The sequence below is a fragment of the Protopterus annectens genome, chromosome 1.part0 (genome assembly GCF_019279795.1).
Source record: "Protopterus annectens isolate FY-2018-M chromosome 1.part0, PAN1.0, whole genome shotgun sequence".
Lineage (NCBI taxonomy): Eukaryota > Metazoa > Chordata > Ceratodontiformes > Protopteridae > Protopterus > Protopterus annectens.
In genome coordinates, this window is record NC_056725.1 from 222,819,594 (window position 1) to 222,891,682 (window position 72,089).

Here is a 72,089-nt window from a genome sequence, read left to right on the forward strand (position 1 = left end):
GATTTGGCTGATGGTTTATTTCAAGGTGACTGACATCAGCAGGAGTGCTAACATGGGCAATGGGAAGTGCAGTGTGTGTGAATGGGCCATAAATCATTCCTCTGGAAATGCACACACACTCAGTCACACACAACTTTACATTTGACAGGACTGAGTATACAAATGCTACATGAATACTGATTTGTACTATTGTGTTACACAGTTATCACAAGCACCATAGACACTATAGGGCTGAGGGCTACCAAAAGGAATGATTACAGTGTTTGACATCAGCACATCATGTGATATCGATCAATTGGATGTGTAGTTGGTGGGACAGGCCTCATAATGGAATTTTATCTGTCATTGTCTGACTCTCTCTTCTCCACATCTCTGTGTGTTAATGTTTGACATATTATAGTCTGTTGGCCTTAGATATGTGTGAGTATTCCCATCCAATGTGTGTGTGAAGCATAAATGGTGCACAATTTGTTGTGTGTGTACAGACATCTGCAAATGACAGATATGTATAGTCCACTGTGTTGTCCGACATAGGCTTCATTTCTCTAAGTGGAAATCCATTCCAGGTAGGGTTGTACTCCAGTCCAGGGTTTGGTGTTCTCAACCTACAGATAGCAACCTGTTTCTGCAGGATATCTGTAGATAGGTTGACAATATGGAGTCACAATGTGCAACAGATGGGGGATACTGTAACTATTTCTGCCTGTGCTGTTTGTGTTACCTGGTCGGTGTTAGCAGAGATATTCAGACATATGTACTGTTTTACACTGTGATGTATTATGTCACCGACTACTGACAGATATTATTTGCTCACAATCATTTACTGGGAAATACAAGATGAATGAAGCTGAGTCCAGTATTGTGGTCCGCATCCTACACATTCTTGCACACTCCTGCCATTCTGGAGGCATAGCTACAGACACTTGCTGATGAGTCTATGTAAATGGTCCAGCACCTTGGTAGTATGGTGGCTGAGGATCTCCCTTCTTGTACATATATTGACTTAACAGAATGGCCATATCCTGCTGTGGCCATACCTCTCAGCTATACAGATTCACCCAGGTTACCCAGAGGCAGGGCTCATATATCTGGTCAGTTCCCCTTCACATTGTGGTTTACAGGCTGGTTAGTAGCCACCGATTACTGAGTTTGCAGGCAGAGGTAGTATGGGCACACATCAGAGCTTCAGAGTTCACACACTCCATGATGTCCATGCATCTACACTGCCCCACTCTGTTATTCTATCCTCGTCCTAACATTATGCAAGTGATATCTGGGAAGTATCCCTATAATTGACCCTTCATCCCAGTGGTATTTATAGACTTGTCCACAGTTCATGCAGTAGGACATGGGGGGCATGCTACTGGGATTTGTCAACATGGCCTTGCATTTGTGTTCTGTTGACTGTGTTTGTTAGTTGGGACCCCATGAAATACCATACATTGGCACTACGGGTGAGGCACAAGCCTTTGACAGGAGACTGTAGCCCATTTGGTAGTGATGCAGGCCATCTGTAGCAGGCCAGTGCATTCTGTCACTCATACATTCCCAGACTGCAACCCAATGGATTCCCCTGGGGTGACAGGGTAATTGTGCAAGGTGTTAATGGCAATAGTTCCTGTACATATTGACCCATTGGTCTGGATGCATGCAGGGTGCTGCTTACAGCTAGGGATACACCTGCATAGGACACCTCTTCAGCATGCTGCATTCTGTGGGTATTCCCATACAGAAGTGGGGTCATACTGTACTCATTCCCCAACAGCAAGGGTATGACCTGTGATAAACCTGTGGCTGATGGTGGGGTGTGCTGAGTGCATATGTGATATGGAAGCTACTTGCAGCTGATGCACAGATATACCTGGGACATTGCCCTTATGCTGCCTTATGCAGGGACATAGGCAGTCTCTCATTTCTTCATAACTGTGCCTTTTGTGGTCTGCCAGTGATTGGCCAGACTACATCAGTATTCCATACTACATGGAGAACTAATGTGCTGCTAACCTGTATGTACAAGTCCAAAGTTGTGTGCAGTTGACAGTTACATTTTATGCACTCTGTTTAGGGTACTTCTACCTGTATACTATGTGTATGTATGGGACCACATTCATGGCATGTCCATCTTTCAGACGGTGACAGATACTGACATCTGGACAGTGAGTGTGGACGACTGCTGACATAGGTATTGCTGAGAAGCATTGTGGTTGGCACTGCAGTTGTCAGAACATGGCCCTGTCATCCACAGTACTGCCCATAGGCCACCGAGACACAACCCTACATGCTGACCACTTCCACACAATATTAACCACACAAAAACCTAACACATGGACCCCTGCATATTGTACACATGCAAAAATCTATCCTGTAGATTGGGGAAGCTCGGGTAATCTGTGCTCCACTGTTATTACACTTCACTCTTACATGTTACTGCATTTCTACATGGGGGGCACACCTGACAACTTTAAACATTTGCTATGACTGTACTGGTATTTCCGGTACTCTGTTAGCATCCATTTCATTTTGTATTCTGACCTATCATGCAGACTGGAGGCATATCAGTAGAGTACAGATCTTAGGTTTTATTGACCTACATTTCAGTTTCAGACTTCTTACCCTTCAGAACTAACATACAACTGCCAGAACTGTTGTAGTCTGTCTGTGTAGGTCTGGAGGGGGGCTGTTAACCATTGCCATCAATTGGAGGCCTTAGACTAGCCTTTCTTTATGGTCATCTATACCTGTCCTGCTGGCTAAGGCAGGTGGTGGGTATGTGAGCCTCACTGACATGCATGCGTGTGTCTTATGGACACACACATTTGGGCCACCACATGTACTGCAGTGGGATTTGTCACCTTGTCTAGTACTGCATAGTATGCTGACAGCAGTATTTGTAATGGATTTCATGCTGCCCATATAGGTGTCCACTATCTGCTGCCATCCCATTCAGCCACCCGATTCCCGTCCATACCATAGATACAACTATCAGAACATACTACTTCATTCAGCAATTGATAGGAAGACTTACTTACCTAGTGGCTGTGCCAGTACTGAGGACTGTGCTGGAGGGCTGACTATGTTGGATGTATATAGTACACTCCCTATACATGGTAAAGTACAGGTAGTGTCATGTTTGGCATCGCTTTTACTGTATGTGCAGGTCAGAGAGAGAGAGGTGTCATTCCCTGGGTCCCTACCATGTCAGTGTATGTGCTATGTGTTGTCTCTCTGCCAAGGCCTAGCCATACTGGGCACGCCACCTTCTGCCTACATGGGCAGGCTCAGGTAGTTCCTCCTCTGAGTCCCTCTGTCCCTGTGGTGGCCTTGACAATGGTGGGGGTGGCTGTGTGGCCTTGCCCCATGCTGTTCCTGCTGCAGCTGTTTCCGCAGGATCATACTGTGTAGCATGACACATACCATGAACATTTGTGTACATGTAGCTGGAGAGTACTGCAAGGCTCCACTGGATATGTCCAGGCAGCAGAACGGTGACTTGAGCATCCCAAACACATGCTCTGTTATGATTCTGGTTTGTGCATGTGCCTCATTATGGAGTTCTTGTTCAGGTGTGTGCGCATTTCTGAGGGGTATCATCAGCCACAGCTCCAGTGCATAGCGAGCATCCCCCACTAGGTGGCCATATGGGATGTCCCCAGTGGCAAATGACTGGTACAGCAGTGTCATATGCCAGATGTGGTTGCCGTGATAGCTTCCAGGGCTGCCAGCATACACATTCAAGATAATGACCTAGGCATTACACATGACCTGGCAGTTGATGGAGGGGAAGCCCTTGCGGTTTATGTAGACACTACCCCGCTCGCCAGGTGGTACTTTGATGTGTATGTGTGTGCAGCCTATAGCACTGACTACCTCAGGGTATGCTGCTATTTGGTGGAAGAGACGCATATTGCTGGTCAACCCCTCACGGGTGTTGAGGAAATATATGTGCTCACTGGCATGTGCTGACATGGAATCCAAGAACTTGTGGAGTACCCTGGATGCTGATGCCAGTGAGATCCCCATGATATCCCCAGTTGCCCTTTGGAAAATACCTGTGGCTAGTATTCTTAAGCCTATACATACCTTGGTATCCACTGGGATGGGTTCCCCTCTGTTGGTTCTGTGTGTGAGGCATGGCAGGCACAGCTCAACTATTTGCTATAGAATGTCCCTGTCCACCCTATAGCGCTCCACTATCTCCACCTGTAGCCCCTGGTAGGTTACCCTGGGTCTGTACACTCTTTTCCTTCTTCTCATTGTGGGTTGGTCATCAGCATTCACATCCTCACCACCCTCAGCCTCTTGCACATGTTGATGTATGAGAGTGACAGCAGCGCCTAACATTTTGTTAATTTTGTCAGGTAAAATGTCCCCATCTGTGTACACCGGTGGTATAGAGTTTGTGGGAAAAACCAGACTGGAAGGTGTTTGCATAGTTTATAGTAGTGTGCTAAGCTGTTCCATGTGTAACTGGCTAATTCTGATAGCTATGCTATTTCTTCTTGATTGCCTTCCTACTGGTGTTTTCCCTTCCCATTGCCTTCCCGTTTAAGCCCTGAGGTGTGTCACACATACCCAGTGCTCAAATGTGAACAGAGCTGCTATTTCCTGTTTTTTTTTTTTTTTTGTTTGCTAAAAACCTGGTGCATGGCACTTAGGCAGCCTCAGACACACACTCTTCCTTAGCTGTGCTTAGCTAAGGGCAAACATGGGCCACAGAGCTCCAATAAGCTTACAGCATGCATGACACTCCCCCTTATGAGGTCATCCACCTCTTATACTTATACAATGGTGTTGCTGCACCTACACGGTTGGGTGCAAGCTAACACTGAGAAGAAATCTGTGACTCAGTATCAATCCCCTCATTTGCATAAAACAGAATGTTAATTCATAGTTAGCACACTCACACTCAGCCTTCCCCCTTAGCAACCACTATTCCGTGGTATTGTTGTCTTATGCATGCCATTGACTATTATGGCAAAATGCTGATATAGGTGTAGAAACTTATTTCAACTTTATTTCTGGCCAATCCTGTTTGTGCACCACTGACCTATGCTTAAATGGCCGAAATAGGCCAAAATAATTAAAGTTATTTTTTATAATTTGGCAACTATTTCTCATGCCGGCATGCCTACTACATTGAATAAATGCTTTCTTTACAGATGCCATGCCTCCATTTTGTAATTTGCAGAAATGTATTTGGTTAGTAACCGAATACATTTCTGCAGGTTACACTATTCCTGCACAGACGCCTGCATGCTTCCTGGATTGCTAATCCACCTCATTTGCATGTTTTTCACCAGCAAATGAGGTAATTAGCATATAGCAGTGGTGTCTGTGCAGGAATAGTGTAGGAGCACTCGTGCATGTCCCAGGACCTCGTTTCTGGATTGCTCGTCAGCCATATTGCGTGTAGCAGCTCTTGCACTATTCCTGAACTCCGTGCAGAGCTTGTTGAATACGGGGGACAAACTTTATAAAGATAAACCCGCTAAAAAGACACTTGCCAATATTCTCTTCCTCCCATCCCTCCTATATGGAGCACCCATCTACACCAACCTCCACCAATCTCTCAAAAACAAACTCCAAGCATGCTATCACAAAATTGTCAAATTTGCAACCTGTATACCATATCAATCTCATCACTGTCAAGCTCTTAAGCAACTTAACTGGCTAGAATTCCAACAATACCATGATTCCACCCAACTAACTCTAGCTCATAAACTAATTTACACACCTGATAGCTGCCCTGCCCTTCAGCACATCCTACAGCCCTACTCCCCACTCTGAAATCTATGATCTACCAACAAACAACTTGTAACCATTCTGAAACCTAATAAAAGAGCTGAGCATAGCCTCTACTCCTTTGCTGTATTTGGGATTTAGAATGCCCTTCAGCCAAATATCACCCTCCTAGACTCATTAAATACATTCAAAATATCTCTAAAGAAACACTTTCTCAACAATCACATCTGTCCCTGCACCCAAAACCATAGGCCACCATAAATAAACTTATATCTTTCTTATCTTTTATACCTTCATCCTCCTACTTGTATATCTCTGTCATTATACCAACCTCTACCACCAAACTATCTATTTCTTCTATTCATATCATCACTTCTCTACCTGCAAGCAAATGTTGCACCTTTCCTTACTATACTTCCTTCTATTGACTTCTTCTTCTAAGTCAGCTAGTAACGGTGGCACACTTTGCCCATATTCTCATTATGATGAATGTACTATATATAGCATATATATTATTATGTGACATATATTTTTATGCATGTCTCAACTTGCCAACTTTATGAAGTTGTACTAATTAACTGATTTAATGTGTTTTTGTTAAAATTTTTTTCTGTATGTTTATTTTTCATGTCATTTTTGTGGAGCTCCCTGGGCCTCCACTGAAAATAGGTTTCTGACCCAGTGGACTTTCCTGGTTAACAGATGTCAAAAAATAATAAATAAATAAATAAATATTCACTGTGGTCCAGATGGATCTTCTAATACAGTAACTGGAAAGAAAATATCACTTACCAAGGAATCTTACCATTGTTGTGAACTCAGTCTGTGTCTCAGACAATAGTGGGTAAACTTAGAGTAGCCATTGGTTGTTCCTCAGATCATTCATTTATGTCTCTAGCTTCCTCTGCTGTAGTCCTTTTGGCCAACATGAACTGGAGATCAGCCATGTCCTGTTCAGCTGTTCCACTGTCTGAAACGGTCCAGGGAGGACCATCTTTGCTGGGTCTGGGAGACACTCCAAGAGATTCTTCCAGACCAGGCCGACATCCCTTCTTCAAGTCAGTTCTCCTCTGCTGGAACTCCTACAAAGGAAAAAATAAACATTGTTCTTCTGACAAAGGTATTACTATTAAAAAGATGAGTTCCTTACCCTTGTTACACAGGTAGAACAGGTAGTAAATTCTGCTGCACAGAAACCTTTACAGATGGGCATTCCTCATAAAGTTATTTGAGAGGAAAATGGGTCTAATGATTCTGATTTTGACAGACATAGGGTTTCTTCTTCTTCATATCCTCAAGCCCAACTCCAATTATAAGGAAAACTTTAATTCTTATCCCCCAGTGGAGGAATTTTCTTTTAATCAGACCATTGCCATGATGAATGAGTTATTTTTATGGGAACAATTAGATAGATGCTTACCCTGAACTGAGGAGATGTTATGATGTATTACAAATGGATATACCTCATTCCTCTTTCTATCCCTCTTATATTGCCAGCCCTGGAGGATGTGTTAAATGCTGCAAGTACTCATCCTGATACCCAGCCGTCAGTCCCTAAAACAGTATTTAAACTGTATGAGATACCTGTGGCAAATACATATCTGTTCTCTCACCTTAGACTATTGCAGCCACATCTCAGACTGGCAACAGGCTGTTGCTCAATATCAACCACTCATCTGGCAATAAGGAGGGTAAAATGGTGGCCCATATTGGTAAGAGAATGTTTTCTTCTTCCATTTTAGCCTTTAGAGTTCTAAATTACCAGGCATATATGTGGACATTTATGCTATATCATATGGACAGTATCAATTTCCACTCTTCCAACAGAAGAAAGCACTTTTTTGAACCAAACTGTTTCTATCCTCTCTAAAGAATCCAAATGTGATTTGAAGAGTGTTTATGATTGTCCAGATACAGTGTCTAGGGCCACTGCTGTTATTGCCACTGCTACAGTGTTGAGAAGATATGCTTGGGCACGTAACCAAAAGTTCATTGATGAGGTACAATCTGAAATCTTAGATTCTGCTTTAGATAAGGCGGTATTGTTTGCCTGTTCTCCTACCCAGGTCCTCAAACAATATGATGAAAGAGGGAAATTAAGTTATTTCACATACCCCAATACAACTGTATAGGCTTCCCTTACACAAAAATGTGTTTTTTTTTCCTGGAAAAAAAAGATGACCATAGACTAACAACAATTAAAAACAGGGGACTTTTCAGAAAAAGGGAACACCAAGAATGCAGAATGATTATGCCAGCATTTCTTATACTCTGCTCTCCCAGCCAGCATATCTTCAAATCTAACCTAGAAATTGGCCCTCAACATTCCCCTTTGGCAAAAAATTGTCTCAGACAAAGTAGTAAAGGGTTGCAGATGGCACTGGGTACGAAAATCTACTTCCTGGGGAATACATTTCTACTCTCCAATTTTTTTTCCTCAGATTCTTCAGTATTTACACACCCACAGAGTCACAGCACCAGTGTCTTTAAGTCAAATGGGCAAAGGCTTCTACTACAGAATGTTTCTGATAACAAAGAAAGAGGCCTGTTGGAGAACAACACTAGACCTTCCATTTCTAAATCTGTAAATGAAAGTTCCGAAGTTCAAAATGTTGACCCTACAGAACATGTTACCACTCTTCACATGAGTTACCTGGTAACTCTAGACCTTAAATTTCTAAAGTTCTCTGTTTCTTAGTCACATTATCAATTTTCTGCATTACCCTTTGGTGTTATCTACAGCTCCAAGGGTCTTCACAAAATGTTTAGCCATAATCACAGCTTAATGTAGACCGAAAGGCATTCACATTTTCCTTATTTAGACAATTTGCTTATCTTTATAGGGCTTTTATTCAGATGTCAAGTGTTGTTAGCATGGGTTATGTCTCTTTTGACAGATCTGGACTTCATAAGTGGTGCAAAATCTTCCTTGATTGCATCTCACAGGATTGTGTTTCAGTGTTGCCTTATAGATTCCTCTCTTCAAAAGGCCTTCTTGACACAAGATAAGGTGGATATATTCTGAAATATTTCATGAACTTCTCCAGTCAGTCTCAGACTTCTGCAAGAGAATTCCTTAGTATTCTCTGGTTCATGGCGTCTATGATTCTCATGATATGTCTTGCCAGATTATACATAAGAAAGAAACAATGGTTTCTAAGAAACACACAGCCCCAGCATTTGCATTTCTAGCATTTCAGTTCCAGGTCTGGGCTTTATAAAAAGGGAACTGCACTGGTGGAGACAGTAAATTCAACTGAACTTAGGTCTCTCCTTCTGTCCTCAGACCCCAAACCAATCTGTCACCACAGACCCATCAGTTTTTGGTTGGGGAGAAGTTTACAGAGGGATAAAAATGCATGGCCTGTGGAATCCTTCAGACAGATGAAAGCAAATCATGCCATGAAGTCTCTACATTACTTTTGTCCCTCAGGACCTCTTCAAGTGATTACAAACAATATCACAGTTTAAACGAACAGTTTCCAGGTGGTTGTCATCAGCTGTTAATTTTTATTATTCCTTCCATGACAAATCAGTTTGAGGCAGTATCAAGGCACATTATACTAGAGTGTTCTCTTCATCAGTGGAATCCTGGGATGGAGACGAATCTAGAAGCATTCTCGGTTCTGGTCAAACTTTGCTAGGACCATTCTCCAGGAGCTTCTGGATCCATATCCATCCTCCTCCCAAGATGGATAGCCTTTGGTATTCAACCCATATAGCTTAAGGGCTATGGCAGCAATTGAAATGGTGAACATAGTGCAGTTCTGTAAGTTGCTTACACTTACCCATAACAGTGGATATTAAAATTCCTCACTGATACAGTAGCTGCACAAACTCTCCATCCCCATTCTTTCATATATAGTTGTAGCTGGGATATAAAGTATGGATAAGTTTGTTTCTGCTATTTTATTATTATTATTATTGGTTGGTTATTTCAAGACTGTTAGGCTCTTCTCTCAATATTTGGGCAAGAAAGTCCTGAAGAAAATTTCACTCTTACTCCTGATTTCCCTCTTTGGGGATTAGGCAATCAGCAGTCAGAGTGAAGGAGTTGGGGGGGGGGGGGGTTTGAAACTGGCCAGTTGTTGTTTCCTAGGCAGGAAACAACACAAATATCCTAAGGTCCACTGCAGCATTGACAGATTCAAACATCTACTGTTATGGGTAAGTACAACTTAACACTAATGTATTTTGTTAACTCACACCACAAGGCCTAGTTTAGACCGACTGGTGCACTAACCATAGTCTCAACATAAATGAAAAGCAGTGCAGCCTAGCTGTCTTCATTAACAACTCTATCCCCTCCTCTTTATCCTGTTGCTGGAGTTCTTCTTAAAAGGGTATTGGCTCTCCAGCCTAGGCTTAGAGTAAATTTATGAACCTATAAACTTGCCCATTCAAACCAAAAACATTTGTTTTTGTTTTTTTTTTATTATTTTAAATTTGTTAAGCTATAAAAGAACAAAAAAAAGAAAAAAACACCTTGAACCACATACATAACTGATAAAAAAAATAAAAAAATGGATGCCAGAAGTAAAAACGTTTAATAAAAATAAATGCTTTTGTTCCTCATTAACCACTGATGAAATTCTGTAGTTAATAAGGAATGAAAACATTTATTTTTATTAAAATCATTTAACTTCTTTTGGTGTTCGTATTTTTGTTTTTAATTTGTTAAGCAGACTAGAGCATTAAATTTCAATGAACGATTTCAGTCTCAGTTTAGGATCTTGGTAGGAAAAGAGAGATGTGCATTTCATTAAAAAACAAGATTGCAAACACATTGCATGGCAATTATATACAGTTATTAATAACAAAACATGCAGGACTGAAGCAATATGCACAGCAATATTATATAGTTCTACCAAAAGGTCAAAACAAGGTGAGAAGCCATTATTTGTGCAGTGTTTTGTTTTTGAGGGATTGTAATATTGGTACAAAGTATTTCTGGCTTGTAAGGCTGTAGACGATGATTAAAGAGATTCTTCTTAGCAATCATCCAGATTACCACCCACGTACAAGTCTTTTAATGAGATTCTAAATATTACAGGTGAAACTTTCCAGTGGCCTAAATCAGAAGTTTCTTCTAATGACAGAATTATGTAGGAATGCAAAAACATATAGAGTTTGTGTGCAGGATTCCTTCTCTGTTTATTTGATTGAAGATCAGTGGTCACTTAATACTGTTTATCTAGATACTCAAGCAGCAGATAGGTTATTAGATCTATTGTATAGCCACAATAAAGACCCACTGTATGAGCACAATAAAGTTCACTCACATATATACCTTAATTAAAAAGCTGATCCTGCAACTTTGCCTTTACCCCTTCTTCAGATAAACTAACATTACCTGATTGGACACTTCCTTTTGAGATTGAAGGCAAGGTTAGTAAAAAACACATAATGCAGCTATTGCTTTAATTATTACTGCTGATAAGTGTTTAAATGTTGTTTATCAGAACACATTTCTTGTATGTATTCAGATACAGCTTAAACATACTTCAAATTCAAAAGAGAAGGCTGAAATGTATCAGTTAACAAAAATAGCTGAGAAAATTAGTCTTCACACTCTAAAGTACTCTTAACATATCCGATGCAATACTGAGGACAGCAGTCGGAAGAATGGACATTAGTCCTTAAGTCCTTAAAAGCAAATACAAGTGAAAGTTCCTACTACATGCCTATCCATTTTATTATGTTCTTTCGCAGTTTTATTTATGTATTGCTATCTACATTATAACATGCCCGTACAAAAATCATTCATACTGGAATGAAGCTTGGATTACTTACTGTAAGACTCCAGAGGCATATTTGCCTCATTGTTACTCGAAGGGATATTGCTTTAGGATGTCATTTCCCCAGTAAATGTCAGCCTGATCTTTAAATTTAAGGAGCTGAACTACTTAAAGTGTATTTTGTTGAAATTGACTTAATAACTTATGCTGGAGGGAACAAAATTGCACATTTACTTTGAATAATCTCAGGCTGTCATGATTAAAATATCATTTATTTATTAATTAATTTATTTATGTATTTATTTTTCTTATTGTTACCTGCTATCAGCCATTGGTCATGTTCCTGTGCCCCTCCTTAATCTTTGCAGTCATGACAGAGAAGAAACTGTAGCTTTTATCACACACGGACCTGGAAGTGGCATCAGCCTGCGCAATTCACTACATTTGGTTTAGTAAATCAAATGCAAAGGCAGAAGCAGTTTATATAGTGTGAATATATGATGGGCACATTAAGGTATAACTCAGATGCATACGGGTATTTGTAAGCAAGGAATTCAAAGCACAGAAGAACATAGGGCAATCTAGTTTCACTAGTGAGCTTTATTAGATGATAAGCTTTAAAGCATGCAAAAAAACATCTACTCAGTAAACTAATCTGAAATAAACTAACAAATGTTTTTCATTTGAAGCTACATTTGGCTTTCCTTTTAGAGCAACTAAACCTTTTATAGGCCATTGGGACCAGCTGCACAATGTGGTACATGAATAATTCATTAACCTTGATATCCAGGATTTTCTTTCTGAAACATCCATGGGCAATAGCCCTCTCAGACTTGCCCTGTGGACAACTCATGAAACACCAGTGCTTCTCCATGAGGACAGCAGATTCCCAGAGCTGCAGCAAATCTTATATTATTTTACAACCAAAAGTGGGTGTTGGCCATCACATTTCATTCAAGAAAAGTCATTTTCACTAATTTAAGCTGCTGGATGCCATTCTTAGCTATCTATTAAAGTTTAAAAATATTGTTGGGCCATATTTTGGGAACTGATGGGCCAGCAGTGAGATACACATCATATTATTTTATTATACAACATCACCTCTCTATTTTATAGGGGATTCATATTCCAATGCCATCACTAACTTTACACAGGAATTCATTCACTTTAGCATTAGAACAGTTATAGCATACAAATGACTACATTCACTTCTATGGCATTTTTGAAAAAAAAAGACTGATATGACAGAAATTAATATTCATAACAGTACATTCTTGCACTCATGATAACAGTATTACTGTGAATCGTGTAAATATAAATTGCTCTAAAATACTTTCTGTGTGTACACACACACACACACACACACACACACACACACACACGAATATCAAATGGCCGATTCCCATGTTGCTGACTGTTTACATGATCATATCAGCAAATGCCACTGTGCACTGATATGAACTATTGATGTAATGAATAGAGATTGTGGTACAGTGCGGATTGGGACTTTCGTCCCTTTCCTCACTGTAGTGCAATCTCAGAGTTGGAATATATAGTTAGCAGGGGGTGTGGAGGTACACTCCCCCACAGGTGGTGCAGGGGGGCTTGTCCCACCTGCAAAAATGTGATGTAAAGTGTAGAAGTTGCACTTATCTGAGCTTCTATACAGATATCACATGTGATATTCGGTGAAAATGTCAAATCTGCTGAATTCATCAGATTCTACGTTTTCACGTAATTAATATGCAGAGATTCGACAGTACCATTCGATGTTCTGAATAGTTTTTGTTTGACATTTTGAGATTTTGATAGTAAATTTCCCATCAACAGATAAACTCTTCATTTTTGTCCATCATTAAGGTGAACTGAGTGTGCATGCTAATTATCCTCCACACCTCATTGCACAACATTCATTACTGTGCCCCAAGGTCTCAGAAACAATGTCATCAATTAATCTTTCACAGGGTCAGTGGCAGAAACAAGCAGTTCCACTGTATAAAGCCTTCTCCGTTTGAATAAACATAAAAATATCTGCTTCATTTCTTTATACATCTCCCCAGGCAACAATATCTCCACCCTTGAAGATATTCTATACTGGGCCTCAACTGAAATAAAATACGAAACCTATATTCTAGGCGATGTCCATATCGACTGGAATAAAATAAACACGTCACCCCCCTCTATCCATTAACCTTCTCAACTTCACTCAAGTAATCCTTTCAACAACTCACCCTAACAAAAATCACCCCCCAGGGTCCATCATAGATTGGATTCTAGTCTCCCATCCAAACAAAATCACTCTCTGTGGCACTATCCCTGACATCTTCAGTGACCATCTCCCTGCCTTCATCCATCGATCAACTAGCTCCATCCAATACCAACATCTTTACGTTCAAACTCGTAACCTCAGCAACTTCAACCCCTTAATTTTTTCTAACATCTTTAAACAAATTAACTGGCAATCTCTAAACACTCTCCCACTCGACAACGCTGTTGAGCATTTTAACTCTACCTTCATAAATACTCTTAACTCCCTAGCCCATCTAAGAAATAAACAAATCAAAGTTAATTCTGCCCCATGGCTGACCAAAGAAACTAAACAAATTATGCATCACAGAGACAAATCCTGGAAACTCTATCAGAAAATAAACTGCCCTCTGCCTTGCTCCAATATACCCAACTCCGCAACCAAGTAAAAAAACTTATTACCAAGGACAAAAAAAAACTACTGTAATAAACTTCAGTCCAACAACAATAAGAACCTAAAACAATTCTGGAAATCGGTCAACTCCCTTCTCCATCCCGGATCACAGAACAATCCCTGCCCTGACCCTAATCTATCTGACAGTGAACTGAGCTCCCATTTCAACAACTTCTTTACTGAATCCATAGCTAAACTAACTAAAACATTCCCAAATAAGAACCCACCTAACTCCCTCTTCATAACGCCCAACAACCCAAACAACAATCCCCTTAATTTCCATCTCAAACCTGTTTCCACCAATTTTATAAAAAAGCTTCTATCCAAGCTAAAGCCATGCTCTAATGCCCCTGAGAACATTCCCTCTTCCTTCCTCAAACATGCAGCTGAAGGTATTGCTCTCCCAATTAGTATTCTGATTAATAGATCCTTAAATGAGTCATATGTACCGAAACTCTGGCGTTCAGCCTACATTCTACCTCTTCACAAAGAAGGCAAAAACACCACTATTTATAACTTCCGCCCTATCGCCCTACTCTCTCCAATATCTAAAATTCTAGAAAAATGTGTCCACCACCAACTTTTGCCTTATCTAATTCAGAATCACCTCCTAACACCCACCCAGCACAGCTTCCGTCCTGGTCACAGTACCATAACTGCCTTACTATCCTTCCTAGAAACTGTCAATCAAGCACGAGACTCTGGACTCATTGTATCCACAGTACTGCTAGATCTTTCGAAAGCCTTTGACACCATCTCCCATACGCACCTTCTTCATCATCTGACTAACCTCAATCTCTCCCCTAATACTCTATCCTGGTTCTCCAGTTATCTATCTGACAGATCTCAAGCTGTCAAATGGAAGAACTCCTCCTCTTCCTTCTTGCCTACACCTACTGGCATTCCTCAGGGGTCCATCCTTGGACCCATGCTTTTCAACATCTTTATAAATAACCTTCACACCGTCATCCCTGACACCATGGTCATCCAATATGCAGATGACTCTACCTTGGTCTGTTCCACCCCCAACTTTCCTGAACTTCTGACCAAAACTCAATTAGCCTTTTCCACTACAGAGAACTGGATGCACCAAAACCACCTTTCACTCAACTCCAATAAATCTAAAATACAAATTTTCCTCCCCTCCAAGGTAACCTCCTTGAACAAAAACACTTTCAATGTCCTAAGCCAAACTAACACTGCCATTGAAGTGGTCCCCTCTGCAAAACTCCTTGGCATTACCATAGATGAAAACCTCAAATTCGACCTTCACATACAACAAAACATAAAGAAAACCCACCAAAAGCTAGGTAATGCTATATAGGAACAATAATTTTCTTTCCAGCTCCTCTAGGCATACCCTGGCAATCACCTACCTCCTACCTTCCCTTCTATACGGAGCCCCTCTTCTAACCAAATTGTCTGCTACCAACACCTGTAAGCTCGAAGCTTGCTATAATAAGATATCTAAATTTGCCACCAAATCCAAAACATCAACTCACCACTGCCTCAGCCTACAATCTCTGAACTGGTTAGAACTCCCTAACTGCCTAGACTATTTGCAACAAACCACCGCTCACAAACTAATATTCTCCCCTGATATATGCCCAGCCTTAACATCCTTCCTCCATACATCCCAAACAGATCACTAAGATTTGAACACCAAAATCTAATCTCCATTCACAAACCCAAATGTCCCGCTGGCCATCTTCTACTCTCCTTCTCTCTAGGTAAAAAATGGAACTCTCTGCCTCCTTCTCTTAGGACCATACCCAACACTGAATCCTTCAAGACCCAACTTTTCCTACACCTATTTTCCAAATGGAAATGCTCCTGCTTTCACCCCACATAAATTCTAGGGATTCCCCACTAAGCTCTCTTTACCCCCACTCCACTATACTCTCATACTTATTCTTATTGCTCCAAAGAACCAGAACTAGCAGACTTTAATTGACTCCAAGCATGTAAATATTGTAATCATCTGAAGGAAAAAAAAAAAAAAATTCTGTTGTTAAACTGTCTCATAATGTATATAACACTTTGCAATTCTTGAATATATGAATCCTACTCTTGTATTTCACTATGTAACCTTTAATTGTATTTTGCAACCTTTATTGTATTGTATTGTATTGCTCATGGAGCTTTTCTCCCCGGGCCTCCACTGAAAATGGGCACTTCTTGGCCCAGTGGACTTCCCCGGTAATCAAACTGATAATAAATAAAATAAATAAATAATAAACACAGATGGAAGATATTGCCAGAAGAATGGCTGTTGATGATGATAACATCACAGTAAATAAAATAAAATAAAATAAAACAGTATGAGATAGCCTGAGGACAGTGACACACAATCACTAAATTTAATGAGAGGATTACACACCCCACAGCAGGTACATGACTCTGCAGGAGGTGACATTGGATCATAAAATCAAGTAGATGAGGCCATTACATTGCAGGCTGTACATGGAAAGAACCCATGTACCTCAACACCAATGTTTCCTCAACCACAGGAACAGATTCTGAAAGACAGCATGATCTCAGGGATAGCAGTGTCCGCTGTAACACCTGTGCAAAGGGGTGACAGTGCTGGGACATGTCACAGCTACCTCCAGCAACATGAAAAGCACTGGCTGCCAACAGCAGATGTGCCGAGATATTGTTCAGGCTCAGTCCATTGCTACAGAGAGCCAGTTGGAGATGGTCAAAGTTCTGCAGGGTGTACCTGAGGATTTTCACCAATACATAGAAATGGTAGAAAGTAGGAATAAAGTCATGGTCACACTTTTGTGCAGTGTGCTGGCACACACAACAGCCATCTTCACCTCTATTCATACAATAGACAGGCCCTACCAGAGTCAATTAAGAAACAGTGTTGGATAGGGACAAGGATGGGGTACTGTCCTGAACATGAGGGCATAGTACGCTGCATGCCACATTATTCTCAAGAAAGTACTGGAAAAAGTGGGGAAGACTTAACACAAAAGAAGTCAGGCCAACCTTGTAGCAGAACCTCTCATTCAAGATATCGGTCGTGCAGCACTGTGAAATCACTCTCTGTAGGATCACCTGCATTCAGTAGGGCACATTGTCGCAACAAGCCATCATCAAACTCACATGGTAGCACTTCATTAAGATCATGGCACTATCACCCACCCTGTCCTTATGGGACATTGTGCATGATGCATTTGACCTGCTGTAAGTCAGGGTTGGCAGTGCAGGTTCTGAAAATATCACATGACAATTCACCAGCATGCCTTTCAGTAGGCTAACATCACTGGTTAAAATCAAAGGAAATTCAGTGTAGACCAATATTAAGAGTCTATTCAGCAGCATGTATTTGAATTTAGTAATGCTAATGCTTACAATAACAGAAAAAAATTTAGCAGAGGAGGAGAAGGAAATCTGCAGACTGCAATGAAGAACACTATTAATGTCCTATTCAGCAGCACGAGTCTGACTTGAGTAACACTTTTGGTTATATTTACTGGAATGATAATTAAAAGAAGAACTGAAAAAGAAGGTCAGGGAGTAGCACAGGGAAATACAGAACACTATTAAGAGCCCAACGTAAAATGGAAAAAGGCGATTACATGAGTAACACTAATACTGCCATCAACACTAGCACTATTACCACCACACCCTCAGCACTCCACAAATGATGATTGTTATTGCTTCTAATGACTTAAGGGTTGGTGTCTATGACAGAATTAATCTGATCTGTAGTACTTGAAAAAATAATAGAAAATTATTTATTAGAAAAAAAAGTACAGAAACATTACAACATACCAAAAATATTATACATTTTTCTTTTCTTGTGGAAGGTATCACCTCATTAAGTTGCAAGGTGGAATACAGCATCAGTAAATGGTTAAATATACAGATTTTTTTTCAAGCTTTTCAATCAATGTGAATCAGTGAAGTAATTATCAAGCAACATTCCAGAACATTCTAGAAGAAGCAATAAGTGTATATTTCACTGCAGTCCTTATAGAAAATGCATGCAGCAGTACAAAATGTATATATTCTTTACATTCTGCCAATTACATTCACAACACAGATCTCACAATCTGGTCTACACAGATCTCAGTAAACAGGCATGACTCTTACTATATGGCAATGATAACCAGTAAAGATATATAAACCATATGAGTAGCTATACTTAAAAAAATAAATAAATAAATAAGAGTGAATATCTGATGTACAGTAACAGCAGGCCATATACCACACACCCTAGCCCACACATAGCACTGCATGCATCAATTATAGTCTATCCCCAGGATTTAATGAACTCCATGTAGGCACTGTGTACAGCCTACACGGAATGTATTCATATACATGGCCACGGTCTCTCCTGCATATTAATGATGGTGCGCTGCTGATGGAGAGCCGAAGAACACAGATATTGAATCAGTGTAACCTGATTTTTTTTTTCTTTTTCTTTTTATTAAAAATGCCTGTTTGTGTGGTGCGGCGTGGAGCACAGCAATGTCAAGTTGTGCTCACATGTAGACAACAGACACCTGCCAGACATCTAAAATTAGAAACTGGAAGTAATTAATAAGCATAATAATGTTTTATGTGTTTTAAGTATTTCTTTAAATTGGTGTTTGTGTGGTGAGGCGCAAAGCACAGCTAAGCTGAGCAGAGCTCATACATACATGGAAGACACCTGCCAGACATCTAAAAATAGCAACCAGATGTAATTAATAAGCATAATGATGTTTTATGTGTTTTAAATATTTTTTTTTTGACATTTGTGTTTGTGCGGCATGGCGTGGAGCGCAGCTATGCTAAGCTCAGCTATATACAGCTATAGTGAGTTGTGTTTCTACATTCTAAGTCACATGTACAAAATAAACACCTCTGTCATGTCTCGGACCTGAGCCCATCACAGCTGTAGCACCCTGCATTAACCCACCACACCATGCAACTCTTAATTAAAATAGCTGGTTTAAACAAAACATAGTAATTGCCACTTACAGTCATTAGGCGTGTCCCAGTAGAGCTGTGCGCCACATCACACTGAGCAAACTGGAATAAACAGTAATGGAAACAATGGGAGTGTACCTTGGATTTTGGTGCAATAGTACACCACTAGACAGCCAGTCACATGATAATGAGTGAAAATGAGGCCTGTGATAGGAGGTAAATGTGCCCTTGTATTAGCAACATGTAGAAAGTCACCTGCTCAGGCATTCATAGCAAAATGCATGTCCAACTGGGACTCTGGTGGAGAAATACATCCATATAAAACCATGCACATACTGTTGGATGTAGACAATATTTGTCACAGCCTGTATGTGTGCACATATATCTTGCAAGTATACCTGCTCTCACAGTGACTCAGTAGTGCAGTCTGTTAAATGACTTGCATACTGTACATTTTGCCACAAACAGTCCTGGGTTCAAATCCAGTGTTGTGCTACATTTCAATTACATTATTGTGAAGACAGCAATTAATGGGGCACTGATACACTCTTTACCACACAATGCATTGCAAATTATATAGCTGCTTTTTACTGCATTAAGTCAGAGGTCTTCAGGTAGGGACATACTTCACATATCTGTATAGCAGTACAAAATGTTGCCTAGTACTCTGTTATTGATACAGGTGCCTAACATCCATACCTTAAACACATGCCTTAAATGGAGTATAAAAAGTACCCTCACCCTGGCACTGCCTCTACAACAGGGCTGACACAGCTGACACAGGTACACCTACAGCTTCTTGCCCTCCAAAGTATCCACACTCTCTGCCTATGTCTACTACCTACAACAGCAGCTGCAGCCTCTGGTACACACAGCTCTATGTAAAGGTGTCTGCTACAGAGCTACCTGCTGTGATGATGTAGTCTTCTCACCCCAGTACTGTCCATCTCAACAGTTAAGAAAGGGGCCCAGGTCTACATGAAGGCCTTATATATTGCATAGTGCTTGCATGTCAGTGGCTAATAATAGTGAAATTCAGCTGCTTTGGCTGCAATTAGCATTTCAGAACCACAGATTGGTTTAGAGATACTCACCTGCTGATGGGGAGCTTGTTTAAAAGGCAGGCAGCTGGCTATTGGGAACCATTCTGTATGAAACCTTACTTACGCACAGCATGCCTTTGTGAAACTTTACCAGACACACAGTTCAACAGAAGCGTACTGCACTCTAGCAGGTATGTCACTGTTTTTTGTGTATAACAAGATTTAGATGGGAGGGTAGAGGTATGGGGAACAGGGAATAAAGCATTAAGCTGGTCATAGACCTGTGATAATGACATGTCTGTGATACCCTGCTGAGTTACACGTACAGGGGAGTGGATGTACAATACATCAGGGTGGCATTGTCTTTTGTCAGTGTGGCACACTGTATTATCAGACTGTCCCTATATAGTGGTTATTATAGCACACTGCTATTTGTCTGGCACTGCGTCTATGACATATCATTGTGTGATTGGTCATAGGGGACACACCACAGTGGACTGGAGTGTTGGGTGTATGATCATACAGCAGAAGCTGTCATGGCACACAGGGAATACTACACTAATGGTATTATCTCAGTTGTATCCAGACATGTAGTATGTTGTCAGACTGTTGGTTATAATTACCCTGTACTTGTGAATGCCAAGGGAATTCTTGTATAGTCCACACTTGTAAATTCTCCACACTCAAATGGCTGCTGTAGACAGAATCCAGGATAAAATCAGTTATGTTAGATGCTAAATAAATGTCCACAAAGAGGTCCTATGCGACAAAATATCCATATGAATCAAGTAGTAAAAAAGATTTCTCCAAAAGCTTTATTGAACCAATACTGTGAAGCGCTTTTCGTCCCACTAATAGTGGGACTTCTTCAGACAAACAGATTCTAACAAAAACCAAGGTTTAAATACTGGTTTTGGCGCCAAAAAGGTGCCATTGCTAGGTTACAGTTCTGTGCTTCAATTAGTTAAAGGTATAGTGTCCTAACAACTAATGAGGTGAATCTATGAATGAATTTAAAACAAAATCAACAAAACTTCAGAACCATTAAAAAAATTAAAAGCATCATTAAGATGTCATTATTACAGCATCTAAGTAAATACTAAATATAAAACAAATATAAAAATATATAAAGTATATATGGTAATACAAATCACATCTATATGGTACTACATGTTTCAGACTAAGGAATGAGCAGTAACAAACAAAAACCAGTATGTATAAAAGTTACTCAACTTGAGCACTGAATACATATATAAATAAATCACATCAAAGAATCGAGTAGTTACAAAAAAGAAAGGACATTGTTGTGGGAAATTGCTATTGAAAGATGGTACAAAGTCACATTAGAACTACAATAGTCTGGTCAGAATCCCACCTAAAACACATACCTAACTACAAAGTCTAACAAGAGTCATGCATATATGTTCAGGATATACAGTGACACCTGAACAAACAACTATTAGATAGTGCAATTAATGTAGCTAGGTCATGTAGAAAGCATGTGTATTGTAATTGTAAAAGAAATATGGTAAAAATATATATGCTAACATGTAAACGATAAATTTAAAATCAAACAGCAACTAGTAAACCTATATAAAGGTAAAATGCAAGGTTACTAAGGACAAATTACTCCATAAGTCTTGTGGTAATGTACAGAAATTCACTTCGAAAACAAAGCAAGCAAACCCCCCCCCCACAAGAGTATATAACGTGACAATGGTATATATCAACGTCATAGGCTTCTCAATTTCAGTAACGGATATAATGTGATAGTCTCATTGAGGCCTGGGGGGGCATTGGCATGGCACCTAATCTGCCAAAAAAGTTCTAGTACTTCCAACAGGACTTCAAAGGGTCCTTCACGGCTGTCAGGTGATATGGTATCAATTGCTTTAAAATTGAAATTATGACTGGGGTTGTCAATAATATGTTTAGCAAGTGCATTCTCTGTTTTCTTTTTCTTAATTGCGTATAGGTGTTCGTAGACCCGTTCTCGTAGTTTCCTGTCAGTTTTTCCAGTGGACTTCCCCGGTAATCAAACTGATAATAAATAAATAAATAAACATATTATTGACAACCCCAGTCATAATTTCAATTTTAAAGCAATTGATACCATATCACCTAACAGCCGTGAAGGACCCTTTGAAGTCCTATTGGAAGTACTAGAACTTTTTTGGCAGATTAGGTGCCATGCCAATGCCCCCCCAAGGCCTCAATGAGACTATCACATTATATCCGTTACTGAAACTGAGAAGCCTACGACGTTGATATATACCATTGTCACGTTATATACTCTTGTGGGGGTGGGGTGGGGGTGGGGTTGCTTGCTTTGTTTTTGAAGTGAATTTCTGTACATTACCGCGCACTTATGGAGTAATTTGTCCTTAGTAACCTTGCATTTTACCTTTATATAGGTTAACTAGTTGCTGTTTGATTTTAAATTTATCGTTTACATGTTAGCATATATATTTTTACCATATTTCTTTTACAATTACAATACACATGCTTTCTACATGACCTGGCTACATTAATTGCACTATCTAATAGTTCTTTGTTCAGGTGTCACTGTATATCCTGAACATATATGCATGACTCTTGTTAGACTTTGTAGTTAGGTATGTGTTTTAGGTGGGATTCTGACCAGACTATTGTAGTTCTAATGTGACTTTATACCATCTTTCAATAGCAATTTCCCACAACAATGTCCTTTCTTTTTTGTAACTACTCGATTCTTTGATGTGATTTATTTATATATGTATTCAGTGCTCAAGCTGAGTAACTTTTATACATACTAGTTTTTGTTTGTTACTGCTCATTCCTTAGTCTGAAACATGTAGTAACGTATAGATGTGATTTGTATTACCATATATACTTTATATATTTGTTTTATATTTAGTATTTATTTAGATACTGTAATAATGACATCTTAACGATGCTTTTAATCTTTTTAATGGTTCTGAAGTTTTGTTGATTTTGTTTTAAATTCATTCATAGATTCACCTCATTAGTTGTTAGGACACTATACCTTTAACTAATTGAAGCACAGAACTGTAACCTAGCAACGGCACCTTTTTGGCGCCAACACCAGTATTTAAACCTTGGTTTTTGTTAGAATCTGTTTGTCTGAAGAAGTCCCACTATTAGTGGGATGAAAAGCGCTTCACAGTATTGGTTCAATAAAGCTTTTGGAGAAATCATTTTTACTGCTTGATTCATATGGATATTTTGTCGCATAGGACCTCTTTGTGGACATTTATTTAGCATCTAACATAACTGATTTTATCCTGGATTCTGTCTACAGCAGCCATTTGAGTGTGGAGAATTTACAAGTGTGGACTATACAAGAATTCCCTTGGCGTTCACAAGTACAGGGTAATTTTGTCTTCTGGTTTTTGTTTTCACTTGTTTGTTACTTTTTGCGTTTGTTAGACTGTTGGTTATGCCATGTGTGAGCAAGCAGTGGATAGTGCCAGCCATCTTGCCCTTGCTCTATCTGTACACAGTGGATGTCCATGTATCTTCTCCTGTAATGTGTTCCCCTTGTATTGTCTTTCAGGAATAATGTACCACAGATGACACCCACCCTTCTTGGATAAAGAGAATAAGATAATCTTGCAAGGACTAAGGCAGCATCATGACATTTTGTTATACAGGGGAGACATACTAGGGAAAAACAGGCTGCATTTTGGTCAGACCTTGTCCATGATGTTAATGCCACTGGACAGCAAGGCAGGACATATGAGCAGATTCAACACCAGGCAACTGATATGATTAATACTGCACGTCAACAGGCAGTGGATATAGTCAGTGATCATGCTGTGACTGGAGGAGGGCCTGCAGCAGAACAACAACTCTCTGCCACTGAGGAATTCCTGGCAAACCTGGGCACACATGATAGCTCCCAGGTATCCATCACACAGTACATCGTGGAGGCAGGTGCCACAGTTTCCAAAGCTGAGGAGTGTGCCGATAAGCCTACTGTGATCAGCAGTGTAATACTGTAGCAGTCAGTTTGTCAGGCTGTAGATACATTTATGTGGGGGACAGGTCTTTGTTCTTTGTGAGGGTGTAACCTCAGGTATACACTCATACACAGATTGGGACAAAGACAAGTAACAGAGTAGCTACTGTAAATGTGAGATATATGGATGTATTACATTGTTGTGCTGCAACATGCAGTGGTACTGACATTACCCCACCCTCAACTTTTCACAGGTCCTTCAGGTATTGCCCAAGGCAGTGGTCCTGCCCCTGGTAAGTATGACACTTCTTTTGCTAAGGAACAATTATAGTCTAGTATGGTTAAGGGCCAGAATAATGCCCTATGTACACTTAATTATGTGTGTAAACTGCATATGATGTTTTTAAATGCCAGTATGGAAGAGGTATCCAAGGTTTCGAGAGAGGGTAGTCACAGGAGTGTACTTCAACAAACAGATACACTTTGGCAGAACAGGTAAGAGCAGATAAGGCTCCTGGTTTAAATGAGGCAAGGAATCTAAGATGCCTTTTAATATACAATAGGTTGAAGGCAAATACATTAGGCAATGAAATGTGTATTTCCATATAATTGTGAAGAGAGTTGTACTGGGTTTTATGTGTTGTTTTTTTCAATTATAGTGTCATACTAAGTAAAAGGTAAACATTACTGGTCATTTCTGACTTGATTTACTTCAAGTGATGGTCATAAAGGTCCTGAGTTGAATTTGAATTGTGTTCCGAGGTAGTGCTTTGCAGATGAAGGTGGAGAAGGCAGTTGTTTGACAGCCAATGCAGTTGTGGGTCTTCATTATTAGGAGTCATGGATGCTTTTCATACACAATAGTGCAGGTAGTAATGTACTGTTTTTTTCATTCTTATTGAAGGTGACTGTGGGGGTAGGAGTCTGTTCCCTACACAACCTGATGTCAGTGACTCCTCAGACACTGATGATGATGGTAGCCACAGTGAGGCACAGGTGGGGATGTTGGGGACTGAATCTGTCCCAGAGGTAGATATCACTCTACTGCCCCCATTGTCACTGCACACAGTCTGTATGCCCACACATACCCCATCCCTGGAGGCCACAAATGTTGGACAGTGAGAGGGTGGAAACATTGAACAGGAAAGTGTGGCAACTATGGCTCCAGCGAGTGTAGACACTGGCCATAGCCAAAGAGCTGGTGAGGTCTCAGACAGGTGGATTGACAAACGTGTTTGTAGAAAGCCTGCTGTCCATCCACCACCTGTTGTAGGTGTCACATCACAGGTCACCTGGCACATGTTTCAGGCATCCATGGAGGCACAGGCATGCTCTGAATGGAACACCAGGTGTATGCTTAAGGTTATGTATGCCGCACAGTCTGACATCCGTGACAGCCTCCACCGCATTGGGGACACCCCGGATTGGTTGACTGATGCAGTGGACAGATGGTGGGCTGAGGCACTGTCTGTCTTGGACTGCACATTGTCTTTGCTGGAACATGTGGTTGGAGTTGAGCGTCGAACCTGTGGATGTAAAGCAGCAACACCATCTGCTATGAGTCCACGTGGCCATGCACACTCACACTCTCATAGTGAGTACAAACAGCACTACAGAGAAGAGTGTACAGCCCACACTATGATGTGGCAGGCCAAGGGTGCATGGTCCTGGGTGGTCCCATAAGGGACATGGTCCCAGCAGACAGTAGTCACCATCAGGTATTAACACCGCATCTGAACTGGGGCATGGAGGTGCCAGTGCAACTCCTGGCAGAGCCAGTTCCCATGTTTGGGGTTGGAGATGGTAAACTGTCAACTCTATCATGTACAGGCCACAGCTGTCCAACATACACATGTGTAAGGCTGGCACTGAGCTTGACTGTGTGCATGCACGCACTCACACACCACTGTCATATGCAGGTCACATACAGACACACACAGCACCTCTCCTTGGTCCATCTTACATGCTCCCTCTGACTCACACACATGCTGTCTACCATTTGGGTCAGCCTAGGCCTCCTGAATCCCCACACAACACCCTGTGCCATATCGCTGTCATCCTTGACATCAATGCAGGGAAATGCAGCTATGTGTCAGATGCACAGGGTGACTATATTAATTAACATGTACTTGTGTAATGCAATGTTAGTTCACCGCATTACTTGTAATGGTTAATGACAGCTACAGTATGCTGGCATTTGTCATAAGTATGCTACATACATTTGTGTACCTTATGTGGTCCATATGTTGTATGTTGTTGCATCGGCTGTATAGTTACTCAATGACAGATGTGTCATGGGTTTGCTTATGTTTCTGTTACAGGGGTCTGTTGGGATAACCCATAGGTACACAGCAGAAATAAAGCAGCACAAGATGGCATGTCAGCACAGTGGACATACGTCGTCAGCAAGCTACAGCACTATAACTGCATGGCTCCATAGGTTCATACATGTATAACAGGCTAACAAGGATAATGTTGGCATTCAGCATACTCATGCATCCCTAATCTGTGAAAAGGTCTGCTACCCTTCATAAGCGCCACCAGGGTTTTGATGGAGATGATGCATCTACATATATCCTGTGTCAGGTACCAACAATTGCCTAGCAACAGTTATGATTGTTGTGTTCTGCATCCCATTGTGTAACCTGCACATGATGTGTGTCACAGCAGATGTGTGCGTGACATGCATGGTGGGCCTGTTTCATGTAGGGTGTACTGCCTGTGTTACATACCTGTCTCACCAGCATGTACTATGCATATCACACTGATGTTGGTGTGTAGCACAGGTGACACGTGTTAGTCCTGTCATGGATACACAGGAGGTACACAGTGGGAACTGACACCTCCCTGTATGGAGCCATACACATCCCCTCCAAAGCATTTTGGAGACAGACTACACATGTACAGTCCAGACATGGACTCCATAGGACATGTTCCCTACAATGTGTATTGATGTACCTTGGAACTTGTGTGGCTGCTGCAGTTGTACGATATGCCTGTGTAGGGACATGGCAAGGGTGCCATTGCACACAATGATAGCTCTGATGACTGCCACATTCAGTATACCAATGCCAATCTGGGATGTATGTCCCAAACCTGTCAGTATTGGCTGTACAACAGTGAATGCATCCACATCTTTCTGACCAGTGACAGTTAAAGGCTACAGTACTCTCTGTGTTCAGTTTGTACATCCCATGGTTCCATAACATGTTGGAAAATGCTCTAACAGGCTCACACAAACACAATGGCTACAGTGAGGCTAGCGCCACTTCCAGTCAGTGCATACAGGATACACCAAGGCACACACATAGTGCAGGTTGACTGTATGTAGGTGTGCAAACTTACCTATGCAATGGTACATACTACAGATCACAGTACGTGGTACATGCATTACACTTCATGTCTGCTAGTATTATCATTTTAGGACGGACGTGTCCAACCCACGGCCTGTGGGCCGCATGTGGCCCTCGGAGCACTTCCTTGTGACCCGCGACCCTTAAGTCCAAATTCAACATTTGTCCCAGTTTTTTCCGCACCTGCGACCTTTAACCGCAATATTGTTGTGCGCATGCGCAAAATGCACGTTCTCGTATAGTTTTTCACACTGACTAGGACTTGTGTGTTTGCGTAAAATAGCTGGGCTGTAGGGTTTCTCGTTTGCGTGGAAGACAAATCTGTTGTTGGCTCTAAACCAGACATCAACTCTGACCGAACTATATTTAAGCAGGTAAGTATAACTACCAGAAGACAGACATTATTTATAAAGCAATCTTTTACTCTGCTTGGATCAGATTTCATACAAACTGACTGTTAATAGAAGCAAATGTATCCTGCAGAGTACACGGGTAGCAGCTTGTTTACAGCAGTTTATTACACAAAAATGAAAGACTCTGTTTTAGGCATATTTTAAGCCGGGTTTCCATTAACTATCTTCTAAAATCTAATTACTTTTGGTTGGAAATGCACAGTAAAACACATTTACATTTCCTAAAAACAGCATTGTTGAGTAGTGCGATGGTAATACAGACTGCATGGTTAGCCTTAATGGATTTTGCTGATTATTGTCTGTGGGGAACAGAATGCTGTGAACATTAATTAAGGAACTTAGGCAGTCCTGTCGTTCATTGGTTTCAGGGTCAAGAGTTCAGTCCTAATGTTCAGTCTGCATTTTCTTCTGTTGTCCTTGTGACTTATCACTGGGTAGTCCAATTTTCTTCTACTTCTCAAAAATGTTGAATTGTCCAATAATTTAAATTGCAGTTGCACTTGACCTTGACAAAGGGTCATGGCTGGAGAGCTATTTTGCTTAGCATGTTTAAAACCAAACCTTTCTACTGCAGCACAGTCTCTTATTTCAGTTCTTAACCTTGCTAAACTTGTAATGAGGAATGAAAATAAATAAATGCCAGAGGCTCTAAGCTGGCCTAACTGGGTCAACAAGATGAAGCACAAAACTGGTATAAAATGGCTGCACAAATCTGTCTAGCTTGTGCTTATTTTCACTGGTCTCATAGGTCCATAAGTTAGTATTAGGCTAACTGCCCTTGTGAGCCATTTTAAGGCTAGCTAATTATCCCTTGTGAGACTCAAACCCTGCATATTGTGTTTGTAAAGCAACTACCTTAACCATTAGGCCACCCTCCCAACCCCTGCTGTTTATGTTTGATAGAAGCCATAGATGACGTATGAATCTCTCTGGAACTAAAACATATGGGTTAAGTCATGCCACGGCTCAGTCTGTAAAACTGAATGAGTTATTAATCTGTTAATGTGTGCCTCTGAGAATACTCACTTTACCCTAAAGGCTGTCAGTGTACATTAATACCAAATACTAAACTTGCAGGCCTGTTCTTCGGATAAATTAAATTTATGTGCGTGACTTATGATATCAGATTAGAAAGGGATGCAAGTAAGTGAACTACTGAGCCATGTCAGGTTGTTACTTCTTGCAAATTAATTGAGGACTCTTACACAGAAACATCTGCTTCCTTATAAGCTATCACATTCAGTATGTGTTCATGCAGCCAAAACCTGAAATATGATAACATTTTTTTCTTTTGACATTAAGTAGACTGGGGTAGTTTAAATAATGGTGGGACTAGGTTTGAAATTTTCGTCAGAAATATACGTTCAGCTGAGTTTCAGAATTGCTTCAGAAATATACACTGAGCATTATGAGAGAAACACTGTACTGGCATATTTATGGTAATATTTTCAAAGGGGATTCCCAACATGAATGAAACCAATGTACAGAAACAGGGCAGAAGGGGCAGAGAATTAATCATTTTATAGAATGAATTTCCTGGAATGGTGTTCGGTTCATGGTCACCATGGTTACCACTCATCAAACTTTCCCTCAGGAAGCTTGCCCAACTGCCACACCTGATTATTGACAGCAAAGCTTGGGGGTGGTAGATATGCACTCTGCTCCAGTCCTACAGAAAGAGCCTTTGGAGTTTAGTGCATTTTTTTCTTTTTGGTAAAGAAAAAAATTCCTCTTTTTTTCTTGTTCAAGTTGGCTTTTCCTTATATAATTACATTATAAGGAGGGAACCATTGTCCAACTACCACTGGACTGACTAGGAAGGGGTTCCTTGTCAAGATCTTTGGAATTTAGAATGAATAACTACAATTCCTTGGGATATTCATCCCAGACATCAGGTGATGAAGTTGCAAGCTGGGAGGCATTCACATCCTTTAATTTTATTCAATTGCATGTGAGGGAGGCAGCATGTTGGGTCTTGAATCAGTCAGGCTTGTGGAACTCAAAAGTGGTAGGTTAGACTGAGGTTCAGAGGTATGGATGATTTTGGGTTCTTGGGAGGAATGAGAGGTATGCCTACATCCAGTCTCCCTTACTTATATGTTTGTTAAAGTTAACTTACCACCATAAGTGCATAGATTAGATTAGAATTCTAAATAATGTTGTTCTAGTCAATTCTTAATAAAAACTGTTTTTTTTTCTCCCCTCTGGCAAATCATTGACAACCGAAGTTACTAACAACAATGCAAAACCTGTTGTTCGATCAACTTTCTGAGTTTATAAAAGCAATATTTTAATGGTTTAACATCAGTCTCTGATTTCAGCCTTCTGTCCCTAACTACTTTTGGTTCTGTCTGACTCCAGATGTTTTACTTAAACCAACAGATACATATGTTTACCACCATAAATTTACAATACCAACTGCTTCCAAGGCTGGAAATAATAAAAAAATAAAGTGCACGATGAATCATCAGTGGACTGGTTACCCTTCCCGCCCTAGCGCTCGCCCCTTAAGTGTGCACACTGCTTTACCACTTAGCACGCATATCATCTGTAGGTCAAGCCATGTAGGTCATGAGACGTACATTCTGTTTGTCCATTTATTACATGAGCTTTTGAATTAGAAAGCACATAATGGATCCAAATGGATTGCTGAAATAGTACAGAGCTTGCGATCGTGGCAAGAGTCAAAAGAAGGGGGCCTTTCCTTTATTAAACATACTGGGCACGAAGATCACTCTACCGCCATCCCACTTTAGCTGTCATCTTGCGTAAAATTTGGGGTTATTCCTTATTTAAAAAAAATGATCAAGCTTGTCCTTTACTAAAAGGTTTGGTCAATCTCTCAACAGTTTTCTTTGTCAGTTTTAGGACTGGCCATGTGGTTAAGTTCACAACTGCAGACCTTGGTTAATTTTTCTTGTTTACTGCTTGAGTTAATTGTTTCGCCTTGGTCTGTTTCAAGTTTTATGTCAGTCAGGTCAAAAGGAATTTGAAGGAGGGGTGGCTATTATATGAAAACTGGTGATATTTTTATGAAGACAGGATTTAATTTTAGGCAATGCCTTCTTGCTTTATTTTATTCATTTTTTTCTATGCTTTGATTACCCACTGAATCCAGTTAATGGTGACAGAAGAGCCAGACCTATCCCAATACTCATTGGATATAAACAGTGGGCACACTTTTTCACTTCTGACCAATCATAGTAGTAAAAGAAATAAAAGATAATTTCAACAAGTAGATGAGAATCATGATTTGCAGTAGTAACAGTTTGTCACCATCTTGTGAAGCATCACAAATGTTTAGTAAGGATATGGGCCTCAACTAACTATTATCAGTGTAGCTTTTGCTTAGGCATTTGTATTAAGTAAAAAGAGAGGGTGTTACTTTTGACAGGAAGGTATGAGAGGACAGTTCAGAGGTAGCAATAGTAATGTTCTGATTCTGGCTTCTAGTTTAGAAAATGGTAGACTAGTACAATTATGGTGTGCACATGCTGGTCTAAAGTACACAGTGATATGGAAGAAGAAGAGTGGAGAATTCTAGAAGCATTTGATTCAGTAAGGAATGGCAGTGGTTCATATGAAGACGTTTACAGGAGGAAAAGGCAACAGTCACCTGTATGACCTTTTCAGAGATGGGCAGACAATGAGCTTTTTAGCTACGAAGTAGTGCTGTTTTTACAGGAAAGAATTACATTTGAACTGATGCAATTTTAGAGCCACTTGAAAGAAAATCTGCATTAACTGAAGCAAGCAAAGACGGATGGAAATTACTGTATGTTTTCTATGGGGAAATATTCTTATGTTCAAAGAACACAAACTCTTAAGGCAATGAAAAGGTCATTGGGGAAAGTTTTTCATTTTAGTGCTTGTGGATACATACACATAGAAGGACTGAAGGGGTCATTGGGGAAAATGTTTCAATTTGGTGCTTGTGCAATGTTCATACATATATAAACCTGGCTGAAGGGGTCATGGGAGAAAGTGTTTCATTTTAGTGCTTGTGGATACATACACAAAGAAGGACTGAAGGGGTCATTGGGGAAAATGTTTCAATTTGGTGCTTGTGCAATGTGCATACATATACAAACCTGGCTGAAGGGGTCATGGGAGAAAGTGTTTCATTTTAGTGCTTGTGGATACATACACAAAGAAGGACTGAAGGGGTCATTGGGGAAAATGTTTCAATTTGGTGCTTGTGCAATGTGCATACATATACAAACCTGGCTAAAGGGGCCATGGGAGAAAGTGTTTCATTTTAGTGCTTGTGGATACATACACAAAGAAGGACTGAAGGGGTCATTGGGGAAAATGTTTCAATTTGGTGCTTGTGCAATGTGCATACATATACAAACCTGGCTGAAGGGGCCATGGGAGAAAGTGTTTCATTTTAGTGCTTGTGCACAAGACAAACCTGACTGAAGGGGCATTGGAGAAAATGTTTCATTTTAGTGCTTGTGCATACATAAAGTACTGAAGGGGTCGTTGGGGAAAATGTTTAACTTTTGTGCTTGTGTATACAAGGACAAAGTACGCAAGGGATCCTTGTGGGAAATGATTCATTTTGATGTCATTTGGTGGTGCCTGTGCATACATGGACAGACTACTGAGAGAGTTGTTAGGGGAAAATGTTTAATTTTTGTGCTTGTGCATACATGGAGAAAGTGCGTAATTAAGAGATCCTTGAGCGAAAGGATTCATTTTGATGTAATTTTGTGTTTACTGTGCATCCAGTACTTATCTGTTTTATCTTCTATTTTTTGTTTGGTAACTGGGCAGTAATGGTACTGGGTGAGGGTCTTTCTTGGGTCTAAGGCGGTCATTGGGGAAACTTTTTCATTTCAGTGCTTGACTGTGCACACATGGACAACGCACTGAATGGGTCATTGGGGAACATGTTTAATTCTTGTGCTTGTGCATACAACTGTATGTATAGTATGTTTATCAGATTTGTAGAAGACTTTGTGTAAGTAGCACTCCTATTGACATGCTCAGTACATGTGAGCAAGGTATCTATCCAGGCACCCAGGCAGGTGGGGCCTCTTTGAGAGCTCCTAATACAGTAAGGTCTGTTATGTTTGAGGAAGTTCTGGAAATTAATTCTGAGGTGCTACAAAAGCACTGTTTTTTGTAAACTTTGATACATTGCTTGTTGTAGGTCCTAAGTTAGAGGACTCTGATGCAGGCTGTAGCAAGGCATATATTTGTGTAAATATTATATATATATTTATATATCTATGTATGTGTGTGTGTCTGTGTGTGTGTGTAGATATATATATATATATATATATATATATATATATATATATATTTATATATATAAAATGCACACATACATAGATACATACATACATACACACACACATATGTGTGTAATTCTTCAGTTGAATTTGATGAGCATGTTTTCATAGTGTGCTTGATGAGTGAAAGGCAATTGGCTCTGTATATCCTTTACTTTCTTCAAATTTAAAAATAACATTGGAAACAGAATATAGACAAGATGGGGTTCAAAGCAACTCTGCCTAAGGACTGAATGCGGTGTATCACCTGACTTTGCATATGCCCCTTGTATTATGTTAGCTAACTGCTCAGATATTGGCTGATTTTGTAAAACTAATGGGTGACTTAGAAATGTAATTTGTGGTACTGTGTTGCATGAGTAGGCAAATGATTTTAAAAGATGTTTTTTAGTGGTCTCTTGAATGGAAATGTTTTTTGAGCATTTTTATCTTTTTAATGAGATGTTTGGGATGATTGTATTCTTGACCTTTTAGATTTCTATTACTTTTGCTCAATGAAATTTGATTTTCTGAGTCTCTATTGGAGCAAATGTTCTAAAAAGCCGTAGGTCACATCCGCCTGGCAATGTTTGATTGTCTGTGGATACAAGTGCATTTTTTCAGTTATAGCTCACTTTTATTTATGCCAGTATTCAGCCATAAGCAGTTACATGTTACAGCATAACTTTACTAAAAGTATTTTGTAAACATTTATTTTATTTATAATGATGCTGTGTTTAATTCTATTGTATATGGTTATATCAATATTACTTTATTTATGGTAACTTATTAGGTACTGCAGAACTCAGCTTTTGAGTTTCTCATTCTGAGTTTTGAAAAGTCAGTGTTTCAAGCTGTTGCAGAATGAAAGGATCTATCACAATATGAGCCACATTTTTAACTAATTTCTATGTTACATCGTATGGAATACCCACTAATTGAGAAAGGAGAGCATTCCCAAAGCTTCAAACAGGAGTATTCTAATTTCAGCATGGATGGAGTTAATTTTATTAGCAGATAAAACAGATCAGGGCTGGGAAAGTGACACAGTCTCATTTTCACTTCAAGGGATGGTTATAGGTTAGATTAGATTCAGAGGTTTTTTTTCCTATGTTTTGGACATAAGTTTAAATATAATAATTTATATATCAAAGTGGAATGCAGGTGATATTCGGGATTTCTAAAAAGTCACAGCATCTACATATCTTGTTTAGGTTGAACAGAAGACTGTTAAGGGAAGGCAATATTCAAGTTTTGGGATTAATTACTATCTTTGTAATTACTTGGTGAATGTCACTGGTGAGTAATTTATTTTGTAGGATATTTTCTTTGCTTATTTTTGCCCCCATTGACTGTCAATTATCAGGTCCCATCTGGTCAAATTGGCCAATTTATTTCCTGTTATTGGAGTTGGGGTTAGCTCGGATGTGCCAGCATTCCAACAGCTATCAGGGGTGGTTTTGAGATTTTTGTGTGTCGTTCCATCCAGCCTACACACACACACACACACACACACACACACACACACACACACACACACACACACACACACACTTTGAGATTTAATTTATATACAAACACACAGACACTCCTGGGGAAGGCTGGCACAGGTTCACTAGTTATGCCCCCTTCTGCCCAGATTATAAGGTAGTAATCACTGCTATCAACCATCCTTACTTATTGGCTACTATACGGCCCTCACCAAAGGGTGACCAGTCCTACTGTGTGATGTTACTTTTATCCAAATGGTAAGTGTAACCAACAGTAAGGCTATTGGAGTGGCCTATACAGTGTCACCAAATATATATGCAAGTACTGTAAGAGCTTAAATAAACAGACCAGCCACAATTAAAAGGTTTAAATATATTTAATAATAAATAATAAAAGAATAAGACAATATTCAATAACTCAGTACAGTGACAGAGTTCAGAATTGCAGGAAATCTTTTACAACATTGCAGGACATTATCAAATACAGAAAACATCTACTAATCTTACTATATTCCTATCTATCCCTAAGAGAGGTTACTTATCTCTCAGATGTTTGCCTAGAACTGGTAGTCATAAAACAGTTATACACTTTTACATTTGAAACCTGTAATTTTTTCTGTTTCCAGACAATAGAAAGAACTTCTGGCTGTAGACATCCTGTCTTCTTGCTAAGATAAACACAATCGTAAAACAATTCACTTATTTTCTTAGAGTTTGCAAGTTAAATCTGTATGTTCCAAGTTCTACCATTGAAACACATCTGCACAGGTATATAGTTTATAAACATTGCTGTTCTTTTCCAGCAGGGTACACTATGATTACTTTCTTGAAGCTCAGTACAGAACATACAGTTCAACACACACTTCTGCACCAGTAGTTTAATATACACATAATGTATAGTTTTCTTACATTTGTAAGACAAGCATACAAATCATATTAATATTCACAAATGACATAGAATTATGTCCAAAATTCCACCTAGCTGGGCTGGCAGCCTCACAGTCACTTTCCCCAAAAGGCCAAAGGGATGATGATGTATTTTTTGGCATTCAGCTTGCGGCCATGTTTCTGACACCAGTCATTTGTTTGGGTGAGACCCTCTTATTCAGAATTGTTTTATTAAGTCAGTGATGTGAATTCTTTACTTTATTGCAAATTTGTTGGCTTATTTTTGTGGATTATAGTACTGTAGGACTGCTAATGTTGACATTTTACCTACTTGGATGGGTGGAGTGGTTTTCCCAGTGTGAATTGGTAGTACTGTGGTGAATTAATGACAGTGGCAGTGTGTGCCAGTATTTTCTTTGCAAGTGAATGAGTTTTCTTGGGTAGCATGCAAAGTAAACAGTGTTTAACTTGATGGCACAGCTCTGATTAGGTTATTGAAAGCTACCATCCTTGTAGCAGCAAGAAAATGTTGATTACATGCTAACCATACATGTTAATAGCTCTATCGCAGTCCATCTGAATTTCATGAATTATATGAAGAACTTTTCAAAACGCCCAGTATTACTGGCACAAAGTACAGACCAACAGTCACAGTAAATGTGATGTGCTTTACGTGTAATGGCTGTTTTGAAGACTAATGGCATTAGTACTACAAATGAAACAAAGTGCCTCATTGGCCCTCCTCAAATGCAGTATGGACAACTGGATGGGTAACTGTAAATTCACCCCAGGGGTTCCACCTGTGTCTCTCCTGCCTGGATATTTTTGTGTTATGTTGCGGATGTAAAATGCTTCCTCCAACACCATTAACATATACTACAACTACAGATAGTTTTAATTTTTATTTCCTTATTTTTTTAATGTAAATTGTTAGCCATTGTTTTAAAAATTATAAATATAACTAGGAATAAAGTAGTTAATAGTTACTCCTTTTTTACTTTTCAGCATGGCTTCTGCATCCTGCCAAAGTAAAGTAAGTATGAAAAGAAAAATAGCGGATGAAAGGAGAGTCTTTCAGGAAAAATGGACTGATGAGTACTTTTGTTGAATCTAACAATAAAGTGCTTTGCTTACTATGCAGAGAAGTGGTATCCATTTTTAAGGACTACAATTTAAAAAGGCATTATATTCAAATGCACCCCAAATTAAGTGAATTGCAAGGAGTGTGCCGTAGACAGAAAATATCAGATTTAAAAAAAAATCTTACATTCCAACAACAGCTGTTTTGAAAATCAGCTAGTCAGCTGGATTCTTTACTCAAGGCAAGTTATGTTGTAGCAAATTTAATTGCGAAAAAAATCCAAGCCATTTGCCGATGGTGAATTTGTTAAAGAATGCACTGAAAGTGTAGCAGACATAATTTGCCCTGAAAAAAAAAATCAGAATTTTCTAAAATAAGTTTATCACACCCGACAATCGCAAGGCATGTGGAAGATATAGCCAAATCTATTGAAAATACTTTGGAGTCTCGGTGTGCAACTTTCAAGTTTTACTCCATATCTTTGGATGACAGCACTGATGTTACAGATACAGCACAACTTGCCATATTTATTCGTGGTGTTGACAACGATTTCAGTATTACTGAAGAACTGGCCTGTCTGGTTCCACTGAAAGATACAACAAAGTCTGTTGATCTGTACAAGGCAGTAAAAGAAACACTGGCAAGATTTTCCTTGACCATGGAAAACCTGTCTGGCATAGTAACTGATGGTGCTCCAGCTATGGTTGGAAAGAAGGAAGGACTAACAACACTGATGGAAGAAGATGCAAAACAGATCAGTAATGTGCGTTTCATGAAGTACCACTGCATTATACATCAGGAAAGTTTGTGTGCACAGACTTTAAAAATGGAAAATATTATGAATGTTGTTAGTAAAACAATCAATTTTATTAGATCCAGAGGATTAAATCACCGCCAGTTTCAGGAGTTTCTGAATACTTTGGAAACTAGCTATTGAGACATTGTGTACTTTACTGCAGTGAGGTGGTTAAGTCACGGAAAAATGCTGAAATGTTTCTATGATTTAAGAAATGAAATAAAGTCCTTTATGGAGTCAAAAGGAAAGCCTATTCCCGAATATGAAAATGCAAACTGGATGGCTGATTTAGCCTTCTTAGTAGACATCAGTGCTCATTTAAACGACCTGAACCTGCGCCTCCAAGGTGAAAATCTACTAATAAATGACATGTTTCAAACAGTGACGGCATTTGAAGTGAAACTGAAATTATGGCACTGTCAGATGGAGAACAATAGCTTCATTCACTTTGAAACACTGTCTGAGCAAAGCCACGTAAATACTGAAAAATATGTGGCATTACTTAATAGTTTATCACAGGAATTTGAGAGTAGATTTCAAGATTTTAGAAAACACCAACAACAGTTCAGTATATTTGCTACTCCATTCTCAGTTGACATCAACATGTTGCCTGCAAACCTGCAACTGGAATGCATAGAATAGCAGTTAGATATACAACTTAAAGAGAAATGTCTGCAAGTGTCTTTATTGGACTTTTATAAGCTGTACCTGCCTAAAGAAAAATATCGGTCACTTCACGAACATGCCCTGTTCATGACATCTCTGTTGGGGAGTATGTACATTTGCGAGCAATTGTTTTCTCGTATTGAAATATACAAAAAATAAAATCAGAACGAAAATTTCAGATGAGCATCTTGAAAATACTCTTCGCATCGCCACTACCTCTATCAAAACCGATATAGACGCATTGGTATCAAAAAGACAGGCTCAGTGTTCACATTAAAAAGGTTATGCTCATAATGTTTGTTTAATACACAAAAGAACAATTCTGAGTTGACAGCCTGAACCTCCTGATATGGAAACTTGAAGAAAGTATAACAAGAACTATGACCAATATGTTTGAATTCTGCAAAGGTCTGTGCCTGGCTGCACCCTTGTGAAAAGGTTTCATGAATAAACATTGCCACTACTAATAAAGTCAGTTATTTGTTGAAATTTGTGAAAAGTAACAAACACTGGAAGACTCATTTCAAAATTTCAGCAAACATTGGGAAACGACTCAAGTTGGAGACGTATAGTGAGCTAAGGAAGAAGTACAAACAGGTGTCATCTGATGACGCTACGCCTCATTGGGTGATCTGTACAAGTCATCAGCTGAAATGTGCACTCATGGACCTTCTTTCATCTTCAGACCAACCTGACCAGACAGCAGTGCAAAAGCAAGAAATATTGCCAGTGTCAGATGTAGTCATGTCTTGAATAATTTCAGGGACAGATTCCAAAGCTAGAAATGTGCCTTTCCAAAGGGGTGCCAAGTTTGAGAATACCACTGATGAACCTTCTTTCATCTTCAGACCAGACTGACCAGATGTAGCATGTCTTGAATAATTTCAGGGACATATTCCAAAGCTAGAAATGTGCATTTCCAAAGGAGTGCTCAATTTGAGAATACCACTGATGAACCTTCTTTCATCTTCAGACCAGCCTGACCAGATAGCAGTGCAAAAGCAAGAAATATTGTCAATGCCAGATGTAGTCATGTCTTGAATAATTTCAGGGACAGATTCCAAAGCTAGAAATGTGCCTTTCCAAAGGGGTGCCAAGTTTGAGAATACCACTGATGAACCTTCTTTCATCTTCAGACCAGACTGACCAGATGTAGCATGTCTTGAATAATTTCAGGGACAGATTCCAAAGCTAGAAATGTGCCTTTCCAAAGGAGTGCTCAGTTTGAGAATACCACTGATGAAACTTCTTTCATCTTCAGACCAGCCTGACCAGACAGCAGTGCAAAAGCAAGAAATATTGCCAGTGCCAGATGTAGTCATGTCTTGAATAATTTCAGGGACAGATTCCAAAGCTAGAAATGTGCCTTTCCAAAGGGGTGCTCAGTCTGAGAATAACACTGATGAACCTTCTTTCATCTTCAGATCAGCCTGACCAGACAGCAGTGCAAAAGCAAGGAATATTGCCAGTGCCAGATGTAGTCATGTCTTGAATAATTTCAGGGACAGATTCCAAAGCTAGAAACAGAAGAATACATGAGCACTTTTGACAACATATGGACATTAAGGACATGATGGATAACACAGACATCTTTAAGAAACCGGCAAAATCAGAGGTATGATCTCATACAAATTGAAGGGTTCGTACCTGTCAATTTTTTTTTTTTTTTACAAATAAACTAAGATGTTAAAGTTAGATGTTAGAGTTAACTGTTATTTTAAGAATTAGAATGAGAATTTGAATTTTAGGGCACATATTATGCATTTATTACATGTATTCATTGTTCAAATTCACCTACCATACAGCCAGGGGGTCGACTTTGGTCGCCCGCGACAGCGATACAGTTAACTACATGATATATTTTACATGCAGCCCTAAGCCAATTATTGTTGACTCAATGCGGCCCCTGCAAGTGAAAAGGTTGAACACCCCTGTTTTAGGACATATTCTGGTTGATGACGTACACAGGCCTTGCAGTGGTCAGTCCTTTGTGGGGCCACATCACCTGCTATAAAAAAACACTGTAAAACACTACATATGTCTAGGCTACCAAGGTTATGCCCTATGGATATATACACATGCACCAAGTGGGATGGAGTGAGATCAGAGCCCTTACCTATCTAGTCTTATATACTATAGATCACTGTACTTATTGCATGTGCCATGGATTACATCTGATATTACATTCTCAGCTGGTAGTCTTAAGGTGGCTGACATCATCAGGACTTGTAGAAGAGGGCAGTGTGGAAGCCAGCAGCAAGTTACATGGCCAAAAAGTGCATTACAATTGGAGGTGGATAGCCCATGAGGGCATGTCCTTTCATTTGCAGGACACACACACACACACACATACACACACACACACACACACTCACACACACACACACACACACACACACACACACACACACACACACACACACACACACACACACACACACACACCAAGTGAGCTGCAATGAGGTTAGAACACCTACCCACCTTGTCTTATACACTATAGATCATGGTACTTACTTATGGCACATGCCACATGTTAAGTCTGTTGTATATGTGATTGCAGGCACAGTACTTGTGCATTACACAAACTAGGCCTATGTTGACCAGCATGTGTAGCCTGCCACATGATATTGCTTCATAATGTTATCTGCATCTAGTTTCCTACCAGTGGGATAACTGTAATTATCCTAGCTATGTGTGTACAGTTACCAGTACAGCCATATGTGACTGCTTGCAGTTACATAGGCATACCTGTGGGCAGGGACAAGTTGTCTTGTCCGTACATGTGTTGACAACATTATGTATTGCTCATCTGTATCTGTGTACGTGGTGACATCCAAAAGGCACAGGGGTTTGTATGTGGAATTTGTACTGTTGCACCCTTAGCTTGGATCCTTTGAGCAACAGTATGGCTGTGTGATAGTGGAGATTTACTCATCCATTATTAGAGTATGTCAGACAATAAAGACATCCACACATATTTCTGTATATAACATGGATGCATATATAACTGTAGCTGCAGGTGTGTGTGATATGTATATGCGTTATGTAGCTATATGGGGGGTGTATGTATCATTTTACATATCTATTTGACACTACATAGTAATAGGTATACTATGGATGTGAGAAAGAGATAGTGACAGTCGGATATGTATACGTATATCTGTATGTATAGACATTTATACACAGTAGGCCATTTTGATGAAGGGGCAACAAGATTGCGCTCATTTTAATGAAGTGTATGGGCATGCCCAGTGGGACTGTCAGTACTACTAAGGTGATTCCAGTCTACACCTACCTGCACTCCAGTCTGAGATTTTGTATGTTACAGACATTAACCTCCACCCCTGTTTCTGCAGTACTGCACTTCACTCAAACTGTCCACTGCATTCTCCAGCAAGTTAACAGTGCCTATTCTATTATAATATTATACTTAGTTTGAAGAACATCTAACTGTAGGCAGTTTCTGTTTCTGTACAACTTAGTAATAATAACAATTTATTAAAATGCATAACTATATGTAGTATACAACTGTAGAAGAGATACCTATAAAAAGAAAAAAAAATAACTATTTACAATATTCACAACTTGATGTCATCATAATTATTTTGTTACAAAAGAAAAGGAGAAAGAGAAGTGATCAAGAAAATAAAGAATGGGAGAAATATGAGAAAAAGGAAAAGAAAAGATGAAGTGTATCATTCTACTTTATTATACTGTAGGCCTTCAATTTTTATCAATGTATGGTGCCAGAACAATTAATTGTTGAGTAGGATTAATATTGGTATTTTTCTAACATGGATCATTTTTGGTTATTAAGGATAATGTCCAAAAGAGATTTACAATATTTCTGATAGTAGGAGATCTTCCTTTGGTTTCTAGTAACTAGTTTATGTGATAGAATAGACTTACAAGTCATGTTTTCAAAGTTTTCCCAAGAAACTTTGTATCTATTGAACCAGTTTTTTGCTATGTAGAATTGTATTAATGCACACATTGTGATCAAGATATGTTGGTGCCGGTTAGGTAGATTTCCAGGTGTTATATTAAGAATCGCAGTTTCCCAGGAAAGTGTTGATTTTGCATTTCTTATTTTTTTCCATTTTAGTTCTTAGCGAGCACCAAAGTTTGTAGACATTTTTGCAACTCAAAAAAATGTGTAAGGTATCAGTATGGTGAATAGTTGGGATTAAATTTGTTTAGTAAGACAGGTGTGTGATATGCATTTTTATTGATCATAATTTGAGTATATATTAGGTTTTTGAATTGGGTAAGCTTTAGACTGAGCATGTTCCACTGCTTGAATTTTTTGTTTTGGAGTAATATTTTTATTTTTCTCATTGCAGTAATTAGAAAATAATTGTGAGTTTTTGGATTTAATTGTTATTAATTTGTAGGCAGTGGATAGCATATTGAATTTGTACAATAGGATTTTTTTAATTGTTTGAGTTGTGTTGATATCTTGTTCATTTATTTTTAGGTCAGATAGTTTTGTTTTGATTAAGACATTTATTTGTCTAAGTATTATATCATAGTTTTTAGATACTCCTAGACTATCTCTAATATCAGCCACCATATTTTCTCTCATTTGGTAAATTTCCCATACTGTGATATTTTTTATTTGAGGATATTTGTTTAAGTCTAGCATACAATTATTTAATATCAAGTTTGGGTTGAGGTGAATAGGCTGTAGGAGATCGAGAGTGCTTTCTAGATGCAAGGATGATAACATTTTGTGGAAGATTTATATTTTATTTTTGATCAGAGGATGTATTTTAATGTTTTTGATATTACCTTGATTAATGAAGGGGATGGCTCTAGGATTAATGTTTTGCAATTTTATGTATTGATACCATATTTTAATCCATAATGGGGACCAGTCATAGTTTGAGGAATTGTAATACGTTATTTGCATAATTCTGCTGGCATATATAATATCATGGTAAAGTTGAAAATCAGGTAATCCAATTCCTCCCCTTTCTTTAGGTAAGGTAAATTTATTGTAATTTATTATAATACTTTTTGGATACCATATGAACTTTGAGAGTTCTGTTTTCATTTTAAGTAAACATTTTTTGGAATGATTACATTTATGGCAGTTAACTGATATAGGATTCTTGTAAGTATATTCATTTTAATAATAGCTGATTTAGATAAGGAGGAAAGTTTCTTATTTTTCCATATAGAAATATCTTTCTGGATAGTTGACCATGTTTTATACAAGTTTTCTTTCAGTAGTTCTTTATGTGTATGCTCAAATTGGATTTCTAATTATTTCAGTGAGTAGTTAACTTTAAATGTAGTTTCTGGAAAGTAGAATTCCTTGTGTCCAAGAGGGTTTATTGGAAACATAACCAATTTATTTGGATTAATTTCATAATTTGATACTTGTGCAAACATTTCAATAGAGTTTAGAATTTTCTTTAAATCAGTATGGGGAAGTTTGAAATAGATGTTTAGATCATCATTGAAGGCTGTGAATTTTAGTTGGATATTTAGAATTCTTGGAATATGATGAAATGTTTTTTGAGCTATAAAAAGCATTAATGGTTCTTAGTACATATTAAATAGATATGGGGAGAGAGGGGATCCTTATCTTGTCCCATTAATAATTGTAATTGGTTTTGAAATTAGCTTATTAACATGGAGGGATGTGGAAGCATTTTTATAAAGCATTTTAATAATATCTATAAATTCCTTAGGAAAATTAAATTGTTGTAATATTCTGTATAAGAAGGTCGAGTTTACCTTATCAAATGCTTTTGTTGCATCCAGAGACAAAGCATATCTTGGGTAATTATCTTTAACCAAAAGTTGAATTATTGTATGTAGAGTAAGAGTGTTATCACTTACTTGTCTTTGATTTGCAAACCCTAATTGCTCAGGAGATATCAAATAAGATAATATTTTTTTGGATTCTATTAGCTAATATTGAGGACAGTATTTTGAAATCAACATTAATGAGAGCAATTTGGCTATAGTTGTATGGGTTTGTTTTGTCTGAGTTAGGTTTATGGATAAGAATGATTTTAGAGTTATTTATATATAGTTCTGAAATACCTAATCTGATTATATAATTGCATATTTTTAGTAATATGGTTGATAATTGTGATTTAAATTTTTTGTAGAATTTGCCTATAAAACCATCCGGACCAAGGGTTTTGCTTGGTTTTAGTTTGTCAATGGCTAATTTGATTTCATCTAATGTGAGAGGAGCTTTAAGATTATTAATTTGTTCATTTAAAAGTGGGAATTGTAAATCTTTAATAAATTCTTCATATGATTCTGATTGAAACTGTTTTTGTGGACTATATAAGTAATTGAATATATCTTCAAATGATTTAATAATATCACAGTCTGTACACAAAGTTATAACTTTATATATAAATTCACTTATTTTTTGGGGACCATTTTTAATATTAATTAATCTAGCTAGGAATTTTGAGGGTGTTTGAGCCCATTCTGCATACTTATAAAACAGTTTTAATTAATCGATAGAGTTGTTTCTGCAAGTTGAGCATAGAGTTTTCTAATTCTTTAGAATATTTACACTGAAGTTCTGCCTCTACTTGTTTCAGTTAGTTTTCTAGGTTTATTACTCTTTCTTTATTTTGTTTTTTATATAATGATGCTTTATCTATTCATACTCCTCTTATGACTGCCTTAGTTGCTGCCCATTGGACATCATATGGTATGACATTTTTTATATTTTCTTCTAACTGAGAGAGAATATGAGATATTTCTTGTATAACTTCTTTTTTTGTTAATTAAATTTGAATTTAGGGACCATTTTGAAAAGTTCTGATTGGTATAGTTAAGTTTAGAGTTATTTATTTCTATACAGATTTTTGAGTGGTCAGAGAAAGATCTAGGTTCAATATTGTAGTCAATTTTGTACCTTGTTAAGAAATCAGATATCATGAAAAAATTAATTCTTGACCATGATTTATGACATGCAGAATAATATGTGTATTTACTTGTTATTTTGCTTGATTGATACATATTATGTGGGTCTATCCAATTAAAGTCGGCTATTCTTCTAGGGCCAAAGTGATTTGTGGTGATTGTTTGTTGTTAGCATAAGATCTATCATTAGATGGCTTGATTAACATATTCTAGTATCCAGCCAAGATATAGAGGTGATTTAGGTATCGTGTTAATAGATTATGAATTTCATAAATAAAGTTTGATTGGTTCACACATGGACCATATACATTTAGGAAGAGTAGAGGTTTATCATAGTATGGATAGGAACAGGAAAAATAACACCACCTTCTCTTTATATCTGTGTTGAAAGTCAGGATTTTTTCTTTGAATTATTTTTTAATTATAGTAGCAGTTCCCTTCAAGATTATATCCCTAGCTGCAATAATGTGTTGTATCCAATTTTTATTTCTGTTATTGTCCCATTGCTTATTAGTCATATGTGTTTCTTGTAAAAAAGTGATCATTGATTTGGCTTGATATATTAAGTGCATGTCTAAGTTATTCTTTTTTTTTTTTATCTTGAAGGCCTTTGATATTCCATTAGTCAATAGTTATCATTTATTTTTCCTCTATTGTTCATGAATAACTTTGCTTTGATTTTGAGATAGCTTTATTTTTAGATTGTTAAATATAATAATATTATTATGTAGAATTTTGATTAGTATAGTGACATCAAACTCACTCAGAACTAACCCCGTACCTAACCACTTTAACCTCTGGTCTGAAAGAGAGAAATAGAGAAGGGTTTTGACTGAAACATATAACTTAACATTAAAGTATTCATTTACAAACCTTAAGGAAGTATAATACAACATCTTTTTTTATAGTCCCAAGTATCAACAGTCAATTAAACAACACACAGTCTCTGAAAATGTCACTCAGTTTGAACATTATTTAGCTTTGAGATTTTACTAACCATATGATAGTACATATTTGAGATTTCTCTATTCATGACATAGATCAATAATCATGCATCAATATAAATGTAATGTAAGATTAGCATGCAAGTTTAAAAATGATAGTTTACATTACTTGGGCAACCTTATGATATAGGCAAATAGTTATTAACAAACTTATGAAAAGAGAAGTAAAACAGTTTCATTATGCAGTTTTATGAGTAAATGCTTTATGGGCAGTAATTGCTTCACTATTCAATTCTTTGAAATGGAAAAGCAAAAGACATATATTTAAAAAAATGTCATCTTAGCTTCAAATATTGGTGTAGAAGTAGAGAAAGCAAACTTCTGGGAGTACCTTTATTACTTATACACCTAGTTTGCCAATCTAATAAAAGGTTTGTCAGACATATCCTGATAAGTTACTTAGATGTATAAACCTCCTAAAATAACATTAAGAGTGAGTCACATAAAGCACTGACTATAGACTCCCATTTCTGTCTTCAAGTGTTCAGAGTCATATAGAATCATTCCAGTCTGCTATGCATATTACCCTCTTATCAAGTATTATATGATCAAACTTACATTTCTTCTCAATAGGGTTGTTTATATATAAGGAAGATGATATGTTATTGATATGTTATAAAAGTTGGATTATCACAAATTTAAAAGCCCACACGATTGATCCACGGATTTGGTTCTAATACTCTTTAAATAAAAAAAAAAAAAAACAACAAAAAACTCTCAACCCCACCCCCCCTTACCTGCATCACAGCATTCCATACATCTCTCTCCTTTCAAAAATCTTTTTAGTTCTTCCTTATATAAAACAGTAGAGTACGATTATTTAAGATGATGTAAAGTACCCGATATGATGATACTTGGGGACCTATGATGGGACGCAATATGATAAACTACTGTTACACCTCAGGCCACCAAGACAAAATAAGGAGGGGCAAATCTGTTCAAATAGACCAAAGTGCAGTATTCTCTGGGCTGATGCATTATATATCAAAAATGGCAGTGCTTACATTTCATGGCTTTGATTACAGTACAAAAATGACCATCTCACGTGTCTATATGAAGACCACCTTGTTTCAGGATGTGATTATTTCCTCCCGTCCTGATGACATATGTAGGCTAGTATATTCTTCTAAAGAGCTTTTCATATGTTTGTTAAGTCCATACCATAGAATATCGATCATTAGTCATCTTGAAATTTATCCACCAAGTACCACTGCTGAATGTGCAGTTTATGAATCAGCATTTTTGCATATTCAGGTGTTGATAGTTATGTAAACTTCACAGTCACACAACTACTAAAAAGTAAACACTTTGAGTTTATTTGCAGGTTTCACTCCAGAACTGTGTAGTCACAGAACAAGAGGCCTAAGTAGGGATGTTAGATCCACCCAAGTGTATTTGAGACTTGTTTCCCTGTATAAACATAGAGTTTGTATGCATATCATAATGGTTGGCTAAGTGTCAAGATTCAAAAAGTTAAATTTTTATTATTGTGGGGAAGTGGTGCCAGTGGATGTGCAGTACGTTATTACAATGATACCAAAATTATGAAAAGAAGGGGGACAGCAGGGAACAGGCAAAGCTGTTGTATATCAATTTTTAATATATCTCAAAGTCCTGCATTATTCTGTATTACTGCTGCGTGGTGTGATCCATATGGACTGATGAGGTGCAGCATATTGATTTAATTAAAAAAGATGCCTACAAAAACATTGTCACTTTTTCAGAAACATATCATAAACTGGGTCATGAGCATATAAAAAAGAGAAAGAAAACTTTCTAATTAGCTATTACTCAAATTTACATCTATCTAAACAAAGTCACCTCCTAAACGACTGCACTTAGTGCATTTCAAATCAAGAATGTACTTGTGTTTGCGTGGGGACACTTTCCTTTTCCCTTTTCTTTTTTTTTTCTTTTTTCCTTTTCCTTTCCCCACCTTTCTTACGTCTTCATTCTTCTTGAAAATAGAGAGAGCAAGAACATACTTAGAATATTCAAGGTTTGGACTTATTTCACCTTTGTAATGTAGTAAAAATATAAGTCTATAATGTACGTAGGGCGCTGAGGAGTGCTTGTTCAATCAAGGATATTTAGTTCGTGCAGCTAAACTTGATTGTTCTCATGCAATTCTGCAAATCTTTTAATATTTAAGATTATCGCATATATTTGTCTAGGAGTGTCAGAGGATTGATTTTTCTGGAGTGCACAATGGTTATGCTTTGGATTAGGTCTTTGTTGTCAAGTAAAATTTCTAGTATTTCTTTTATTATGGTTGGCATTTGTGACTGGTCAAACTCCTCCAGGACACCTCTAATCAAGATGTTGTTCCTCCTGCTTCAAGATAAATAAGTTTTTGTTGAATTTCCTTCACTGATCTTTCGGTAGTAATAACACTTTTTTGGATTTCATTGATCTTGTGCTCATTTCCTAGTATTTTGGCTTAATTCTGATCCAGTCTTGATACGATTTGGTCTAAATTATTTCCAAAGGATAATAGTTTTGCTGAGAAGTTCTGTATTTCCATTTGTAGTGGTAATAATGCTGATTTTATCTAAGCAATAGGGTTGATCCAGTTTATCCTTCTGGGATGATTTCTGAGACTCCGGTTGTTGTCTTACAGTTTTTTGTCTTTTGTTGCAGATGTCTTTTTCTGGTGAAGCAATTTGGGATAATATGGTTTTGGAGGTTTGAGCTTCTATCTCCAACTCATTCAGCATTCTTTAAGTAGTTTCCTTTATTTATTCCTGCAATTGCCATTAAACCTTTAGTGTCCATTGGCCTAGAAACACGTGGCAGGAATCTTATCAGTATAAGCAAAACGGAACACTTCTTATTGTGCTAAAAATTTTAAGTTGTTGTGTCTTTCGGCTTTTCCCGGTTAGGGGTCGCCACAGCGGAACTCCGGTCCACTAATGATTGGCAGTAGATTTTTACGTGCCGAGTTGTCAGCCCTGACTCACAACCTTCAACGAAGGTACGCCCATTCATGCACAGAAGATGCTTTAGCTTAGAATCGAACAGGACAACGTCTTACTGTGAGGTGACAACGCTACAGCAGCACCGCCACCTCAGTGTAGGTTGAAATAGTTAGATCTGTCAGTCTGTTCTTATTTTTAGTATATATGTTCTTATTTTTAGTATATATTCTTTCATTTTTTTTGCTAGTTACAGTATCTAAAGCGATGTAAGTTTTTTAGGTTAGGTGAAAGGATCAGTATCAGGAGCTTTCAGGAGTGCATGTTTACTAGCTGGTGATCATCTTTGACCCCCTGTACTGTACTTAATCTGCGGCTGTGGTTGGTAATTTTCCACCACCAACAGACTGACAGTCTGCATATCTCTCAATTGTCCTAATTTCCACAGAATGACAAGAGTTTTGCCTCATATGTTTGGTCTGTTACTCATACATTTGTGGTCTTCTGGTGAATTATTGAATATTGACATCACTACATTATACTACTTACACACAAACATTTGTGTTTCAGATGTTATATCCTTAAGAACCTGTTATAATACAACACCTTTACTTCCAGTGACTGTCTAGGTTTATGAGGACAATATTTGAAATCTGTCTCTATGTTTGGGCCTTTGTCCCCCCATCTTAATGGCTTTGTCCAGATTTCTTGCATTAAGAAGTATGACAGTCTGTGAAAACACCAACATAGTACTACCTCACATGCAAAAGATGTGAGTAATTCCAGATTAGAACCATCAACACCATCATCCATGCTACCTTCCCTAGTCCACTGAGCCACTCAGATCACCAGACAGAGAGGAGTCATTCATCACACAATCAACAGCATAAATATGTACATTGTTATCCTGTGTGAGGTGAAGCATACAATGGTGTGAGCAATATCTCTGTTACAGCCCAAGATTGCCTGGTCCACTGATATACCATAAGTAATTTTCTTCTGCAGGAGTTGTATGGGTACACTGCTGTGCTGGGGGTGGTGGAACAATGGCATATAATCTGATGGGATATACAGTAGTCCAAATATCATGTAAGCCCACTATTTAACATCTCCCTTGAGTGATGTAGTGAATATTCCAACCATCCTAGTGACTATTAAGGAACACAAACTACTGAACTAGGTATCTGTAGTCCCATGTGGATGTTACATCTGTCAAATTAGCCCACAATATTTCCTTGCATAACAGCAGCAAATCCATACATATGTTATATTATAGTAATTCTTACAATTAATGTGTAGCTTAGAGACTTACCTTGCAAATACAGCAGTTGAGAGACCTGTAGTTCAGGGCTGACTCTGTGTGATGCAAGCAGTACACAACCAATACATGAATAGGTACAGGTTCTGTGGGTTGCCTGGCATCAGATATTTTACTATATGTATGTGAGTAGGAGTAAGGTGTCAGTCCCTAGAGCCCTAGGTTGTCAGTGAATGTGCTATGCGTTGTCGCTTAGCCAATGCCAGGGCGCACTGGGCATGCCTACATCTGCAAACAGGGAAATCATCATGGGGCTCTTTGTCTGAATCCTCATGAGAGTGTGGCTCTGGTGGCCTAGGCACTCCTGGGGGGCTGTGTATCCCTTCCCTTTGCTGATCCTGCTGCAGCTGTTTCCACAGGATCATATTGTGCAGCATGACACATACTGTGAACATATGTGGACATGTGGTTGGAGAGTACTGCAGGGCTCCACCAGATATATCAAGGCACTGGAACCGTGACTTCAGCAACCCAAACACATACTCTATGATGTTCCTAGTTTGTGCGTGTGTGCCTCATTATGGTGTTCTTCGGTGACTGCGTGTGCATTTCTGATGGGTGTCATCATCCACAGTTCCAGTGGGAAGCCAGCATCTCCCAGTAAATGGCAATGTAGAATGTCCCCCCTAGCAAACATCTGGTACAGCTGTGATGCATACCAGATATGGGAGTCATGATAACTGCCAGGGCTGCCAGCACACACATGCATGATAATGCCCTGGGCATAGCACACAACCTGGCAGCTGATGGAGTGGTACCCCTTGCAGTTGATGTAGATTCTACCCTGCTCACCAGGTGGTGCCTTAATGTGTACACAAGTGCAATCTATGGCACCAAATACCTCAGGGTAGTGTGCTACATGGTAGCAGTGGTGCATATTGCTGGCCCTTGCCTCAGGGGTGAGGCATAAATAAATGTGCTCACTGGAATGTGATAGCATAGCATCCAGGAACTGGTGGATTACCCTGGATGCTGATGCCTGTGAGACCTCCATCAGTCCCCACTTGGTCTTTGGAATGTACCTGTGGCTATTATCCTAAGGGCTACACATACCTTTGTTCCCACCGGGATGGGTTCCCCTCTGCTGGTGCTAGGCCTGAACTGAGGGTGGCAGAGCTCAGTGAGTTATTGTAGTATGTCCCTGTCCACCCTGTATCTCTCTTAAATCATCAGCTCATGTAGTTCCTGGAAGGTTACCCTGGGCCCGAACACTCTTCTCCTTCTCTGCCTAGGCCTATTGTCAGCAGTAACAGCAGCAGCACTTACGTTGGCATCTAGCACATAAAGATAAAACAGACCTGCAACAGCCCCTAACATTCTTTCAGTTAAAATGTCCAAGGCTGTACTCTAGTGTTGCAGAGTATGGGTGAAAATCAGAATGTAGGGTGTATGCATACTTTATAGTGCTCTACTGTAGGTGCGATTGGCTCCCTATGATGCATTCCACCTGTCAAGTTCAACATTAAGAATATTTAATGGCCCTTGTTTAAGTGAAACAGGGGTCATCAGTAATTACTATATCACTGGCTTTTAGATACACTCAGCACAACAGCATGCTGAGCAAAGACATGGAAACAAGTGCTGCAAAGTTAAACAAAGTTCAGCAGTCACAGTACACACACCCCTGAAAAGTCACCCTCAGCACTGCAGTGAGCCATGCAAACATGTGGAAACACATACCCCAAAGGTAAATAAAGCTTAGCAGCCAGTGTACACCCACCCCTGCTGATAACAGTGGTGTGGTGCACAAACAGGTGCAGCTGAGCTCCAATAAGCTTACAAGACCTCAAACACATCCCCTCTTGATGTCTGCTACCTCTTCTCTGAACACCAACACGGTCCTATGCCTACACAGAAGGGATATACCCATTTGTGGTACTCAGCAACCCCTCCTCATTTGCATAGGGATCTGTGCACACAACCTGCAAACTACATGGTTCCAGGTCCTACCTCATTAGCAACAGCACCATTTCACCATTGCAGATACTGTATGCAGGGCCCTATAATACATTTCTGCCGCATACTATTACATTTGGTTTTTCCAATCTTTTTTTTTCTTCTTCATAAAACCATGTTTGCACACTGAGGCATGTAGTGCAAACCTACCCAGATAACAAAAATAAATAAATAAATACAATTATTTTAACTTATTTCCCTTACATTTTTGACACATGGTGGATAATTTTGCTCATATCTGTATGTGCTATGCCATTTCTGTCCATCTCCCTTTGTTTTTACAGACCCTTTTGTCTGTTTAAAATCCTGTGCATGGAGTTTTTCTGTGTATACTAAGGACACCAACAAGGGGTCTTCAGGGCTGCCTATCTGCTTGCTAGATCATTCCACCTCCCTCATTTCCATGAGATTCACCTCTTTATGAGGTGATTTGCATGCCATGAAGCTTCACATGTTGGTGCACTCATGGGTGCCGCTTAGCACTTCTTACTGGATCACAAACCTGCTGACTTTCATGTAAGCAGAGTGCCACAATGACTACATGGTTAAAAATACCATGTAGGCTTTATTAAATTTCCCCACTATGTGTTTTTCATAATAACAGCAACACTAACCTGAATATCATGGTCCATAGCTGCGCAGCCCTATACTGTACACAAGCCTCCTTCACAAGGTCCCTTACAACTGCTGCCAGGTAGCCACAGACACTATCATCAGTTGTGGGAGCTGCAGTGCCATCATGGGGTAGTTCATCACCAGACTGATGCATGATCATTTTGTACAGAATGAAACTTGCGATAAACACCCTGCAACAGCAACAGGCTTTCAGTAGAGCAAACACTCAATGAATGATAATCCATGTCTAAGACAGGGCAGTGTTCTACCTTTCTTTAGCAACTCCCATAGGGTTTTGTACAGAGGGTCATTAACTAAGGCTAGATTGGATAGCCTATGTCACCTGGAAAATGCAAGAAAGGAAAAGATAAGTGGGGACACTACAAGGGAAGGGTAGGTTAGTGCTAAGAAATAGATCACAAAGGTATAACTGATTATATAGTTATTGTAAAAGTATCCACTAACCAACAAGGTGACCATGGGACATCCTACCATACAAAAAGAGACAATAGAGTGAGCTTGTGTGCCATATGTGGGAATCATGCTGCCATGACACATTGATGATACACTATGCTGCACTCAACACCTGACAGTTGATGGAATGGTAGCCCTTCGTATTTCAGTACAACTCACCCCGTGGTCCAGATGGCAACATAATATTCCAGATGCACCAAGCATCTGAGAGAAAAATGCCATCCTGTAGAAGGCAGTAATGGTTCTGACTCAGTCCAGTGGTGACACTGGCAGATAAATATGCTGAACCATACATTCCAAGATTATGCTGAGGAGCTGCTGAGGTATCCTTAATGCGGAAGTCTGAGATATACCCAATGGGTCCTCAGTCTATCTCTGGAAGGTCCCCATGGCAAGTATGCTGAGGGCTATACATACCTTAGTGTCCACATGTATAGGATGCCACACATCTCCCCAATTCCTGCATGTCAGCCATACATACTCACTAAAGCCCTTTATCAAAACACTAATAAAAAAACTAAAACCTACTACCCTCTCTGCCGACCTCCTCTCTGCAGAGTACCTACAAATAGCTGCAGATGCCATTGTATACCCCATATCTATCCTGATCAATAGAACCTTATATGAAGGTGCTATCCCCTCCCTCTGGAAAATATCCCACATCATCCCACTCCATAAAAGTGGAAGTTCCACAGAATTATCCAACTATAGACCCATTGCCATTATTTCCCCACTAGCCAAAATAATGGAGAAATGCATGCACAAGCAACCAATGCAATACCTTACACAGAATAACCTACTTTCTAACTCCCAGCATGGCTTTAGGCCACATCACAGCACCACCTCTGCCCTCCTTTCCTTTACTAATGCCATAAACCAAAACAGGAATGATAATAAGCTATCCTCTGCCCTCTTTCTTGACCTATCAAAAGCCTTTGATATGGTCAACCATGAAATTCTTATTCTCTATCTAAAGTCAGTTTCTCTGAATAAGCACGCATTCCACTGGTTTCAGTCCTACCTGACTGGCAGACAGACTGTATTATGGCAGGGCAAACTGTCCAGCCAGCTACCTCTCACACCTGGTGTCCCTCAAGGCTCCATATTAGGACACTACTCTTCTCTGTTTTCATCAATAACCTTCACACTCCTATCCCTCAGCCACCTCCCCATCTGACCTGCAAATCTTAACCCAAAACACATTTAACACTATTGAAAACTGGCTCTCCAACCAACGTCTACTGCTGAACCCCAATAAAACTAAACTTCTGCTCTTCACCCCCACTAGTAGATCCACCCCATTTTCATTCTCTGATACATCCAACAATGGTACCACTATCTCCCCGGATACCCATACTAAGCTTCTAGGGGTTATTATAGATAATAATCTTAAATTTGACCTACAGGTCAACAAAACCATACAGACCATCAATAAGAAGCTTGGATCTCTGTATAGAAACAAGTAATTTTTAACCACACTGGCAGAACTGCAATCACCCGGTTGCACCTACTATCTACTCTTATTTATGCCTCTCCTGTACTCTCAAACCTTAATAAATCTGAACTGAGTAAGCTCTCCCATAGCTACAACTATATTGCCAGGTTCGCCACTGGCTCCACCTATAGAACCCATCACTGCCAGAACCTGAAACAACTAGAGTGGCTAGAACTGCCCAGCTTAATTCAATTCAATCAACTCTTAATAGCCCACAAAATTCTTTACCATCCTGAGGTTACCCCCTCACTTATAAATATTATAAAGCCATACAACAACTTGAGGTCACTACGATCAGCCAACAAACTACTAGTCCAAACCTACAAAGCTAATAACTCAGCTGGTGAATCCCTGTTTGCCAACTTTGTTGGCAAAACCTGGAATTCACTGCCAAACTATGTAATCCTTCAATCCTCCATAAGTCTCTTCATAAAAAGCCTCAAACAGTATTTCAAAGTGAACTGGCTTTGTTCATGTACCAACTCTGATTAAGTTATAAAATGAAATCATATCTGAATAATATCTTAACTTTTAATACTCAACTATGTTCTGTACCAATCTGATGATTTTTTGCTTTAATGTGTCAGATCATGTAAATTGTGAGACCCTGTTGGGAACATTACTAAAACATTGTACATAAGTCCTTGTCTTATATTTTCTATGTATCTAACTTGTGTAATCTTTGTAATATTGTCTATTGGAGCTTTTCTCCCGTGGCCTCCCCTGAAAATGGACATATCAGTCAGACTATCCTGGTAAACGAATGTAAAATAAAAATAAAATAAAATAAATAAAATATCCCTGTCTGCTCTAAATCTACCAAGAATTTCTTATTATGGATTATTCTTTGTCTATATTTTTGCCTTCTTGACCGGTGAGCACAGCTGGACATGAGAAGTTTTGGCTCAACACAGACATGCACTTCATGGTGAAAAATAGCCAGACTGTCAGAAAGAGCAAGCACCTTCGCCAAATGCAAAGTAGATAGAAAAGGTGGGATTTCACCTTTTAAAACACCTCTGGGTACAGCACAGAAATGGGTCAAAAAGCATCTATGAATTGCAAACAGGAATGAAGAGGGATAACTAGCGTTAGACGTTCTACAGCATTTCTCATTTTAATCTCATTATTCCTTCAGTTAGGATCACAGGATTATAGGAGGTTACTAGGCTATTGGCCCTGAGGCCCTTATAAGGCTAGCTAAGAGTTTACCCATGTTTACATAAGTCAACACCCGATGCCCTCCAGCAGGGACATGGGTTGAATCCCAAGGATGTATCTTCTATTTCCCATCCAATTATCCAGTTTGTACTTGAAAAGAGGTAAAGTGGTACTCTGCTTGACATGCAAAGGGAGTCCATTCCACAGATGGGGGTGTCTCTGGGACACAAGTCTTGTCCCTGGATGAGATACCCTTACTTATGAGGTGGGCCATGTAGAAAGATTTCCATACAATGGAAGCAACATAGTGGTCAAATGTCAGGTTGCTATCAACCTAGGTACCCAAATCCCTCACGACTGATTGCGTGCTTAGAACATTGTTATTAATGTGATAATTTGTGGGGGGGGGGTGAGGCTGCCAGCCCAGCTAGCAGGAATTTATTCTATGTCATTTGTGAATATTAATATGATTCATATGCTTGTCTTACAAATGTAAGAGAACTATATGTTATGTGGATATTAAACTACTGGTGCAGAAGTGTGTGTTGAACTGTATGTAATGTACTGAGCTTCAAGAATGTAACCACAGTGTACCCTACTGGAAAAGAACAGAAATGTACATGAACTATATGCCTATGCAAATGTATGTTTTGATGGAAGAAGCTGGGACATACAGAGTTAACTTGCAAACCCTCAAGAAAATAAGTTGAAAAGTAAAGTGTTTTATGATTGTGTTTCAATGCAGCAAGCAGACACGATGTCTAGAGCTAGAGGTTTTCCTATTGTCTTGAAACAGAAATAATTACTAGGTTTAAAATGTAAAGTCTTTTATTGCCACGTGACTTCCTAGCAGCTGCACATCTGAGAGAGAAGTATTTTTGACACAGGGGTGCTAAATTCTAAGTATCTGTTTAGCCTAGGAACTGGGGGCAGGTGACAAAGAGTGATGTCATCCAAACCTGACCCAGCAGTAATTTGATATTAATTTGGGAACTCTCTCAGAGACTGTGCCTTTTGTATCTTGTCTTGGATTTGAAAACATCCATTCAGCACTTCTCATCTGCATTTACCTTGCTATGTAAGTAAGTTATTTAGGTATAGTATTTGTTTTAGAGATAGATAGGAATATAGTAAAGATTAGTTTAGACATTTTCTGTATCTATTTGAGACTGTCCTGCAATGTTGTTTTAAAATATTTCCTTTGATTCTGAACTCTGTAGTCACTGTGCTGAGTTATTTAGTATTATCTTGTTCTTTTATTATTTATTATTAAATATATTTAAACCTTTTTAATTCTGGCTGGTTTGTTTATAGATATTTAAGCTCTTAGAGTACTTGCATATGTATTTGGTGACACTGTATAGGCCACTCCAATAGCCTTGAAAGTCTTGGTCACACTTACCATTTGGATAATATTAACATCACACAGTAGGATTGGTCACCCTTTGGGAAGGGCCTTATAGTAGCTGATAAAGAGCTGATTGGTGGCAGTGATAACTACCTTTTAGTCTGGGCAGAAGGGGGATAGCTAGTAAACCTATGCTAGCCTTTCCCAGGAGTATGTGTGCGTGTGTGTGTGTGTGTGTGTGTGTGTGTGTGTGTGTGTGTGTGTGTGTGTGTCTGTGTGTGTTTTGTGTGTGTGTGTGTGTGTGTGTGTGTGTGTGTGTGTGTCTGTGTGTGTGTGTGTTTGTATATAAATCAAATCTCAAAGTGTGTGTGCCAGCTACTTGGGCAGGGACACGAAGAACTGGTTGGACAGAGAGGGTGCTGGAGGTTTTCACCTGAACACTCAACTGAGATCTTAACCCTATAGCTGTGCCAGTGGGAAGTCTTACTGGGGATCTGGAGAAAGAGGCAGAAACCAGTCCCAGACTGATTGTGTTCTCTGTGTACTCTTAAGGGAAATTGTACTTTACTGTGTGTGGATTTGTTATCCTCCTCCCACTGTGTACATCCCTCACTGGTGCTAGTGGTAAGGACTGAGGCTCCTTGATTACTGGGACAGTGCTGGGGCATCACAAGGGCATCACTTTTCCCAAAGGGGATGATGATGATGCATTTTTCAGCTTGAGGACATGTTTCTGGCACCAGTCATTTGTTTGGGTGAGACTGTCTTGGACGATGTCCACATCACTAGGGGAATTAATGACAGTGCCCAGCTTGCAATCATCTGCAAACTTGGTTAGCCATAGCCCACTGTTTTTTGGCCTGCACCTCAGAAAAGTATATCCCAAATAACAGAGGCCCCAAGATCGAAGCTACTGCTTGAGGTGGTTTCCCCTCTTTTGACTAGGTGGGTTCTATCAATGAGCCAGTTAGCTACCTATCTGGTAATATATGGATTGAAGCCTAGTTGAAAGAGTTTATCTATTATGCCCAAATGGGGAATAGTGTTGAAGGCTTTGACCAGGTCCAGGTAGGTGATGTATATGGTCTTCCCCTCATCCATGGCTTTGGTGAGTGTCTCATAGAAGTCGACCAAATTTAACAGGCATTACCTCCCCATGACGAAGCCAAACTGTGTAGGATCGAGTGTTTGGAGGTTGCCAATGTCCTTGTTAATGAGGTCCATGACAATCTGTTCCATGGCCTTGCAGATCACGCTTGTTCGGCTGATGGGTCAATAATTTCCCAAATCGGTGGATGCTCCACCTTTGTGCAAAAGGATGACAGTGGCTGTCCTCCAGTCAGCTGGGACATAACTGGTACTCAGGCTTTGATTCAATAGGGCACCTAATGGTGCTGCAAGTTCCTGCCTGAGTTCATGTAGGATGCAGCTGGAATGTTATCGGTTCCCATGGATAATGTAATTCTTGCCTTTGAGAGAGCAGTGATGGCCTGTTCCCTAGATATAAGGGGAAGGGGCAGGTACTGGGAATGTCCTGATTTACTGATGGGAGGGACAGAATGGTGAAGTTTTTGCTGAATCTGTCAGCCAGCAAGTTTTCTATATCTATGGCATTTGTATATGTGGTGTCCTTAACCACCAGTTCTGAACAGATCTGGGTGCTTTCTTTGAGATTGCGGATATATGTGAAGAAGGCTTTATGATTGTCTCTAACAGATGTGGCCAATTTGGACTTGAAGTTTGCTTTGGAGGATTTCACTACTGCTCTTATTTGCTTGTTCAGTCTAAGGAGAGATTGCTTCCAACTGGGCACCTGCTCCTTCTTGGTCCTGATCAGCATTTATTTCCTTTTTTTATAGAGTTTATTTATTGCAGATGGCCACCAGACAATTTTTTCTTCCTTGCAGAGGATGATTTAGTCCAAGTGGGTATTCCTGATTTCATGCATCTATATAAATGCTTGTATAGCGCTTTGGTATAGTTTTGTATACTGGTGCCAGTTCCTAGAGAGGGAGAGGGGGCTGTGAAGCTGTTTATACCATCCCTCAGGAGGTTGTAATCAGCTTTGAAGAAGTTTTTTGTTTGACCTTAGCCAGAGGGGGTCAGGGGAGATGGTGACTTCAAAAGTGACTGTTTTATGGTCAGATCTTACCAGATAGGATGATAGTGCAGGTATGCTGCAGTGGTTACTCATGTTGATTAATACCAGTCCAAGATATTATCACCTCTCTTGGGGGTATTGACTAGCTGTTCCAAAGCATTTGCATTGACAAAATCGAGGAATCTCTGGGCATTTGTGTTCTAGCATGAGTAGTACTTCCAGTCTATGTTTGAGTAGTTAAAGTCACTCAGGATCAGGGTAAAGGGTTGAATCTTGATAGATTCAAAGAGGTCCAGATAGGTGGATTGGGCATCTTGAGTCACATTTGTGGACTGGTAGCTAGTTATGATTTGTATAGAGGTCTTCTCAATGGTTAACGGCACCTGGAGTGTCTCCTGTGTGTCATACCGTTTCACCAGCCTAGAGGTGCGTATGTCTTTAATATATATTGAAACTCCACCTCCTTTGGCTTTACTGCCCACAGTTTGGGGTCTGAATGTATGATAGGATGAGTAAACAGATAAGGCTAGGGTGCTGTCCACAGCTTTTAACCATGTTTCTGTGACTGCGCAGCTGTCAGCATTTTCTAGGGTTAAGAATGCTTGCAATGAGTGCAGTTTCCTGTTTAGACTCCTAGAGTTTAACATCATGACCTTTAATTTGCATTTTGTTGAAATACATTTGTTTACACACATGTACTGAAGGCTACTGCTTATAAGCACAACTGGCCTCTAAGAATTGCACTTAAGCATAATCAGCATAGATTGCTGTTACGTCTAAGCACAATGTCTAAGAATAACTGGTGGAGGTCTTGCTCCAGTCATGCAGCTGCACCCATGTGTCAGACCAGCTCCCTGTCAACAATACCAGTTCTGCCATACAGATGGAACTGCTGTGTCGAAGACCATCAGCTGAACTCGGTGGTCCTGTTGAGTCCTCAACTAGATTTTTGCCATGCTTAGAATAGGTAATAACATTCATTAACACAGAATTCTGTAGAATCTCTGTACCTCTTCCTGGCATAGTGAGATTTCTTTCAATTCAGTACCACCAAGTATTGAACTACATACTGATTTCCTCCTTATGAGATCATCAGAATGTGCCAACAGATGACACAGAGGCAGAAAGTAATTGAATAACTGCTCAGTAGACAGTAACTACAAACACAGGTTTATTACATTTAATAAATATAGGTCCATTGATGTAAATAAAGTACAAATAAAATACATATTTTAGAATAAGAAAGCCCACTTTACATGATAACAACATAATTGCAACAAATAATTGGTAAGAATATATTTGCATATACAGGGTTGGCCTTTGGTCAACTAGTGCCCTAGCCAAAAGGGCTTCACAGCACCCCCCCCCACACACACACACACCACACGATGCCTCCAGCTGAGTATACCTACATCATCCAGATTACTTTTTTCTTCCTTTTTCTCACAGTTTGTCTTACTCTTCAGTTTTTCCTGTACTCATTCAAGATATTTTAAAGAAACCATTTCTTTACTACAAATAAATAAACAAATAAATACGGGAAAAGTGTCCCTGCTAGAGTAGCGCCCTAGGTGACCGCCTAGTTGGCCTATGCCTAAGGCCAGCTATGTGCACATGATCTTTAAAGGCTGCAACTACAATCACACTATCAGATTTATTTTAGAAGTCTCTGATTAAAGGTTCCAATCCTTCAGGATCCAAAGAATTTTGTTTATCTTCCCAGAACTGGTGCTGCAAAGTCAAGGTTTCCCACGTGCATTGGTGGAATCCTTTAACAAGGACACCATCGGAGTGATCACCCAAAAAGAAAGCTAGATGGGCTGAAACACCTGGTGGAATACTCTCTCCAAGGAGAATAGAGGGACAGTGAACCATCTTTCTCCAGCACATCATCTCTAAATTTTCTATACTCTTGGGTACTGCAGGAAGAGATGAAGTGGAATCAGCATCTTTCTCATCTTCAGCATTATTGCTAAGGCACTTAGAGACTCCCTATTGGAAATGTGAGCTTTGATAATGTGAGTCATAACTCTTAAAAACAATTCTACCAAAGAACAGTGAATCCTGACATTTGCTACTACACTTTCAGAGCGTTTTGCAGTGAGGGTTTAACCTCCCGCACTATCCAACATGAGAGGGTTATACCTTCCACACCCTTCTTATACACACACACACACACACACACACACATATAATATATATATATATTATATATATATATATATATATATATATATATATATATATATATATATTTATATATACAGATTACCTTCACAAGCTCAAAGTTTCAAAACTTCGAACTGCAGATGGTCGAGACCATAAGCTCGAAGTTTTGAAACTTCAAACGTTTTGAATGGACATCACCGTACAGCACAGAATGAGAAATTTACTGTTTTCCTCACTGTAGTGTGATCTTGGAGTTGGAATATTTATTTAGCAGGGGCTGTAGGAGGTGCAGGAGGCCTTGCCCCCTTGCTAAAATGTAAAAAAAAAAATCTTTTTTTTTTTTATTACAATTTTGGTTTCAAAACTTCGATCTTATGGATTCGATCATTTGCAGTTTGAAGTTTTGAAACTTCGAGCTTGTAAAGTAGATCCATATATACATATAACACACACATTCACACATACACATACTAAGTCTGAGGTCACAGTAATATGGAATGTTGGAATAATTTGTGATATCGCAATCTCAGAATTAATACATTGAACCCATTTAGAGTTATTTTTTTTTTCTGTTCCAAGGATCACAATTACTGTCCTCACACTTTTAGTAAGCGCTGATCTTTACATACTCTGTCTTTCAGCAGGACAAGTAGGACAGCCACAGGATCAGACATGGGCCATCATCTAAGTGATAACAGATACTGTAGGTGGCATTAAAGGGATGTCTGCAACACAAAAGGCAAAGTTGGTATCAATTGTATACTCCTGCAGCAGTGAGGACATTGATTCTGGCAACTGGTAGTTCAACTTCAGCAACACCAGCTCTGATGCTGACAGGCTTGTTATCAAGCATGCTGCAGTGTATTGACCCCAACATTAGCATCCAAAGTCCTTTTTCATGTTTAGAATTGGTACTGAAATCATTGACACCAGTAGCTTTGCTGATTGCTGACCTATAGTTGTCAATGATTACAGCCTGCAGTTAGAACCATTACATCTTCATATATTGACCTTAATATCATTTGTGTCAATGTCTGCAGCCACAAAACTTGCATTTATATCATGAGTACTAGTGAACACGCTTGGAAGACATGTGAGAAGGAGAGAAAAGGCCCCCATCTGCCATGAAAACATTAGGCTGCAGACAGCTTCTTCTGAGACCAAAGTATGGTATCAACAAACTTATCATAGTCAAACTTGGGGCATAAGCAAAAGAAAAGGCTTTGCATAGGCTAATCTAGGGACTGAAATTTGAGAAAGTTCTCTATCTGCCAAGAAAGTTAAGCTCCAAGACCAGGTTAGTCCTGGAGGAATCCTATGTTTTAGAAAAAAATTATTCCATTCTATTTTGAGTTTGGGACCTGGAGAAAAAGGCCTGTGCTTGCCTGGCTTTGAAGCTTGTGCTTGTTTGTAGGAGGCCTAGGAGAATCTGTAGGACCACTTCATTATACTGGCTCTAAAACAGATGAAGTTCAGTTCTCAGGAAGTTTTCAGCTCCAAGTACAAGTCATGTGGTTAAGCTGAAAGACATTTTTCATACATGTTCAGCTTTAATTTAGTTTCATGGTCTTGAAGGTACTGAGAGCAAGACGTTGGTCCTGGGGACTGGCATAATGGTTAAGCTGTTTGTCTCAAAATACAAAAGTAACAGGGTTTGATTCTCATTAAGGGAAATTGGCTAGGCTTAAAATGGTACACAAAGACAGCTAGCCTAGTACTTCTCTATGAACCTATATGAATGTTACACTGCTTTTGTAAACAAATTAATCTCTGTTTTTTGTTTTTATATTTTTACAAGAGAAAGTAATTAGACACATATAAAATATTGTACATATACTGTATATCAGTTATTGCATCTATATTCATAATGTCAGCTATGTTTTTATTTTTTCTCAGAATGTTGCATCATTGTCTTTTTTTCTTTGAAAATGTTCAACACTACTATGTAATCTTTGTGTCCATAGACAATTCCTATAATTTCTTTTACGCTTTATACTGTTATTTGTAGAGCTTTTCCTGCCTGGGCCACCACTGAAAAGAGATTTCTTTTGGGCTTAATTGACCTTTCCCGGTTAACAAACAAACAAAATAATACATAAATTAATTAAATAAATAAATGAAGTAACCCAGGGCCTTTTCTGTGATGCATGAATGTTGCAGCATGGCAAAAGAGATGTAGATAGAAAGGTCCTTTGCGATACACTACAGAGTAAGGGGAGCGACCTAGTAACTTGGAAGAGTTTCAGATACCAGGCTGTCCTAACACCTGGCTGATAGCATTAATTCTGATGTTCCTGAATGCTGGCCTTTTTAAGCCTAGCCATGCATCCCAAATTTTATTTATTTATTTATTTTATTTGACATTTGTTTACCGGTTCCTGGGTGGTCTGACTGGGTCTACAGAACCATTTTCAGCAGCGGCCCTGGGAGAAAAACTCCACATACAGTACAATACAAATACACTATAATCTAATACAATACAAATTACATTAGAAATACTATACAAAAAAATAAGCTGAAAGAACAAACTATGTTACAAGATGTTACAAGATATATATATATATATATATATATACTAGACATCTAGACAATTCTATAGAGTTAAAACATTACAGACAATAATAGTCACTCTCACCATACATGATGTAGAATAGTGTCCACAAATAGTACGTAAGTAATGCAATGTATGACACTGACTGTTACAGTACATGAAAAACAGAATGTTGGTTTCAGTTAGGAAAATAATAGCCAGAAAGTTAGTGATGCTGAGGTAGTGAGAGAGTTAAAAAGAATAGAAGCAATAAAACCTGAGCAGTAGCTTAAGGATATTGCATAGAAACACAGAAGGAGTTAGAAGAGCCTTAGGATCTTATAGACTGTGAGGGATTGAAATGATACAGAAGAAGAAGACCTGAGCATTAGACAGGCTTTATGCAGGAGCAGAGCCATGTATTTTTTAGATGATTTTTTAAAGAGGCTTTGAAATGGGTTTGGCCATGCCTAAACCTGATAGCTAGAGGTAGTCAATTCCAATGTATAGAGACAGAGGATGAATACAGAGAGTGACCTGGTTTTCTTGTGGGTTTTGAGATAGCTAAGAGATTTTTGTCTTCTGATTGTAGGGATCGATTTGATGTATAAGGTGTGACTAGACTGGCTAGTGCAGGGCAGGCAGTAGGCTTGAAAATAAGGTTGTGCAAGATGGATAGCTGAATAAACGCAAGTTGGTTGGAGAGTTCAAGCTATTTTAATTCTAGGAGTGGTTTACAGTGGAGTGTGTGATACTCAGAGTTTGTGGGAAACTTTGCAACTTTGTTGCACTGTTCCATCTTGGTTAGGGTAGAAGTTTGTAAGTTAGTTAGTCTAGGGGCACCATAAAGAAGGGAGGGAAGTAAAAAATGTTTTGCAAGGGTTGTTTTGGTTGCTGCTGTAAAGAAACGTTTGTTTCTATATAAGAGTTCATAGGTTGGTACTAGGCTATCGGCCCTAGGGCCTATACAAGACTAGCCATAACAATTCCCTGGCTATTTCTTCGCATGCTGTTTACTTCCCTGGACCCCTGTCTAGCAGGGAAAATATACATCTACAATCTGTAAAACTCTTTCGAGTGGTGAGAATCAAACCTTGCACCTCGTAGTTGAAAGGTATATACCTTAACCACTGTACCACATGGCCTTTCAGGTTCAAGTTTTTGATGAGTTTTCTTTATATTTTGTTGAATATGGGGATTGAATGAAAGTTTATTGTCAATGATAACTCCTAGAAGTTTGGTTTCCTGCACTATTTCTATGACAGTGTTGTCAGATGCAAGGATGTTAAAATGATCAGTGACAGGGGAGGTGTTTTTGATGATGAAAGAGTATTAGTTTCATCTTCTTTGGTTTAAGAAAGAGTTGGGCATTTCTTAGCTAGGATTCAACTTCAGTAAAGTACTGTTGAGTTTTTGAAAGTAGTTCTGGTAGTGACGGAGCAGTACAGATTATGGTGGAATCATCAGCGTATTGTATGAGGGCCCTAGAGTGAGAGGCAGTGTGAAAGTTGTTTGTGAAAATAATGAAGAGTGTGGGTCCTAGGATGGAGCCTTGAGGGACTCAAGTAGGGTTGTGGAAAAAGGGTGACCATTCATTGGACGATTTCACTGCTTGTTTACGATCCTTGAGGTAGCTCTGAAACCATTTTACTGTGTTATGTGAGAAGCCTAAGTTAGACACTGTGTTCAATAGTAAGGGGTGAGACACTGTGTCAAAGGTCTTGGAGAGATCAAGGAATACTGAGGCTGTATAGCATCCTGCATCTCTGGCCTTGTTCATGGTGTCTGTAAAAGATAAGACAAAAAAACGAACAGTGAACACTTAAGCAAACACTTTATTAAAAAGGTTAAGCACTTTCGTCAGAACAGTGCCCAACTTCATCAGATCAGGTTCTGATAAAGTTGGACACTCTTCTGACGAAAGCGCTTAACCTTTTTAATAAAGTGGTTGCTTAAGTGTTCACTGTTCGTTTTTTGTTTTTTTCTAAGTTTCTAGTGTTTTTTGTTTTATATTGTCTGTAAAAGATAATAGGGCTGCAGCTGTGCTGTGGCTAGGTCAGTAGCCATGTTGGGTTTTGGTTAAAATATTGTTTTGCAATAGATATTGCATTACCTGCTGATGGATACCTCTCTCAAGAAGTTTGGATATGGGTGAGAAGATGGTTATAGGACAGAAATTGGATGGATCAAAAGAGTTGCCTCCTTTGTGGATGGGGGTGATGTGAGATTGTTTCCTTATGGTAGGTACTTCTGATTTGGATAAAGACCTATTTATAAGGATACTGATTGGGTAGGCGATTGAGTTAGCAACCAGTCTGAGGTAGCGTGGTGGAAGATTATCAGCTGAGGTAGAGCAGGGTTTTAGGTTTTTGTAGCAGTTTCTTAATGGTGTCAGTGGGTATGAGCTGAAATGAGAATGGGGTTTGTATGACGTTTTGTTGAGTAGGGAGGTTATTAACAACAGGGTTAGAAGTAGTTGATGGTCTGGGGTTGGTGCTTGAACAGGTTGAAGAGTGGGGGGTCCAGCATTAGGGGTGTTAGTAGGTCTGATATACATTTTATGAAGTGCTTGTTAAAGTTTTCAGCTATTTGTGATGGAGAGGTATCAGGTGATAGGGTGTGCACTCCATTTGTTCCAGGGTTAAGTAGAGAAGATATGGAGTGCCAAAATTTACTGGGGTTGATTTTATGCTGGAGATGAAGCTGGGAATAATATGACCTCATCTGTGTTGATTAGTTTTGTCACTTTGTTATGTAATGTTTTGAAGTTAACATGATTTTGTTCATTTTTGTTTTGTTTCCAGGCTAACCAGGCTAGGTCCCTTTGCTTCATCAGGTGTTCACATTCCTTAGAAACAAATGCTGCTGAGTTCTTTTTGATTCTTTTCATAAGAATGGGATCTCATGTATTAATTATGTGAAGGAAGGTGTTATTAAAGTATAGTACAGCATCATTAAGGGTAGTTGTTTAAGGGATGTCCAGTCTAGCTCATAGGTTCATAGGTAGGTACAAGGTTATCAGCCCTAGGGCCTATATAAGCCTAGCCAAAACGGTACCCTGGCTTTCGCCACCCAAGAAAATTATTTTCCTGTGCCCCTGTTGAGCAGAGCCACAGAGGTGATCCCCGGGGTGAATTTCCTATTTCCCATCCAATCATCAAGATTTTTCTTGAAGAGTGCTAATAAGGAGCTTTGTTTGATATAGATAGGTAGTTTGTTCCAGAGTATGGGAAGTCTCTGGGACAGGAATCTATCCCTCCAGCATGTTCTGTTTATTGTGGTGACAAGGTTTAGGTCCCTAGAGCATGTAGTTCGGAGGGATTGGGATTTCTTTAAGTGGAACATGTCCAACAGCTCTGGGTTTGACATAGCTTTGTATGTTAGGCAGAGATTGCCTCTGAGTAGGCGATATGCAACGGAGTAAAGCTGAGTTTTTTGAGACGGTCTGCGTAGAGCACCTGTTTGAGGCCTGTAATGCTCTTTGTGAGGTGTTTCTGCGGCCTTTCCAGTTGTTGTAGATTTCTTGGGGGTACATACCAAAAGGGGCATTGTACTCTATAATGGGTCTAATGAGTTTTGAGTAGAGGGAAACAATGACCTCTTTTTTTCCTGGATGAGGAATTCATCCAGGATTCAGCAGTTGTACCTCTATTGTCCATCTGCATGGGTGTCATGAAGTTTTCCACTTCTGTCTTGAGAAGCATGAAGTTGGCTTTGGAGAAATTTTTTACGGTGGTTTCCCTAATGGGGGGTGGGGGCGGGATGTGATGTCTAGGCTGATTAGCTTGTGGTCGGATCTGACCAAGTAGGAATTGTAGGAGATTGTTGAGTTTATGCTGACAAAAATTAGTTGAGTTCCTAACTGATTTTACAGTGTGTACTCTTAGTTGAGGGGGGTTTGTTCTAAGGGAATAAGCTGCAAATTTATGACAGCTTCTGCTACACTTGGTAAGAGCAGGCAGGGGTGGGGAGATGAAACATTTACAAGCAGGAGCCTGGGAGATGAACCATTTACAGGCTGCCTGTGTCCATTAGAAACAGGTGCCAATCCAGGGATAACTGTCAGTCTAAGTTTCCTAGCAAGATTATAACTCGGCCATTTAAATTATTTTCCTCCTTGCACAGGAAATATTACTTTTGTTGTTTTGTCTTTTATTCTGACCCCTTTACCAAATAGTATATAGTAAGACGTGCTCTTTTTGAATTGCATATGTAAACTCTTTCTTTCACTTTCTGAAATTCTGGTTTTGGCCTTCGCTTACTATATATGCCATCTGTTAATATACTCACTGATAATTCTTTGCCTGTTACCATCTATACTTTATTGTTTAATATGTTTGCTTCTATTTTTGCCTTCCAGCATTGCCATTTGTACTTGTGTACTCATGTTACTTTCTGTCTCTCTTCATTCTCTGCATCCGAGGCTGCTCTGTGGGTCACTAAGTTTAAATTTTCTTAGTGTTAACTTCCTAAGCCACATGACAATGATGAGCGTTTGGATAGGAAAGCTCTGCCAGTGCAGTTTCTATGCATGTGTTAACAATCTCTTTGTTTTTGGGAGATTTCTCCCTTCTTCTGTTGGTGGGACTGTGAAGTTGTACATACAAGTTCAGGGCTTACCCACCGCTAGAACTGTCCAGAGTTTGAGTTTATACCATTTTGACATTTCTGACATTTGTGTTTGGTAATGTAGTTCCTGTCTGTTGACTTGGGGGTTTCATACTGTTTTGTGTTATATTTCTTACATCTAGTCTGATATCTGTTACAGGCAAGTGGCCGAGGTGCTAGAGAAGTTTCATGTGATTTGGATTTCATTAAATCTTTTTTCCTATATTTCGTGTTGCTGGTCTGCAGTTTGTGGTTCTTCGATTTATCTGCATTGGTTGTGGTTTATTTCTATTTTATGGCCAGCGACTCGTTATTGGAGTTGCCTAGGATTTTCCTAGATACTCCTTTGGAGGTTATACAGAAACCTATGGACAATTTATTGGGAGCTACAAATGGAGCGAATGGCTCAAGTTCTACTTTTGTATTACCAAATAGAATTGATAGCAGTAACTCAGGTGAACCTGGTAATGCAATTTTTAATAAATGGGAACAAGAAAGAAAACTTTGGCAACAAAATCCGTTTTCCAAAATTGGTAAGAAAATGGAAACTACGGTTAATCCAGGGGTTCGTGATATGTTTTCTAAAGTTGAAAGACTGTTATTTAAAGAGACTGCTGTGTTTCTGAATTCGCAAAGTATGCAGAGGTATGAGTAGCTTGAAATTACTCCTCGCGGACTCAGAGCTGTAAAAAATCCCACCACTCCGTTTGATCTTACAGTTGTGGAGGAACGGCAGTTTCATGATAGATGGGTTGCGGCTGCACATAGATGCAGTCTAGAATGGGTTCATATTCTGGTAGAAAGAGACTTGTTCAAAAAACAAAAATTGAGAGATGAGATTAAAAATTTATGTAGAGATATCACTAACAAAATATCTCATGAAAAATTACAACAATTTTTGATTAAAACTAATGAACAATTAGTGGGGTATGAACAAGACTTGATTGACAGAAAGAGAACAAAATTGATTCGTGATCTACGTGATTACGATAGTAAACGTGCATTTCTAGTGGCAACCAATCCTAAAGCTAAAAAGTCACATGTGCAGTTTGAACAACAGAAGCAGTATGCGAACAAGGAGAATAGAGCATTTACATCAGGCGAAAGTGGTACATCTGTAACGGAAGGGGAAATGGATGCCGAAGATTTTCCAGGGCTACCACCAGTTGGTAACAGTAGTTATTTAAATAACATTCAAGGAACTCCAAGAGGTCGTAAACAGAGTTGGAATGGAACAGGACAGGGGTATTTTACAGAATATAAAACATACCAACGGACAAATAAACAGGGGAAATGGGACTAATTTTCTTAATGCTAGTTCTTCTAGCTGTAAATATGTTGTTAATTTATCAGGATATAAGTTAACAAATTGTGACATTGCCGTTTTGGAAAGGGGTTTAAAATATGTACCTACTGTTCTGCCCAGGCTACATGAATTAAAAGGTGATGTGTTTCATTTTACTCGTAAACTGAATTTGATAGATTATTTTAATACTGATGGTACTGCAAATGTTACATATGATGATGTGAATAATGATTCCTTCAGTTCTATGGATAGCTTTTATTCTTGCCATTCTAATGAAGACTTTAATGCTTATTGTAAACTAAATAAGGAGAATATTAAGGTTAAAAGTGATTTCATGCCTTTATGTAGGAATGATAGTAGTAAACACTTTAATATTTTTCTGAGTTATAATGTGGAAAAGGAATTTTTTACATTTTTGAAAAATAAAAAGAATGTTAGATATAATTTAGATAAAGAAGAATGGCAATGTTTAAATAAATTAAGTCATAATGATAAATTAGTATTTGAGCCCGCTGACAAGGGGGGGAAGCTGGTTGTACTAAATTACATTCAGTATGTATCTATGTGTTGTGCACATTTAAATGATGATCAAATTTATAAAAAAATTGATATGGCTGATTATTTAAAAGCTCAGACAGATTATAATGACTTAATAAATAAGGGGCATAGATTGTATTATTTTTCAGTGAAGGATATACAGGAGAAATTTGTTATAAAAAATCCTAGAATGCCATGTTTTTATTGCCTTCCTAAAATTCACAAAAGTTTAACGGATCCCCCTGGACGACCTATTGTGTCAGCCAGTGGTAGTTTTCTACATAATATATCTTGTTTTTTACATGAATTTTTGTTACCTACAGTTAAGAAATTACCATCCCATATAAAAGATGTATTTGAATTTTTGGATAAAATTGATAATGTAGGATGGGAAAAAGACATGTATTTTGTAGTATTAGATGTTGTCAGCCAATATACCATTATTAATCATCTAGATGGTATAAGGGCTGTTAAATATTTTTTAGGTGAGAATCCAGTTACTGAATATGTTATTGAATTAATTATGATGTGTTTACAAAATAATATATTTGAATTTGATGGGAGTCTTTATAAACAAACTCAAGGAACAGCAATGGGGGCACCATTTGCCCCTAGTTATGCTAATATATTTATGGTTCATTTTGAAAATTTGTATATTTATACTAATCAATTTTTTAGAAAATTTGTTGTGAGATATTTTTGATATATTGATGATCTCATTTTTATCTGCAGGGGAGGTGTAGATCTAGTAGATCAATTTATAAATGAAATACATAATAACAATGTAGGGGTAAATTTTGATGGTTTACAAAAGGGAAGTAAGGTACATTATTTGGATGTAGTGTTACAAGGAGAAGATGATTCTCATATCATTACTCATTTATATAGGAAATTTCCAGATGCTAATGGTATTTTATATGGTGATAGTTACCATCCCCCACATACTATTAAATCCATACCAATTACAGAATTTATGAGAGTTAAAAGACTATGTAACAACTTAGATGGTAGGAAGAGAGAATTATATGATAGTTTCAATAGGTTTCAGGAGATGGGATATTCTGAGGTAGAATTACATGATAGCTTAAATAGCAGTGGCGGCTGGTGACTTCAAATCACAGGGGGGCTGCAGGAGACGCTGAATGGGCGGGGTCAAAGGGAAGGGGTGTGGTCAACCATAAAGGGGAGGAGCTATGCACAAAACCACAAAAAAACTAACTTTAATTAAATACGCTGCCCTGGGTGGCAAACCATCATTATGAAAGTCCAATCAAGACAAAAATAAGTGTAGAAGAATAAAAATATTTCAATGCATTGGCTGCATGACAGCTTACTTAATATCTAGATGGAAACAAAAGGTTGTGAGGCATGAAAAAATAAATTACTTTTTAAATACATTACTGGAATGCCAGTCAAAATCAAGTATAAGAAAACCAGAAGCACTCAACTCAAACTACTTCTCCTTGCACTGCAGTTCTAATTATAATATATTCAGCTTTATTAAAGTACCAAGCAACATGCTGAAAGTAGAAATCTATGTGATGCCCCCACTTGTAAAAATGTTTCTTA